Genomic DNA, 72,089 nt, shown 5'->3' on the forward strand with positions numbered 1-72,089 from the left:
CCTGCTGTAATACCCCGAATAACGCCATTAACAATAATTAATATAAAGCACCTTTAAAGATCTTAAATCAAAATTAAGCTATTCAATTGTGCAGAATAATTAAAAATATAGTGAATAAGTTGGGTGCACATAAATTCCTTTGTCAAATAATCACTAATATATATAAAAATATTTGATTGAATTTAAGTACCTCAAATTATCAAGGAATAGAAATGTAAATTAGTTAATAGAAACTAATTGGAAAATTTGAGTGTACCACAAATTATGATTTTATCTTGAAGGGTAATTTATGAAAAAAATATAAGATCTATTGAAAATAAATTATAATCTAAATAATTTAATAGAAAATACTAAGAAATTAAGCATTTTTTTGCGTGTAAATAGAATCCCTCAATCCAACTCAAGATATTGGATCATTTTAATTACACTCATTTGATGGATTTAGCTCAGGTGGCCCAAAATGGCTTTGGGCCTCTTTATTAAATTCAAATTCGAAGACAAAAATAGTTTTACTTTATATTAGGTGGTATAGTTTTACTTTACTTAAGCCATAGCCAACCCAAACAACTAAATGCCCAATACATTGGACCCTTTATAAAATGTCCATTACTTTGGATAGGGTGCTTGCGGATCAGGTTGGGTTGGGTTGGGTGACTTCTTATTCGTCATTCATCTGAATTTTGGCAGATTGAAAAAAATTAATCTGCATCCGTCCACTTAGTTAGTGCATGCGAATTGAGCAAACTGTGTTGGTTTGTGGATAGATGTAGATTGATTTGGCGATGGTCTTTACTGTTTTATGCTTTTTTTGAACTACTTTAAAGTAATTCTTTACTATTTTTTGTCTTATTTGAGTTCAAAATTTTTTATTCTTCATTTTTTATAATTAAAATAAAGGCCAAACTTTTATTTTTCATAAGCAGCTAATCTATATATATATATATATATAATAACAAAAATGAGATTTTTAGTGAGAAAGCCTCTTAAGGTCTCCACATGCCTAACCTCAATTTCCTATTTTTCTAATTGAAAAAAATAATAAACTATTCATACGTCTTACAAAATTTTTGAATTTAAAAATAAATAAATAAAAAATCTTCAAGTCCATCTCCTAAGATCATTGCCTAAATATGATCATTTCCTAAAATCAAATATAAAATTATGGTTTGTTGACCTTTCAATTTATTTGCCCATCTTCTAAAACCTCTATCTTAAATCATTCACTCCTTAAAATAAATTAAACAAAAATCAATTCAAATATGTTTAAATTGTTTTTTTTATTGATTTTGTTTCCTTATAATTAATTTGGAAAACTGATTTAGTTGTTTCCCTAAAATTAAATTGTTTCGCTATAAATAAATTAAATAAATTGATTTGTCTGTTTTCATACTAAATTTGTGGATTTTTAAGTTTAAAAATTAATTTAAAAATAAAAAAATTTCATAATTTATGATTTAGAAAAAGAAAAATAAAGAAAATCATTTTTGTGCACTCTTTCTCTAACCCATTTTTTCTCTTATCCCCAAACCCTAGCCGTCATACGTTACACCTTATCCAAGTCATACACATCCTCATCATCATATAAATATTACATTCATACAATGATGCAACTCACTATTTTTTCTCTATCTTTATGAAACAATTGGAGATTAGTTAAAATTTAGTCTTTTGCGTTCTTTAAATAAACTCTTTCATCTTTTACGTACACTTTTTTTTTTTTAAATTTTAGTTCTAACCATTTTTTTTTTTTTTTGGCATTTCATATTTTACATATCATTTGTCCCTCTACTCTCTACTAACCATTATTTATTTTCTTACTTATAACTTTTTTTTTTGGTTGAAAAATATTCTTTTCACTAGAACTTTTATGCAAAATTTTATCCTAAAATGATGTGATAGTGTCATTTGTATAATAAAAAAAATGTCAATGGACTCTTTATTGTAAACTGATAGATCAAAATCCAACCAAATCATTATTAATAATTTATTTTGTATTGATTTTATGTTTTTATATCACTATTCTTTTTTTATTTTTTACTTTTAATATTTTGCGACATCATGATATGCGTTAATTGACAATTGGTGTAGAGCATTACTTCAAAAGTTAATAATTTCTTTCTTAATATTTTTATGACTTCACTTTAATATTTTTATCTGCAGTTGATTTTATTTGAAAATATCAATTCAAACAATATTTACATAAACAAATATCTGTTTAATTTTGTTTGAATTAAAGTGATATTTTGTTTGAATTGATTTTTATTTAATTTTGTTTAAAAATATTATAAAAAAATATCTATAGTTGTCTAGATTAAAGTGAAATTACGGCCATAACTACAACACTATAAAAGAAATATTACATTCAATCTATTTTTTCAAAACTACTAAATATGCATAAATATGTTCATTTTATTATGAAAAAAAATTACTAATGATGTATGTTTACCAATTTAAAAAGAATTTGCATAAACAAATTGGTCAAGTAACTTTTCAATTTGTGTTAATTGATATAAATCTAACATGGCTTACGTACCTTGATCATTTCATAAAATTGTAAATTTTTTTAAAAATACCATTACATTTTATGGTCAGCTTAAATTTATCATACTCTATCAATTGACAAACCAAATTTTGCTAATATGAGAATATTTTTTCCTAATGTACTTACTGAAATAAATATAAAAATTTAAATATTTCATTGCACTTTTTTTACCACATCGCCTTAAAAATAAAGTGAGATAGAAGATGAGTGGGAGAGAGGAAGGGAGAAAAAAAAGATATTATGTCACTTGACAAACTATGGAATGATGAATTATAATTGTGAATTTCGTTGATAATATAATTATACTTGACCGAAAGTATAATTCTTGTAGTTTTAGAAAATTTATTTATTTTAATTTTACCGATTGAGTTATTATGTATCTATTTGCTATAATACTTAGGACAAAACATTAAGGAAAATGATTGGGGGCCCTAAAAAAATTGCCCCTAATACCCCTAATTTCCATTTTGGGAAACTGTTTTTTTTTTTCTTTCTTTTTTCTTTTTCTTTTTTTTTTTTTTTTTACTTGAAATGGAATTTCGGGGCATTCGAGCCCCGAAATCTCGGGCCCTCAAGCAGCGCCGAAACATTAATAGCAATAAAAAATAAAATAAAATAAAAATTGTATAGGACCATTTCCAATGGTTACTCAAACCTTTCTTCAAATTCAAAATGAGTTCAGTTGCTATTCCAATGATTGCATCAAATAAGTATCAAATTGAAATTTTCACTTTTATTTCATTGGACTTGTAATAACTTAGATTTTTAATTATTCTGTAAAATTTATACTAATATTATTTAATCTCAGTTCGGAAAATATATAATTTATTATATATTATTATGCGTAATTTTGCAAAATAATATAATTATTAAAAGTTTAGAGGTCAAAATATAAATAATAATAATATAGATAATATAAATAATAATAATAATGAGTATGGTTCTAAAATAAATAATTAATTTTCTGTTGATATACAATAAAGTATAATTTAATTAGAAATTAAATTATTTATATAATTATATTAAAATATTCGATCAAAAATAATTACCTTAAATATCTATTAAATACACGATTGAATCTTTACAATTATTATCGAATTTGGAAGAAAGGAACTGCCCGGCCACGTGTTGGCCAAGCAATGGTCTCACCTCCTTATAAATAGGAGGTGATTCGGCTGAAGGAAAATAAAGAAGAAAGAAAAAGAAAGAAGAAAGAAAGGAAAGAAAGAAAGTAGAGGAAGAGGGAAAAAATAGTGGACGGTGAAAGGGTCTTTGATAGTAAAAAAAAAAGTAAGATATTAAAGTTAAGGTAAGTTATATTATATTTTGAGTTATTAAAATGTATTTTACATATGTTTTGACTTATCAAAATCTGTTTTATATAAGTTATATTTTTAATAAAAGTTATGTTTTATAAAGATTTTAGTTACGTGGTTTTATTTCTGAACCCTATTTCCTTAAAAAGAAATCTATATGTTTGTTTTACTTTTAAAGAATATTTGGCTATAACCTTATATAAAATTATGTTTTATAAGTACCACCACGAGAGTCCCATACTTTGGGGGACTTAAATAACCACTGGGCTCTGTTTGGTTACTTTGTAGCCCTCCGATCCATTGACCTCTGTTCTGTGCGGACCAAAGTGTTGTGCGGAGCTAAGTGCTACACTATTGTGGGAGCCACCTCTAGAATCCGTACGAGCCACCTCTTGAATCTGTACCTCTGTTCTGTGCGGACCAAAGTGCTGTGCGGAGCTAAGTGCTACACTATTGTGGGAGCCACCTCTAGAATCCGTACGAGCCACCTCTTGAATCCGTACCTCTGTTCTGGCTGTCACTTCTGTGACCTCTGTTCTGTTCTGTTCAGTACCGTGGTTATGGTTATTTATTTACATAATATCTGTATTTCAGTTTCTGCTACTTAAATGATTTCTACTACTCAAATGATTTGTTTATGTAAATATTTTGGCTACATAACTATCCATGGTTATTTCGTGTCCCTTATACTCTTGGTATAATAATATTTCTCACTCTGCCATGTGCTTATAGTTGTTTACCAATTTTCAGGAATCAATGCACTTCAAAAATAGCTTTTTGAAAAGTCGGGTTGCGGAATAGACATACACAGTATTTTTTTTTATGATATTATTTATATGTAAATATCAGCCTTTTTGGTCGATATATTTTGTAATAAAAATAAAAACTCCAATGATTATTTTGGTACCCTTATTTAAATATTACTTCCGCTCGCGTTATTTGATTTGTTTAAGAATTGGCCGTAGGTAACCTCAGTTACTGCCCATCACGATGCTTAACCCTTGGGTACGGGGAGCGGGTCGTAACAAGACTGAGGACAAATGTGCCTTTTATCAAATCACTGTTCATTGTCGTTACCGGATGTCTCCCCAGATGTCCTCCTGGATAGCCACCTCAAGGCAAAAATTTGTGAAAAAATTACACTGGTCGGTCGACCGACCGGACATCCACTCGGTCGTCCGCCCTGTCGACCGGTGTTCTAATAAAGCTCCAAAATCCTCCGTTGGAGTACTTAATATCAAATGAAGCTTTTACACAAATTTGATGAAAAAATGATGCACCTTTGGAGATGCTCTAACTCATGCCATGTTTGGGATGTTATCTTTTTTTATTAAAAAGTCAAAAAATTAAAGAGTGCTAAAAATGTATTTGGCATGTATGAAGAAAAAAAAAAGGGTTAATTACCACACACAAAAAAAAAAAAAAAAACCCCCAAGGTTTCACATGTTTTTCGTTTTAAATCCTAATGTCTCAATTTCGACAAATTAAACCCTGAAATTCCATCTGTGTTTCAATTTGCCTCATCTATCCATCTCCGTTTGTGTAAGGTAATGGAGGGGGTTTAAAGTGAAAAACACTAGGTTTAAAGTGAAAAACACGTGAAACTTTGAAGTTTATTTTGTAATTAACCTTTTTTTATTTTTAGCGATTTTAATTTTAAAAAATGGTTAGTTACACAAAAAAAAAGCCATAAGGAAGGGTAAAAGGAAAATCACAAAAAAATCATAACTTTAAACTTCAGTGTTTTTCACTTTAAACTTTCTCTATTACCTTACACAGACGGAGATTGATGGAGAGGGCAAATTGAAACACGGATGGAACTCCAGGGTTTAATTTATCAAAATTGAAACACTGAGATTTAAAGTGAAAAATACCTGAAACCTTGGGGGTTCTTTTGTAATTAACCAAAAAAAAAAGTTCAAAAATCTTTGTACTGGTTTAAAAAGACCAAACAATTCTTGTGAATGAGTGTATAGGTATTTATACCTTTAGAAGGGTAAAAGGAAAAATTGAAGTAACGAACAAAAATATTTGTATTTTCTCATACAATTAAAAAATTTATTTCTAAATACATTAATTTTTTTTGTCTCTTAAAAATCCAAAAAAGCCACTTAGAAAACTAATTTGAAAAACTCTTTTTGTTAAAAAAGTTAAAACTTACTTAATATTATTTATTATTTATTTTTAAATTAATTTAAAAATAAATTTATCAATTATTGTTTAATCCCATGCATAGCACGGGCGATATGCTAATATCTATCTATCTATATATTGTATAAGCAAAAGGGAGTTTCTAACCCATAAAGCCTCTAAGAGTTCCAAGTTCCCAATCAAAATTTCATAATTTTTTGATTTTTAAAAATTAAAAAAAATCTTCTGTTGGCTAGTTCTTATTCAAGCAACAAAAACAAAAATTAATATCCCTTAATTTTTGACTTTCAAATGGAAAGTATATCATATCTAAAAAAAAATTTTGAAAGTACCTTAATCAATTTCAAAATTCAAATTTGAGAGTCACTAAATATGGAAAGCAATCTATTAATTTAAATTTAATATTAGTACAATATAAATTTAAAATTATAATAATCTATCCATGATTTATAAAATTAAAATTATAATAATTAACTCATAATTTTTATATTAAGGAGCAATAAGAGTGACATTGAGATTATTTATATATTTTACAAAAGAATGTTTTTAAGAAAATACATTATGAGAGTTTCAAAATCTCATACAAAATATATATACTATTATAATTGCAAAATGTTGTCATCTTATTAAAGTTAAAAGTTGAAACTCTTTTTTTTTATTTTTTTTTATTTTTTTTAATATGTGTTACAATATAAATGGTCTATAAATTAATTTTATATTCTTAAAATAAAATTTTAAATTTAGATTGTTCCTTAAATTATGTTACCAGAATAAGATCAATATTCGTTCATTAACTGATGCATCTTTTATTAAATTATAAATTTTAATTTTAAATTTAAATTTTTTTAAAAAAAAATTTATTACTACAATTAGAATGAGATCAATATTCACATATGTCAATGATGTGTCATAATATTATTGGTCGAAACATAATATGTTATTAAATACACGTGTTCAAATTATTAATTGCTATTAAAAGTTTATATTTTTATTTTTTGTCATTTTTTGTTTTAAATTTTATAATTTTTTTTATATCCTTCTAAACTTCAAATACTTAAATAATAATTTTTTTTAACGCAAATATTTTTTTTAACAAAAGACAAAAACATTAAGAAAATTAATGACTTTTTTCACAATTGCCAAACATAATGGATTCTATTAATTTTTTTTTATCTCAATTGTCAATTAAAATATATATATATATATATATATTTTTTTATTAAATAGTTAAGAAGTGACTTTTGCTAAAATCAAATATAAATAAATATATATATATATTTTTTCTATTAAAAGTGATAAATCGTGAAACTTAACTTTTTTTTTATATAATAAAAAAAGAAAATGAGAGTTACACGTAATAATTTATTATTCCAGTAAAGTTACAAGCTCACACTTTCACCCGTAATTATGTGGCAAGAGAGTTGGGTCTCATCTCATTGAGTGTATAGCAAATCAAAAGTTAACACATATGGTACTACATCATTGTGAATACAATTGTAGGCATTTTTTTGCGTGTCTCGAACATTTTTCTTATTGTTCATATGGACTTTTTTAGCACTTGCGTAACATGGTGGATCGTGTGATTTTTTTTTTAATTTCAATTGTCAATTAAACAAACTAAAATAAAAAAAATGAATTTTTTTTAGCTCAAATTGTTAAAAAGTGACTTTTGCTAAAACAAATAAAAATAAATGCTATTTTTCTAATAAAAGTGATGGTTTGTGAAATATCTTTTTTTATTTTAAAAAATGAGAGTTATAGATGATAATTTGTTGATCATCTAGAATTATTTTCAGATTAAATGATAGTACCATTCTAAATTTTCTTCTTACCTTTTTATTTTTATTTTTAATCCAGATACTTTTATTTTGTTAGAAATTTAAATTTATTATATTTAAATATTTATTGTAATTTTTAAATTAAAAATAATTTTTGAAAAATCATATTTAAATTATTTTATGCCATTATAAAATATATATTTTTTAATATCAAATTATTCGATGATCCTTTTCTAAAAGGTGTATTTGCTTTTGTTCATTAATATTAAATTTTTAATTAATCTTATTTACTATTAAAAAAATAAATTAGTAAATAATTTTATATATTTATATATACAATTTTTTTTCGATTACTTAAGTTATTTGGTATCTTTGTCCAAGTCCATTTAGATTTATTCAAAATTTTGAATTTTACATAAATTCTCACCGAATTAAAAATTATGTTGTCCAATCTTTAAAATTTTACAGGCTTGACTTGAATTGTTTGGGTTCAACTTGCCCAAATTTACAACTTTAGTAAGGGATTGAAAGTTACATGATTGAAATTGTGACAAATTCAAAATTGATAGATAAATTGTGAAACTTAAATTGTAGGTTTCAATATTTTTTTGTTTGCATAATTTACATAAAAAATCTAACTATTTATATTATTTTATATAACCATATTTTATTAATTTTTTCACATCCCGTGCATAGCACGGGTTCTCACTAGTGTATATTAAGGAAAATGAGATTTTTAATGAAAAGACCCTTGTAAAACTCAAAACCCTCATACTATTTTTCTAGAATTTTTTTTTAATAATTAAAAAAATTCTATTGAATCATTTTAAAAAATAGTAATTAATTTATTCAAAAAGAAAGTTAATTAATCTATTTAAAAATTTAAATAGCTTTTATGCCTTGATTTACACATTTCAAAAGGAAAGTTAATTAATTCATTTAAAAATTTAAATTTAAAAGGAAAGTTAATTAATCTATTTAAAAATTTAAATAGCTTTTATGCCTTGATTTACACATTTCAAACAGAAAGTTAATTAATTCATTTAAAAATTTAAATTTAAAAAGAAAGTTAATTAATCTATTTAAAAATTTAAATAGATTTTATTCCTTAATTTACACATTTCAAAAGAAAAGTTAATTAATTCATTTAAAAATTTAAATTTAAAAGGAAAGTTAGTTAATTTATTTAAAATTTTAAATAACGTTTATGTTTTGATTTATACACTTTAAAAGGAAAGTTAATTAATTTATTTAAAAATTTAAAATTAGAAATTGAAAAGGAAAGTTAACTAATCAGTTTCAAAATTTAAATTTTTGTACTACTAAAATATAATAATTAGTGATATAGATAGAATCAAACAAAATGTGTAGGTTTTAGAGTTTTAAAGTAAAAAAATTATGTCAGAATTTGTTCAAATATAATTCTCTTAATATTAATAAAAAAAATTATTGATTGATTAAAAGCACCGTAAACATTAAGATTATTATTATTTTTTTATCATATTGAATTATTAATATAGGATGTATTATAGGCTGAAACCAAGAATTGTAGGAAAAAAAATCGACTCGAACTAGATTTTCTAGACTCATTTTTAATATTTAATCCAATATTAAAACCTCCAAATTAGCTCATACCGACCGATAAAAATAATTTTAAATAATCAAGACAATTTTTAATGTGTAGGTGAAGGTCACATTGACATAAATATTAAGCCAACTAGCTTTTAGGTCACTTCTAATGTTTAATTCAACACCACAATTCAATCTGAATTCATTTTTACATAAGAGTTATGACACAAAATAATTTACAATTTTGAGTAAATAAATTTTTAGACTTTACAAAATAAGAAAAAATTAGTATATTAAAAAATATAATTTACTACTATCATATGGTAAATTAAAATTACGAAACTTATAAAACGAAATGTATTTATATTTTATTGTAAATAAAATTTTTTGTACTTTATTATTTTATTTTTACCAATTAAATTATGACATGCAGGTTTTTATTAAGAACTTAGAACACACAATTAATGACTTAGAATAAAAATATTCTCTTATGTGTAACTATGATAAAAATCAATAAAATTTAATTGATTATAAATCATTTTTACTATATATTTTAAATAAATTTTGTACCATTATTTTAATTTACAACTAATTTTTGATTATTTGTTTATACTCGTGCATAGCGTAGGTAATATTCTAGTATTATTACTAAATAGTCATTTTTTTAAAATACAAAGCATAAAAACATAACTTCATTTTTTTAAGGGAGATTGGTGGATCGGGTTGGGTCGGATGACTTCTCATCCACCATCCTTCCGAAGATAGACGGATTTGAAAAATCTTCATCTGCATCTGTTCGCTTGTACTATCGAAACCGCTTTAAAATAGGTGAATTGGGTCAGTTTTGACGGATCAATCGGATCCGTAAGCACCCCTAATTTTGGGTGGTTTTCATGGGCCCATTATTTGAAGGCTAGTCCTCGTGAAATCCTATTAGGCCCAAGCCTAATGATCGGCTGTTTAGTGCAGCTTATTAAAAAAAAATTATGTCAGTGTGTTCCATGCAATTTTTGTTTATAGTTTATCAGATAAAATAACTTAAATAAGCTAGAAAAGTTGGTTATTGAGAAGTTTAGTTTCTACTTCGAATTATCAGTTTTTAACTTGCAAAACGTTACACCAAACATGCCCTAAATAAAATTAAATGTCAACTTGCTTGGTTTAATTTTTGAAAACTGATTTCAGTTTTTATTTCTCATAATTTTTTTGTCTTTAGTGAATATTTTTTATATTTTAATCAACTTTTTAATTTTATTTATAGTGCCAAAATATTTGTGGGAAAAAAAAAAACTAAACTTCAAATTTTCTTTTTAGTAAAAAAAAAAATCAGATTTTTTCACAAGTATTTTATCTTTTAGGTGCATTTAAAAAATTAAAATATGAAAAAAATTCACAAAAAAATATTTAAAATATTCAAAAACATTTTTTGAGTTTGAAATGCGCCTAGGAATAGCCCAAACTTGGGGGGGAAAAAAAAAAAAATAGAGGGAAAATATATACCACAAAGGATACGGAACTCTTCTTTACAGAAGTTGAACCCGCAGCATCCCACACAACCATTAGGTCAGAGATCTTAGTTTCTTAGTATATAATCTATTAGACCACTGTTTTAAGCCAATTTGATTATTAATACAATCTAGTACTAAAAAGTATACATATCTTTTGATTTTTAAAATTAAAAAATGAATTGACATGTGATTCTTTTATTAAGAAAATCGACTAGGTAAAATTCATATTATTAACTAGCATGTAAAATAATTAGGGTTTAGGGTTCATCCCATTATTAGCATTCCCATGATTAATAGTCCTAGGACTACGAATCCGTTGGATTATGTATCCTATCTTAATTAATAGTCAAGTTTAAAATAATTAATTCGTACTTCAATTGTTCAATCAAACATCGGATTAATAATTTTATTAGACTATTAGTCCAATCCCAAGCTCATGTCCACCCAAACAAACATGACCATAAGTCCTTATCAGTCATCTTTAGCCTAGTGAAGCTGTCCTCATCGTAATTACTATTCAGAAGGCTTAGAGAGCTTCAAGTGTTTACAGGAGCTAGAATAGAAATCTCTCCTTAATTTAAAAAAAAGATAATTCAATATATGAGACTTTTTTTAAAGTGAAATTTGAAGAAGACAAAATGCATATTTTGTTTTTCAAAACAAACTGTGCTTATAGCACTTTTGATTAAAAATTTCAAGATATGTGATCACGGTTCATAAAATGTGAAAATTATAACATTGTCCAATATATCCATGTGTTAGATACCTTGAATTTTGATAAATATTAAATACTAATTACTAGATCTCAAATTACCCAAATTTTGGAGTAAATGAATTAATTATGTAATCTTTTGTAACCATTTGGAGCAAACCACGTAAACCTTGTACTCATTTCTTGACTTGGACCCCAATAACCTCTCCTAAATTAGTCATTGAAATTGAAGGAGGTGGAAGTCTCTTTCTGCCTTCAAATCATTTCACAAGAAAACTTCATTCAAATGATATGATAGATCTTCACGGTAACGTAAAGAGGACCATTATTTTGAAATTTAACCTCTCTTAATCAAATAATTGGCTTCTTTGTCAAATACTTATCCAATAAAACATCATAGAAACTACAACTTTCATTTTGAATCATTCATTTTTTTTTTCAATTTCACCGTCATTTTCTTGTCACTTTCTCATCAACATCACTTGCCATCTCTACCTCACTAATTTCTTGCATTTATTTGGAGAAACAGGGCATTACTCTAAATTGGGTGAAAAACTCATCACCCTATTTCCAAAATTTCTTGATTCTAAGTAATTATTATACATGTGCCAAACAGTCTTCTAACCCAACAATATCAACTTCCTACTTCTTGCGTATGAGAGGTTAAGGGTTTGACTTTCGTTAGAGACAAGGTTGTGTGTGTGAAGAATAAAAGACTTCTCAAATTTTATTCAATGAATCACATATACACTGTACAAGATATTATATAGGAAAAATATCTAACTAACTGAGTAACTAACTAACTAACTCAGTAACTAATTTAGTAACTAACTCAGCTAACAAACACTCTAACTGTCTAACAAACATTATAACTGTAGCTATTTTTGTTATAGATATTATCTGAAGAACATTTAGGAAAACAGAGCTGTGATGAACAAGATATCAATGCTGACTTCTTCTTAAGCTGAGACTCAGCGGTGGCCCTACCTCTAGCTATGAATCTGTGGTTGCTACAACTGGGTATGTATGTATCTTAGCACTCCCCTGCAAGCTGATGGAGCAAGGCTGCACAAGAAGCTTGTCTTTCAAATAAAGGAAACGAGAGGTAGAAAGAGGTTTGGTGAAGATGTCAGCCACCTGATCTGTGGTAGGAACATATTTCAAAGCAATCGATTTAGCAGCAACTTTATCCCGAATAAAATGACAGTCAATTTTGATATGTTTAGAGCGAGAATGGAAAACAGGATTAGAAGCCAATGCCATTGCAGAAATGTTGTCACACCAGAGCTCAGGAACAGAAGAGGAGGTAATATGCATATCTTTCAGCAACTGTTGCAGCCAAGTTAATTTAGCAGTGGCATTAGCTAATGCTCTATACTCAGCCTCAGTAGATGATCTAGAAACAATGGGCTGTTTCTTAGCACTACAAGAAATCATATTAGAACCCAGATAGACACAGTAACCTGAAGTGGACTTTCGATCAACACTATCTCCAGCCCAGTTTGAATCAGAAAAAGCATGAAGAGTTAAAGGACCAGAAGTAAAGTGCAGACCATGGTGAAGAGTGCCTTTCACATATCTCAACAAGCGTTTGACAGCTTGAAAATCAGCATTTGTGGGCAGATGCATATGCTGACATGCTTGGTTAACAGCTAAAGCTAAATCAGGTCTGGTAATAGTGAGGTACTGTAAACCACCAACAATACTCCTATACAAAGATGGATTAGAAAAGGGAAGCTCATCTGAAGAAGAAGAAGAAGAAGAAGAAGAAGAAGCCTTGACAGCTAAAGGAGTGGAGCAGGGTTTACAATCAGTTAAACCAGCTTTGTGAAGCAGCTCAGTGGCATACTTAGTTTGGGATAAGAAGTAACCATGAGCTAAGGCTTGAACTGAGATGCCCAAGAAATAGGACACAGTCCCCAATTCCTTCATGGAAAACACAGTATGCATATGCTGAATACATTGTGCAAAAAGAGCAGGATCACTACCAATGACTAGAATGTCATCAACATAGACAACAAGAATAAGAAGACTGGTGCCAATGTGTTGAACAAAAAGAGAGGAATCTGAATGACTGTTAGCAAAGCCTTGAGAAATGAGGAGCTTAGAGAAAGTAGAATTCCAAGCTCGAGGAGCTTGTTTAAGTCCAGACAAGGCTTTCTTAAGTTTGCATACTTGATTAGACGACTGAATAAAACCTGGAGGTTGTAACATATACACTTCCTTATCTAAGGTGCCATGAAGAAAGGCATTAGATATGTCTAATTGATGAATAGGCCAATTAAAATGGAGAGCCAAGCAAAGAAAAATATGGATTATAGGCTGCTTAGCCACAGGGCTAAAAGTTTCATGGAAATCAACACCTTCTTGTTGAAGATATCCCTTTGCCACCAATCTAGCTTTATATCGTGCCACAGAACCATCAGAATTCCGCTTGATTCTATACGCCTACTTACAACCAATTGTTGTTTTATGAAGAGGAAGAGACACAAGATCCCAAGTGCCTTGTTGTTGCAAAGCTTGAAATTCTTCCTGCATAGCAGTAAGCCACACAGGAGAAGCTATGGCAGCTTGAACAGTAGGAGGTTCAGTTTGAAGATAAGAAGAGGATGAGGCTGTAAGACACAGAGGAGGTTTTGTTTTAGATCGAGTAAGCATGGAATGAACATTAAAGGAAGACAATGGAGGAACCATATTAGAAGGCAAACCAGAAGGTGGAAAAAGATCAATGAAAATAGAATTAATAGGAATAGCAAGAGAATGAGGAGAAAAATTCAGAGGAGATGATGAAGCTGGAGAACTAGAGGAAGAAGAAGAAAATGATGATGTAGAAGAAGCAGAAACAGTGGGAATCTCAGAAGGAAGAGAAGAAGGCCAGAAGAAAGTATGAATCTGAGGCAAAGAGAGAGGAGAAGAAGAAGAAGAGGGGGAAAAAGCAGTGGAAGCAAAAGGAAAACATGATTCATTGAAGATGACATGCCTAGAAACAAATATCTTGCCACTAATAAGATCTAAACACCTATAGCCTTTGACAGTAGGATGATAGCCTAAAACGACACAAGATAAGGACTTAGGTTGAAGCTTGCGAGTGGTATAGGGTTTTAACCAAGGAAAACACTGGCAACCAAAGACCTTGAAAAAGGAAAAATCTGGAAGTGTTTTAAACAAAATCTGAAATGGAGATTGATTAGAAAGAACAGAACTAGGCAATCTATTGATAAGGAAAACTACTGTAGCAACAGCACCAAACCAATATTTCAAAGGTAGAGAAGATTGATGAAGCAGAGTGATAGCAGTTTCAGTGATATGGCCATGCTTCCTCTCAGCAACACCATTTTGTGCTTGTGTATAAGGACAACTGGTTTGATGAATAATACCATGAGAAGAGAAAAGAGAAGCAACCTTTTTGTTGACAAATTCAGTTCCTCCATCAGTTCTTAAGATTTTAAAAGAAGTATGAAATTGATTTTCAGCATAGGCTTTAAACTCAAGCAATTTTTCATAGACTTCACTTTTAAAATGTAAGGGATAGATCCAAGTAAATCTACTACAATCATCAACAAACAAAACATAAAATCGAAAATGAGCATTATCAACAGTAAAAGGCCCCCATACATCAGCATGTACAAGAGAAAAAGGACGATCACTAGAAGAACAAGACAATTTGAAAGGAAGTCTATGACTTTTAGACACATAACAGTCAAGTACAATCTATGACTTTATTAAAACTCTTTTTATTTGAAAGATGGGATGCCAGGTGTTGAAGCTTGGAAACAGAAGGATGACCCAATCTTTGATGCCACAGCAAATCAGAGATTTGAGAGACTGAACCAGTAGATGACTGAAAAACCTGTGGTTGCTTAGGACAGATAGAAGAGGATGGAGACAACTGGTAAAGGCCATTGATGTTTGATCCTTTATGTAGAATCTAGTTGGTGTGTTTGTCCTGAATGACAAAAGAATCAGAATAAAAAATAACAAGACAGTTATGATCCTTGGTTAATTGATGAACATATAAGAGATTGGATGATATAGAAGGAACATGCAAAAGATTGGACAGATGAAAAGAAAATTGAGGTGTTGGAAGAGTACCACTTCCAACATGTTGAATAGGTAAAACTGAGCCATTGCCTACTGTAACCTGATCTGAGCCTTGATAGGCTTGATACTGCTGAAGATTAGTCAAGTCGTGTGTAAGATGAGTTGTTGCTCTTGAATCAATATACCAAGGAGGGACAGGAGAATCTGAAGAGGAAGAAGCTACAACAGCAGCATAGGCGTTGGGAGAAGCAGTTGCTGAAGGTTAATAATGTGGATCAAGTCGATACCAACAGTCTAATGCAAGATGACCTGATTTGCCACAAATCTGACAGATAGAGGAAGCAGAACCAGAGTAGGCTGATGATCTTGATCGATTGTTAGGAAATCGATTATGAGATTTATTGCCACGAAAATATCTACCATTTCTACCTTCTCTGTACTGAGATCTACCACTGAAAGTAGGACGATGATATGATCCAAGAATGGAGTGTTGTGCTTCAAAACCAGAACCAGAAGCAGAACCAGAATCAAAACTAAAACTAGAAGTGGAACCTTTGGGTGCTGAATAAGCAACATGCAAATCAGATTTGGAAGAATGCTTAATCTTGCTCTCGATGTGAATTTCTTCTGAGCCAAGTAAGGAACACAACTCTTCCATAGAGATAGCATTAGATCTAGTACGAATTGATGTTTTGAATGCATCATATTCGTCTGGTAAGCCATTTAAGGTAAGAAGAATAAGATCTTCATCCTCAACCTTTGCTCCAGACAGAGCTAACTGATCTGAAACTTCTTTGATCTGTGAAAGATAACAGTCAATGGAAAAGGATTGCTTTCGAATTATATGAAGCTTGTTCTTCAATTGATGAATATGAGATCGAGAGACAGAAGTAAATTTCTTCTCTAGTGTTTGCCAAACTTGTGAACTACTGTGGAGATGAAGAACAAATGAATATACTGATGAAGATAATGTTGCAGTTAAGCATGTGAGCAGATTTGCATCAATTGCTTCCCATTGAAGATATGCAGGATTGGAAACAGATTTTCCAGATGCATCCGTAATTTCAGATGGAGGACAAGGTATTACACCTGTCACATATCCAAGAAGACCTGTAGCTCGAAGAATATTATGGAGTTGATTTCTCCAAATCAAAAAATTTGTGGAATCAAGTTTAACAGTAATGAGAGAACCAAAATTGGACGGAAGAGACTGAAGACTTGAAGGTAAAGAAACAGGATCTGCCATGAATGAAGCTTGAAGGATACTCATAAGAGCTTAGAGAAGCTCTGATACCATATGAAGAATAAAAGACTTCTCAGATTTTATTCAATGAATCACATATACACTGTACAAGATATTATATAGGAAAAATATCTAACTAACTGAGTAACTAACTAACTAACTCAGTAACTAATTCAGTAACTAACTCAGCTAACAAACACTCTAACTATCTAACAAACATTACAACTGTAGCTATTTTTGTTACAGATATTATTTGAAGAACATTTAGGAAAACAGAGTTGTGATGAACAAGATATCAATGCTGACTTCTTCTTAAGTTGAGACTGCAGCGGTGGCTCTGCCTCTAGCTGTGAATCTGTGGTTGCTGCAACTGGGTATGTATGTGTCTTAGCAGTGTGGCACCATTTTTTGAACTTATATTTTTTCAATTTGCCACTAGTTGCAATCGCTACTTCCCATTTATGCATCTTCTAATATTGTGTTTGGTTGGAAGATTTGGAGAGAGATTTGGAAAGAAAAGGAAAAGGAAAAGGGAAAGGGAAAAGATATGTGAAACTACGTGAAATGTAGGTATATTTTTTTTACATTTCACTTACCTTTTCTATTTCTCTTTGCAAATCTCTTCTCAAATCCCCCGATTAAACACTACAGGAAATAAGTCAATCAATTGTGAATATTTTTGCATATAATATTCCTAATCGGTCCAAAGTTATACTCACCAGGTGCACATGAGCCATGGCCCATGTAATAGTATTAGCAATTGCATTTTCTCTGTTGTTAAACTTGTGTCATCAAGGATACCTGTGGAAAGTGTGGTAGTGACAGAAAAAATAAAAAAATAATAATAAAAATAAATAAATAAATCTACATGATTGTCTGGGAACTACAGTGAATTGTAAATTTGTATGTCTAATATCATATTCCTGAAAGCAGTAGCAGCTCAAGATTTTTTAAAACCTCGTCAAAATGAAGTCTTCATGCTAACCTTGAAAAATTGAGACTTTCTGCAATAAAAGTTTTTTAATATTACTTTAGTGAGTCTTAAACAATAGAACTAAGTGACAAAGTGGTTGAACAACCTCGGCCCAAAAGAGGGCTAAAGTTAGACATGGGGATGTGACCCAATGGTCTAGTAACTACACCTTAGGGTGTAATGAGTGGAGGTCAAGGGTTCAGGTTAATAGAGCAACGGCAACCCGTTAGTTGTAATATAACTATACTAACATACTAACGCTATTTCAGGAAAAAAAAAAGGGCTAAAGTTGTGGGATCTTGTCCAACAAAGAGAAGCTTTCATGACCGGCAATAAAAAGAACAGGAAACTTAAAACCCCCCTTTCAGTGGTTGCAATGGCTTATTCCTATATGTTGTGTTATACGCTATCCATGATGGCACTATTTTACCCATCTTACCAAATGTTTTGTCAAGTAATGGCAAAGGTATATTTGTCTATTGAGTCTACCCCTTCCAACAACCTACATATTCAAAATCAACTCAAGGTTACTGCCTTGCTTGCCTGTAGTACTTCTCTATTTATACCCCTATGAACTCTATGGGAAAACTCAACTCTCTCTCTCTCTCTCTCATTAAGAAGGCAATTTATCAATTTCTAATAACTGGGGAACATGAAACTTCAACTGTTGTTTCATGTTTTCTTCGTGTTTGAGATATGCTTCTCAAGTCTCATGGTGTCATGTAATCTCATCACCATGAAAGAAGGAGCATATCCATCTTCATTCTCAGACAACTTCCTAGTTGGAACTGCATCCTCTTCTTATCAGGTTTCTTTAACCTTCTTTATTTCTTTCTATTCATATTGTGAAAATCCTAACTTTTTTTAATGGTTTATATGTCTTTTTTGTGGTTCGTTGGTATTTTTATAGTTTGAAGGAGCTTTCTTGAGTGATGGAAAAGGCCTCAATAATTGGGATGTTTTCTCTCATAAACCCGGTAAGATTACCCAACTTGTTATATGTTTTTTTCTTGTCTTCTCTTTTCTTTTCTTCGTTCTCTCATATTTTCCATGGAGGTCTGTTACAGGTAATATCATGGATGGAACTAATGGAGATATTGCTGTCGATCATTACAATCGCTATCTTGTAAGTTCTTTGCGATGCACACCAAAATGATTGGGGAATTTGAAGAGGGATTTAGAAAAGGAAATGGAAAAGGTATGTGAAATGTGAATAAAACATACTTATGTTTCACATAGTTTTGCATACCTTTTCTCTTTTCCTTTCTAAATTCCTCCTCAAATTTCCCAATCAAACACAGCATTAAAATAACAGAGACAAGGGAGAGAAATAACAAAGAAAGTACATATCAATTATCACATAACTAATTCCACTCATTCACTAACTCTCACTCTATCAACTCCACCAACTAGTCAACTAACTCTTCTAACTCTTACTCATCAACAAACTAATTCTCCTCTTGTATCACTTTGTACGAGCTTAGTAACAGTTTTGTGTTTGGAAAAAGGCTTGTCGACCCAACTGAGATATCAATCTCTAGATATGATTCGATGGATTAAAGGATGACATAATCGTGATGAAATTTTACATACAAGTAAAGATTATTGTACAAAATAAAATGAACAAATTATTGAACAACTGTTGTGGTAAAAATAAAAGCACGCGAAAGGCCATACATCACAATCACTAGGGAATTTTCAATTTTTTTATTAAATATATGGCTATATAAACAAGTATATAAGATTTTGTTAACAAACAAGAATCAAACTCAAAATCCTCTGTCCCCATGTTAGGATTTTGATAGGTAGAATGTCAATTTCTTTAAAAGCTCAGGAGGACACAACTGAGAGAGGTGTTGTATTCATCTGTTTAAATTTGATTTAATTATGTTCTCTCCCCTTTTGAATGATGGTGTCCTGTTCTCTCATAGTTTCTATATTTACACAAAGGGCTTAGCTTGTCTCTGGACCGTGAGGCCCACCACAAGTTCCATCTCGATAATTCAAATCATTTATTTTTTAAACCACAACGTGTAGATTATTTATGAAAAAAATTAAGTCGATCTAATAACTATATCCACATTAGTTTATAACATTTGTCTCCTAAAAAATAAATGGTTTAGCCCTCATTTGGCAGGTTAGTTTTAGGGGCTAAAAGGCTAAAATAGTTATAAAAGGACAAAACAGGCTAAAAAACCAATAAGGTAAACTGTCACATCCAAATTATAATCATTTTATTTTTGATCTTACAAAAGTCAAAAAAATCAAAAAGTCCAACCTAAAGAAAAATGTTTGGGACTGCCTTTTTGGAGGTTCCGTAACCCCCAATTTGAGCTTGATCCTTAATGGTATGTGGTCCACTCATGTATGTGTGAGCCCCACATTATGAGTGATTGGGATGAGAGTGGGGTTGTGGGGGTCATGTATGTATGGGGGTCTTAAGTGAGGCTTTTTAACCCGAGGCTAAAATAGCTAAAAAGTTAAAAAAACAACCTTCATCCCAAACAAAACCTTCAAAAAATATTTGTTAATCATTTTGGTACAAATAAATGTCAAAAAATAACATAACTATAATTATCAAATCGACCTGATTTTTTTCATTAATAATTTACACATTGAGATTTGAAAAATAAACGATTCAAATTATCAAATCAAGACTATGGTGGACCCTTGGCCCTGAACATCACAGCCCAGTCCACACATGTTGCCTTAAAGAAAACAAAAATCTCCATATACCTTTTATTTTTATTACAATTATATTTCAATTTTAAACTACCAAAACACTCTAAAACCCACGCCCACCCCTTCACAACAACAAGCAAGGATTCTCTCCTTGAATCCCCTACTTAACTTTCTACTTGATAGGTCATTAAGTCGATTTTTGGGTTCAATTTTGATAATCCGAACCGTTCACATTTTAAAATTTGTCATGTATATTATACTTGTAAAAAATCAAGCCGATCGGATATCAAAAACGACATGAACTAAAAGTTTTATTAAACAATAAAACTGTTTATTAAATTATTTTTTAATAAACTGCTTTCAATTCTTCCGATATTCGATCAATTTGATTTTTTATAGATATGATGTATATGACAAATTCTAAAATGTAACGGTTCGAATCATCGAAATTGAATCCAAAAGTCGACCCAATGACCCATCAAATAAGAAGTCAAGGAGAGAATTCAAGGAGGGAATTCTTGCTCCTTCACAACCACCTCACCTACCAGTCCCTTCCCACCCTCCTCCATATTTGAAAATCCTAGCTTTTTCTCACTCTCTCTAAACCAAACCAAATCAAGTCCAACCTTAAGTCCCATCCTAGCTCTCTTTCTCTCTCTCATGGGAAAAATGAGGTTGGCAAAAAGGATCCATGGAAAGGCCAGTCGTAGTGGTGGGAGAGTCACTGATGCGGGAGGGGAAAGGGGTTTGCAGTGGCGAAGGTATGCAATGGGGGGGGGGGGGAAGCTTTTGTTTTTTGGGTGAATAGAGAGGGGGAAGCTATTTTCATCTTCTTATGGTCTACTAGGGCTATGCATGCTATCATAGGTCCCAGGTTGGGGAAGGGGGCTAGCAGTGGCGGAGGTATAGAGGGCCCGGGAGTCGCATTGGATTTTTTTATTTTTTATTTTTTACAAATATGAAGAAAATATATTAAATAAAAAATTTATAAAATTATTATTTAGAGTGAAATGTCAATGACATTTTTAAAATTATGAAAATAATAATAATTGTTTTGATTGAAAATAAAGAAATGACGACAAGTCATATTATTATCTATGAAAATTTTCATATAATGATAATGTCTATCATTATTAACATACAAACATAATAATCTCAATAAAGACATAAAAATTATTAGATTATTAGTTACATTTGACATGTATAAATCATCTTTTATGTATTTCTTTATTATTAATTGGTGACATCACATGTCAATAATAACATAATATTACTGATATATTGAATTTTTACTCAAAGTTTATATAAAAAATTCCTTTATCATTATATAATTTATTTTAAAATTTATATCAAAACTTTTGTTATATTGTCCATGATACACTTTGAACAATCTAAACTAGATTTTGAGCACGGGAAAGGGGCACACTGAAAGATTGCCGCACTTGATAACACACTATAAAAGTACGCTCACTTCAATCCCCATTATATAGAGGTCTGAGAGGGGCACATTAGATAGACTTAACCTTTGATAATACATTGCAAAATGGTGGAGAGAATGTGCACACCAAGTGATTGAGCAACGAATAAACTACTCAAATGCATGCCAAAACAGTGACATGAAAGAATGGCTTTTGATATAGACTTTCTGGGTCCATATTGGGTGGAGGCCTCGTGCAATGATTTCACAGTGGGACCACTGAAATTTGTCTCGATTGAGAAGAGAGATGGCCGGCCATTTCTATAAAAACTTGCTAGATTCTTCAAAGAGACTTTGCTTGCTGGCTTTAGACTGCAGGGCCAAGTACTGAGGGGGTTACTTTCATGAATGGCTCCACCTTTCATTTTCCATCAGTACCTAGTGGGAAATGATCTCAGCAATATCACCACATTTATCAGTGTTGGCGTAGAAATCATAAGAGTTTCAATCACAAAAAAACACAGGATATGATCTCAGCACCATCAACCCATTTATTAGTGCAGAAATCAAAGAGTTTCAATATATATATATATATATAAAAGTAAAAAAATAAAAACAGTAAATAGAAACAATCAAATTGTAATGCATTACTACTTGTTAGTCCAAGTAACTTGTGGGTCTGCTAACATGACTAAAAAATTTAAGTCCAAGTTATTGGTGCTTTATATATCCAAGATTACCCAAGCAAACTTTCAATGTGGAATGGAGTGTTACAAACTTAGTGGTGCTTTATATAAGTAAGATCACCCATGCAAACTTCCAATGTGGGATGGAGAGTTACAAACTCAGTGGTGCTTTATATGAGTATGATCACCCATGCAAACTTATGCCTAAGATCACTCATGCAAACTTTCGATGTGGGACGGGGTATTACAAACTCCCCTTCTTATAAATTCTCAAGTCCTCGTAAGGGTACATAATCAATTAGAATACCATGACAAGCTCGTGGCCAGCTCAGAATAAGTGGCCCACACGATAGTGTCCATGGGTCAGTTTTGATACCATTTGTAACACTCCACTATTTGCTGGCTTAACCTGTGGGTCTACCAACATGACCTAAAAACTTAAGTCCAAGTTACTTAATAGTAAACTAGTGGTGCTTTACATGCCGAAAACCACCCATGCAAACTTTCAATATGGGACGGGGTGTTACACAAACACACAAAACACAATATATAGGTGGTTTAGCAATATGCCTAGGAATGAGAGAACAAATCCACTAAAGTCAATAAGGATTACAGAAAACTCTCAACTCTTTATTTTGTAACACTACGAAATGCTACTTGAAAATTACAATACAGACCACCTAATCTTTGGGCTAGGGGTGTTGCCCCTAGACCCCTACAAAAAACCTGGTGAATCTCTATTGGGTCTCAGAACTGAAGTAAAAAGCCTATGGTAAATACAAGACACATTACAAAAATGTTGCTTTCTTTGTTATCTCAAGGTTCATTTTCATTTAATTTCAAGGGTTAATTACAGTGAAACCCCTTCAACTATTAGCGAATATAATTTTATCCTCCTCATGTATGAACTCATTCATATTGACCTCCTCAAATATAAAAATCATACAAATACGCCCCTTCTAAAGGTGATCTAGAGAGGGGTGAAAGTGATAACATTTTCATAGTTGAATTGGTCAAAACATATGAATTCATAGATGAGGAAAGTAAATTGATTTCACAAATAGTTGAGAGACCTTGGTGTAATTAACTCTTAACTTCAATAGTAAAGAAATTTCAGGGTGGTCCTATGCCACGAGTAGTTTTCCTATAAAGCTGTGACCTTTTGTCCGTGCTTCTATCTTGGATTTGTCTTTTCTTATTTTTTCCTTTCATTAATTTTTTTACAAATTTAAGATCTAAAAACAACCTTTAAGCGAACAGAAAGTGCATAAGCTAAAGGAAAATAATACTAGTTACCAAACAAAAGCAACATCAAAGAATGAATCCATGAGAAGATATCTCTCCCATCCTGAAACATAATTTCAAAGTGTCTAAAATATGTAATTACTCAATTATCTTAAAAATAAAATAAAATCAAAACCCTAAAATTGGTGGTTTGAGCTTGTGATCATATAAACAGGAGGATTTGGATCTCATGGAAAATATTGGAGTCAATAGCTATCGATTCTCCATATCATGGGCAAGAATTCTACCTAGTAAGGTTTACATTTGTCCAAGAAAAAGCTTTCATTTATAACTATCTTTTTTTTTTCCCTATCTAAAGTTCATTTGCATTCTTAACTTTGAAACAGAGGGGAGATTTGGAAAAGTGAATATGGCCGGCATCAATCATTATAACGATGTCATAAACGCGCTGCTGCATAAAGGTAACTTTCAATCTTTGTATGTTAATCCTTTATATGCACAAACGAATCTTATATACACTTACAAAAATAAAAATAAAAATAAAAAATAAAAAGAAGTTATGAATAGAGAAGAAATCTTTTTTTTTTTTTTTGGCCGTCAACAATAATTTCCATCTTTTGGTTTAGGGATCCAGCCTTTTGTGACACTGACTCATTATGACATCCCTCAAGAACTTGAAGATAGATATGGGGGTTGGCTAAGTCCAAAAGTGCAGTAAGCAGTGTCTTCCTATACCTTCTAATCTTTATTTCTACAACATTTACTGTGACACATTATAAATCAACCCTTGGTTATGAAAATAATTCTAGGGCAACAAAAAAAGAAAAAGAAAAAGAAAAAAAGACAAGCGTAGATCATATATTAAAGGGTTATCTATCAAATTTTTTTCTTTTTTAAAGAAAAATTCAGCTGTTAGAGGATTCCATTAGTAAAGAACTTGCAACTATAGTTTCAGACTAATGTAGATCATATGTTTTCCAGAGAAGATTTCAGATACTACGCAGAACTATGTTTTAAATACTTTGGGGACCGAGTTAAGAATTGGGCTACCTTCAACGAGCCAAACCTTGTAGTAATTCACGGTTATAGAACAGGACTTTTCCCGCCATCACGTTGCTCTGGTTCATTTGGGAATTGCAGCAATGGTGATTCAGAGAGAGAGCCTTTCATTGCAGCACATAACATTATTCTGTCCCATGTGGCCGCTAATGATATCTACAGAACTAAATACCAGGTATTTCAATATGTACTTGCATAATGCACCTAAGACAATTGATGGAAACAATCATCTATAGCATCTGTTTCTCTAAATTTTCGTACTCTTTATTGCTAAACAATCAGAAAAATCAAGGAGGTAGTATTGGGATTGTTATGAATGCCTTATGGTTTGAACCCATCAGCGACTCCTTAGAAGATAAGTTAGCAGCTGAGAGAGCTCAATCTTTCTATATGAACTGGCAAGCAATTTTTATAATCCACATTTCTATATGAGCTCAATCTCTCTCTAAATGTTCTGACCCAATACAAGTTCACTGCAGGTTCTTAGATCCAATTATATTAGGAAAATACCCGGAAGAAATGCACGAGATTCTAGGACCTATTCTGCCTATGTTTTCAAAAAGTGACTTGAAGAAAATGAAACGAGGATTAGACTTTATCGGCATTAACCATTATACTAGTCTTTACGTCAAAGATTGCATATTCTCTGCATGTGAACGTGGACAAGGAGTTTCGAGGACAGAAGGCTATGCTCTAAAGACTGCAATGAAAGATGGGAACCTAATTGGAGAGCCTGTATGCTTCCTCTGCCTATCTCTATCACCACAACTTCCACTTTTAATCTGTGAAAAATTACTCAAAAAATATTTCTGATGTTGTAGACTGAGGTGGACTGGCTATATGTTTACCCTCAAGGAATGGAAAAAATTGTGACATACATAAAGGATAGATACAACAACACACCAATGTTCATTACAGAGAATGGTGAGTGAAGAAAACCTCTTGAAGCACTTTCAGAAAAGTTTCAGCTATGTATGTCAAAAATGTTTCTCGTGATTGTGTAGGATTTGGTGAGATGGATAATCCCAACTCTACAGTCGAAGTTTCCCTTAATGATGTCAAAAGAGTGCAGTACATGAGCTGCTACTTGGATTTTCTAGCAACAGCAATAAGGTACAACCACCACATTTGAATACAGAATGACAACGGTGTTTTCAAACTTTTCCTTGTTTTTGTTTCCAATGACACAAAAAACGAAAACAAAGAAAACAAAAAAACACAACCAAACGAAAACCCTCTTGTGAAAGCAGATCTTTAACTGATATTTTGTCATGCTATGTAGCCATATTGAGTGCAAAACACTCAAGTTTAATGCCGCTAGTGCAATTTAATCATTTTGCAATTGGTTTGAAAGTACTGAGTTTAGATTGCAAACCTTGGGCGTATGGCTTCTTTTTTTTTTGTGTGCCTGTAACCCTCTAGCTTGGGGCAGCTTTTGTTTTTTTCTTCTACAAAACAGATATTGAAGCTCTTAGTAATCTGTAGCATATTTGATTATATGTGCAGGAAAGGAGCAGATGTGAGAGGGTACTTTACCTGGTCCTTGCTTGACAACTTCGAGTGGACATATGGGTACATGAGAAGGTTCGGGCTTCACCATGTTGATTATGCCACCCTCAAGAGAACTCCAAAACTATCTGCAACTTGGTACAAACAGTTCATTTGTAACCATAAAGATCACAGTACCTTAGAAGTAGAGTAAATGGAAATTTTCATTTCTGATGATACTTCAACAGAAAAGAAGGTAAAATGTGAAATGTTCACTTTCTTCTTTCTATCTTTTCTTCATCTCTGTGGTTATTATGGTTACTAGTACAGTTTCTGGCATTTCAGTCAAATGCTCAAGTGGGAGAATTTTGGTTTAAGGGTAAATTATGATAATCTCCCTTGAGGTTTGGAGAGAATAAAACAAGTCTCATAGTCTTGACATAATTACATCGACTTCCATTTTAGTAAAGCTAAAGGGACCGGAACAAATGCAGATGGTGTGAAAACACAAGGATAAACAAGATAAAATATACAATTCAGTGTAAAAAATATGACAACATTTTTTCATCCTTATGACTAACAAATTACTAATGAAAAAGGGGCCAAGTGTTATGTAAATTAAAACTTTAAGGGAGCCGAAAGTAATCATGTCAAATCTATGGGACTAGCTATATTATCTCCAAACCTCGGGAGGTCAATGTAATTTACCTAGATTTTAATGGTTTGATCACAAATAAGGCATAGGCAGGATGACATTGATGAGAAAATATCAATTTGCACTAGTGTTTTTTAGAAAACCAGTCAGAGGGGAAGGGAAATGGGAAGCAGAATTGCACAGCAGTCAAAGCCAGAAACCATACCAGTTGAAGGCCATCATGCCAATGCCTAGTCTCGAATTGATACAAATTAAAAGGTGCCAAAATTGATGCAGCAAAGCCAACTCGTATATGATGTTTTTATGAGTGCCTGTTAGGGGCCACGCATCTTCACCTAACTTCTAACCAACACTTGTACACAATGTTTATAGACATGACAAATCAAGCAGAAAAAAAAATAATTGAAAAAACACCAAACCAATGAAAGACCACATTTTCTACTCGAGTAATGCTACAATGATCATGTTTATATACCATATTTAGTTTACCATGTGATATGTCATTACTGTGTTGGTAACAGACATGAGTGATGGAACCTATTCAACCAATGCAATTATGACAAATGAGATGGTAAACCCAATGTGGTATATAAACATGGTCATTGTAGCATTACTCTCACATTCCTGCAGGAAAGACAAGTACACGTTAGGACAAATCAACTGACAGACTTCAACGACAACAATGAATCTCTACCTTTCTACTCAATGCTGAAAGTGACAACACTTAAAACCAATAAATAAAGAGGCATTTCCCTTGCACAATATTAGTTCAAGGATGTATGTATAACTTTTAACAACTAATGTACAAACACAAGATACGGAATAGAGAACAAGGAAACAAGAATTCTTGCATGTGCTACTTTTTATGAAATGAAAGGTCTTACTAATTTATAAGGCATCAACACAAACTTTTTAGCCTACATTTCCTATGGAAGAAGAATATAAATCACCAAAAGACGATAACTAGGAGTAAATAAGAGTAAGTCAAGGTAAACCAGTTTCCACCTGCAGAACAATCCAACAGGAGAGAGAAACAGAAACAGCAATGTTCTATGCCCTTTGGTAATCACACAATTTTATGGCAACATCACTTCCTTTATTGATCAATATTCAGTACTCCTTTCCTCTAAACAACCTTATAACCATTACATGCACTGTCATACAACTAAATTCTTGAAGACTAGAAGAACATAAAATGTGCAACAAGCACATCCTTTGCGAACCACAGACAATCCCAACCCCCTTCCTCCCAATTAACCGTGCTGTCCCTGAACCATTTTGAGTTGAGATTAGTTTCTGTGGGTACATGCAATCATCTGGTAAATTTAGGAGCCATGTGGTTCCCGAGACTCCCTCTGCCAAATCATAGAAGTTCAAATTTCCTTCATAAACTACTCTTCTGAGCTTTGACAATGTAACTCCTGATTCTTTAAAAAGAGTGACTAGGTAGACAGGAGTCAACGTGTCATGCTTCATGTGAAGGAAAATAATGTTTTTAGGTGGCCTTTCATATCCAGCGAGAAGTATTAGCACACCTACGGTGTTTCCTATCTCCACCAGGGAGACCTAGCCTCATAGAAGTGCTCTCCATCATCCCATGATATCTGACATGCTTGAAGACCAATAGCAACACTAGGTTCCTTCCCGTGATGTGAAATCCACTCCTGCATAGCCATTGCTTTATCATACTCACTTGTGCATTGTTTCTTGTACTTTCCAAATGGATTAAGCCCAGGACTGATCATCTCTGCAATTGCAGCAGGCATGTACATTGAGTCACCCACTATCGGTGCACCACAGGCAGCCAATTGTGCACGAATCTGCATCGCATTTCAAAATGAGGCTTTGCAAAGCAAAAAAATTAAAATCTTGTAATTTGCTGTTTGTCTGGCAGTAAAGCCATCTTCTGCATGATGCATTTAGAACTGCAAGCTACTAACTTTTTCTTTTTCTAGATTTGAAGTGAAGTTCTTCATTTTCTTAATTTGATTCATTAATAAAACTGATAAAAAAAAGTCGAGCAAATTGTAACCACTTATAATTCTTCACTGCCACAAACCAGATGTGATAAAAATAATGGTCACAAACACACGCTGCAATTCTAAATATCATAGCTTGTGATTGCTAAAGATGAGGGAAACAACATCAAACAAACCAAAAAAGACACAAATAAAGTACCTGATGCGTTCGACCTGTCAAAAGGTTTATTTTGCACTCATATGCAAACTTTTTTAAAGGCCACCCACAGTCCTCAACACAATACTTCTCTTCAGTTACAGAGTTCAGCCATGCAACCTTCATGCAATCCAAGACCTCAAGTTGGCACAAATGCCATCCTTTAGAGAAATCTGCATGCCATAACAATTTTGTGATTGATCCAGTAAGAAAAGAGGTAGATAAAGATGTTTTTCGCAAAATAAAGTCTTAGAAAGATGCTCTTCAGCAATTTATTCATCAGCATTGTATCCTCTGCAAAGTCCCATCACTTCTCACTGATAGATGAGAAAAAGAAGAAGTTCAAAATCATCCACTTCCTCTGTCTAATTCATGCAAGAGATAAGGAGGAAGCAAAAAATGAAGTACTTTACAAAAGAAATTAGTTTCTTTCTCAATCTAATATCAAGTGACAAATAATTAGAAGATAAGTCAAAATGAAGCTCCAACATGAATCTGATGGGTAACGACTTGCTGTGAGCAAGATTGATTCATATAATAGAATTTTGTAGAATGCTTCCTGTCTTTTCACCTTAGTAGTCCTATGCATAGTCAATACTACAGCCCCAATCATGGCTACTAATAAAATAAGACTAGGAACCAAAAACCAGATGGAATAGCAGGTATAAAGTAAATTGCCCAATGTTTCCATATTAGTCCAACTTCATACCTTTCTGGCATAAACCATATATCTCAGAGAGGTATCTTCTCACAAAAAACAAAAGTAATGAAGACATGTTATTCTCATGTTAACATGTGAAATAGCTGAAATTGTTCAGAGAAAGCTTTTGTCTTCAGTCCAACTGCAACACCCATAGCAGAGTCTCCAATTAGAAAGAAACGGTTCTTTATCACGTGGATTTTCATGGACTATCAGTAAATTGATTACATCTTTCACACACACACACACACGATCCTATGTCTCACAACTTAGCCAAATCTGCGATTAAGAACTTTAGCTCACATTCAAGTCTAACTAAAACTACAAAGAAAAGGCAAAAAAAAAAAAAACGAGTGCCTGTCTACTTGAAGATATCGGGAGGTTACTTTTTAAAGGTTGAAAACGAATTTATGGAATACCCACCGTGCTAAATAGAGCTGGTTACCTTCAGAAATAAGTCTTGGAGCCATATTGATTGGCCGCATGTAGTGGGTAATTATGCCAACTGGCACAGGAGCAGCAGCAAGAGCAAGATAAAGCTTATTTACCTTTTTCTCCTGATGATAGAAAGATATAAAGCTTCAGAGTGAATAGTATAAAGGAGACAAGCCAAAAAAAAAGTCATCGAATCTTGTAAATAGAATTAAATAAATAAAACTCAGTTTGCATGTACATTCATCAAGGATATGCCCTTATAAAGTGGGATGTACAAGAAAATGAAGCCTGCAATTTTTCATTTAACATGTCATGATGTACTGTCTAAATCAGAAATGGAATTCACGAACTTACTCTGATTTTTCCATGAAAAACAGAACAATACTCCTTAGTTCTAGCTAACACAACACTGCATATATACGAAGCGTTTATTATATTTTAATCAATAGCCAAAATATATTAGAAAATCCAGTTCAGAAACTATACCAGCCTTCTGTACAATTATCAATCTGATGGGTAGTCTTCAATGGCTCTGCAAATCCCAAGGCACGAGTAGCAAATGTTGCACAACTTTCTTCAATATTGTCTGTAGTTCCTCCAACCTAATCAAAATTGACATGGTGCAGTGAGCTATCAATGAGGTACAAATTATTAAATGGTGAGCAAATACTGTAGCAAAATGGCTGCAAATGAAAGCTAAGTCCTTGTAAATGATATCAGTTAGCCAGCTGAGAAATCCCTGAGTTTAACACTGTAAAAATTTATGTATTATTGATTGATGTTTATTGATTGATATATATTACAATGATTCATGATTCCTATATATAGAAGAGGGTGAGTGTGTAGTAGGTAAGGAGTAGGTGAAGTGGAGGTGGTAGTGGTGTAGTGGGTTAGGTTTAGTGGAGTAGGTGAGGTGGTAGTGGTGTAGTGGGTTAGGTTTAGTGGAGTAGGTGGTTTATTGATTGATATATATTACAATGATTCATGATTCCTATATATAGAAGAGGGTGAGTGTGTAGTAGGTAAGGAGTAGGTGAAGTGGAGGTGGTAGTGGTGTAGTGGGTTAGGTTTAGTGGAGTAGGTGAGGTGGTAGTGGTGTAGTGGGTTAGGTTTAGTGGAGTAGGTTTAAGTGGGTGAAGTAGGTGGAGAGTAGGTGGATTTTAACAGCCCCCCGCAAACTCAAGGGGGATAGGAACTAACCAACTTGAGTTTGGAGAGAGTAACAAAACAAGAAAATACATAAAAATAAAAGAGGATAAGAGACACTGTATGGTCGTGTCAGACCATTGGTGAAGACACTGGATGGTGGTGTCATAACGTTGTAGAGGACACTGTATGGGGGTGTCATAACCATGTAGAGGACACTGTATGGTGTTGTCATAACGGTGTAGAGGACACTGGATGGCGGTGTCAGACCGATGTAGAAGACAGTTTATGGGGTCATGTCGGACTGTTGTAGCAGACAATGTTGTGACAGTTGTTGTGACAGTTTACAGAGTCTTGCTGGACCCTTGTAGAAACTAACCGGAATCAATGTCGGGACAGTTTACAGAGTCTTGTCGGACCCTTGTAGAAACTAACCGGAATCAATGTCGGGACAGTTTACAGAGTCTTGTCGGACCCATAAAGGAGCTAACCGGAATCAATGTCGGGACAGTTTACAGAGTCTTGTCGGACCCATGAAGGAGCTAACCGGAATCAATGTCGGGACAGTTTACAGAGTCTTGTCGGACCCATAAAGGAGCTAACCGGAATCAATGTCGGGACAGTTTACAGAGTCTTGTCGGACCCTTAAAAAGTCGCACCCTCAAAAGGTGTGCCCAATCCATAAAAAGGCGTGCCATCAAAAGGCGTGCCCAATCCATAAAAAGGCGTGCCATCAAAAGACGTGCCCAATCCATAAAAAGGTGTGCCAGATATGATGGCGAGGCACGTGAGTGCCTTGGCTGGCGCGCCCGTTTGTCGTCTGGCGTCAAGTGGCGCGCGATGCGCGTGTCTACCTCTTCTTCATGGTCTTTATAAACCGAAGCGGAGGCTGAGGCTGAGGCAGAAAACCTGCTAAAAAACTCTGAAAAAATTCTTCGTTGTCTGAGACAAAAAAACCTGCGAAAATCCTTTGAAAAACCCTTTGTGTTCTGAGAGAGATACTCTGTAACACTCTGTTGCCAATCCTTCTCTGAAAGTACCAGTCGGAAATCGCTGCTTCGCTGAAACACACAGCAACCTAAAAACATGGCCTCTTCTTCCCGTTCAGCTACCCAGAACATGGCCTCATCTTCCCGTGGTCTGCTCACTCTCTTTCCCGACCTCAACGAGTCAACAGGAGAGATAACTGGTGCGGTGGCCCGTGAACCTCAACCAAACACCTCTGGTTTTGCTCCGTTGAACTTTCCGATGCGGTCGGTGGAGCAAAAAATGGCAGTGCAAACGGATATTGAAGCCAATCAGTATACTTTGAAGTCATGTGTGGAAACCATGACTGCGGTCACAAACTTGTCGCACCGGCTGCAGAGTAGGACAAATGAGGTGCAGCATTTAAACGCCCAACTGGCTCTGCTCCAGCGCATGTATAAGGATGCGCGAGCAGAGATAAGTGTGCTAAAGGTGAAAAATAAGGAGCTGAAGCGTAAGGCCACCGTGATATTCCGATTTGGAGGTCCACCGTATGCTGTAGTGGAGGAGCAGGGAGGAGGCAACTTGCTTGGTGGTCTAGGAAGCACGGAGGCAACACCGGCAAGGACCACCCAGGACGGAGGCAAGAAGAAAAGACCGGCGGCTGAGTAGAGAAGAAAAATCCCACTGTGGGTGTGGTAGTTTTGTTTTTGTTTGTGTGGGTTTGTTTTTTTTTTTTTTTTTTTTTTTTTTTTTTTTTTTTGATGTAAAAGTGTGATCGGGGTTGATCCCCTGATATGAATAAAATGACAAGGTTGTGGAATGTTGTTGGTGTTATTTTGTAGTGTTGTTTTGTTTAATAAGAAAAATAAAATAAAAGAAAATAATGGATAAAGAAAATAGAGAAAAATATTTGTGGATGGGTGATAAGAAAAACAGCAGTGTGATTTTTTTTTTTTTTTGGTGGAATATAAAATAAATAATAATAAGAGAATGGAAAACGGGTGATGCTTACTAACAAGGGGTAGGGAAAATATATTATAATAAAATATATATATATATATTAAAATAAAATAAAAGGGGGAAAGAACGTGGATGAAATAAATTAAGAGAAAGGAGAGATATGATTAAAGTGGGTTTGAAAGTGGGAAAAGATGAGAGAGAGGGATGTCCAAGAAGCTTGTGCTTTTGATAGTTACACATTACCCAAGCTGTATGTGAAGATGCATGTTACTGTCTTACACTTCTGCAGGCTTGGTATTCTTTGTGGGGCACTTGCAACACGTGACATTGAAAATTGTATTCGAAAATGATGACATCTCCAACATGAAACGTCTTGGAAGCAGCCCAGGCCTTGTAATCAATATTCCCAATGATGGTTCAACCAGCGGAGTCCCCAACCTTGTACACTGCTGCCATTGAAACCTTCAAGCCAGCAAACATGGCTACCAACAACAGAGCCATAGCTCTACACCCCACACCCAAATCCATGGCTAAGAGAGAGAGAGCAAATCGGGAAAAAAAAACAGCAGTGACAAGGAGAAAAGCAGCGCCAGAAACGCCAACGACGACGACGAGTAAGAGTACAACCACGGATATGTGAGAGGTGAGGTGAACGGCGATAGAGGCTAGACGATGATGCGGGTGCCGCCGCCGACATAGCGGAGGAGGGGTGTAAGAAAATGTTGAAGAAGTCAAGGTATGTGTAGAAAATAAGCGGAATAGGTTGAGGTCCGGCGGGCGGCCAAGGCGAGGTTGCCGCCCGCCGGTGAAGCGAGAAATACTAAGGTCTTAACCTTGCTCTGATACCATGTAAAAATTTATGTATTATTGATTGATGTTTATTGATTGATATATATTACAATGATTCATGATTCCTATATATAGAAGAGGGTGAGTGTGTAGTAGGTAAGGAGTAGGTGAAGTGGAGGTGGTAGTGGTGTAGTGGGTTAGGTTTAGTGGAGTAGGTGAGGTGGTAGTGGTGTAGTGGGTTAGGTTTAGTGGAGTAGGTGGTTTATTGATTGATATATATTACAATGATTCATGATTCCTATATATAGAAGAGGGTGAGTGTGTAGTAGGTAAGGAGTAGGTGAAGTGGAGGTGGTAGTGGTGTAGTGGGTTAGGTTTAGTGGAGTAGGTGAGGTGGTAGTGGTGTAGTGGGTTAGGTTTAGTGGAGTAGGTTTAAGTGGGTGAAGTAGGTGGAGAGTAGGTGGATTTTAACAAACACTTTATTTGCGCTCTTCATAATCACTGAACAAACAACTTATTGTGCTGCTGAAGTCCACAAATAGATCACATCATCAACTACTAATATTTCATTAACAAATTTTGGTTGATTGGTTGACACACACACACACACACACACACACACATATATATATATAGAGAGAGAGAGAGAGAGAAAGTCAGTTAAACAGGTAGTCGAGGATAAAAGTTTCTTTCTAAATTTCTGAGGATAATTTTAGTAATTTTTTTACACAAATTGTTGAGTCAACATATCAGTCCCTTTTTTTAATAACAAATAAACTACCAGTCCTTCAAATGAAGCAATTAAAAACCTACATTAAATATATTGACATTTTAACAAACTTAAAATTTTATACTCATTTGATATCCTCTATTTCCAAAAAATACATAATAAGGGAAAAATGAAAGAGAGGAAGAGATAAAATGATGAACATTCTGATAAATACGGTCATTTGATCAAAATAAATAGGAAATTGCCTCAAGACAATTTTCAAATATTTCTTTGATGCGCAATTAAGACAAATATGGCTGAAAAACTGAAAGAGGATTTTTTTTTTTTTTTTTTTTAAAAAAAAAAAAAGTCAGCTAGGGACAGGAATATATCATGTCAGGACTAAGGGAAATCAAAAAAAGATGAAAAAGAACAAAGTAATATTTACCATGAGTCATTAGAACAGAAAAGCTATGCAGCACCTACAATTCTCAAGTAGGAATGCTTCCTTATAAGACCACCAATAATGAACTATCAACTTTGCTAACACCACATTAAAAAGATGAAAAATAAATGGAACATTTACATACAGATGTACCCGCTGGTTTGTCTAGAACAACGTAGGATTCAGATACAGCTACAATTCTGGATCTCCAGTCAATTTCATAGCACCTGAACAATACGCACATGTCAAGAGATACCACACTTAACAACAGAATAAAGTAAAAATTGTTGTCAAGAATTTTTTAATCTATTACCTTGGAAAGCGTTTTGGGTGTACATGCACCCTTAAGTAAGTTCCAGCTTCAACAAACTCATTAACATGAGTTATCCGATAAGTTTTTTGAGCTTCTCGTATAGTTTTTCCTTTAATGGAAGATCTCTTTCTCAGAACTGCTGGAGCTGTAGCTTCCTTATATATCCTAAATTCCTCTGCCGTTGCGGTTGGAGGCGGATCTGGACATACAAGGGCATAATACACAGCTCCGAAATGGATGAGATCTGCAACATACCTTGAATACAAAGATTTCCCTTCAGTATTTTACCCTTGTTAATTGCTAGTAGTAAGTAGGGTAATTGAAGATACTTGTGCTAGAATCAATTGAACATAATAATAATAAATAAATAAGAATGAAAACACTCACATAGGTGGAAGATCCAAAGTTTTACTAATATATTCAAGAACAGGCCCTCCTACCAAAACAACTAAGTGCTCAACTCTGGGTGGACCGTTTTCTGATGGACATGGAAGCAAGCGATGATACTTAGGGTAACTGGAAGAAAATGAAATCTAAATGTCAGAAAATTAAAACTAAGATAAAGCTACGAAACAATGTATTAACTTCGTATCAAACTAAGATATAGAGGACAAAGTTAAACGAGCATCCACGGTTATACATCCATGTCAGTTGCAAAATTTAACAACCTTGGTATCAGTGAAATGGAGGACAATGACCCACAATTCAGTATATGGAATTGTACATCGAGTAATGCTAGAGACTCCAAATATTTTACCAAATGTTCTACCAAATGTCTCACATGGATGTGGAACCCACATGGGACCCACATGGTGTGGGTCCCACACCCATGTGAGACATTTGGTAAAACATTTGGCGTCCCTAGCATTTTTCTTTGTACATCATAATTCAAAAGACAATGAGAATCTAAATAAATTTCACATAACTGTGCTTTCCATTGGAAAAACTTTGTTCAAAGGATGCTTGTAAAATATCTCAAATTATCTCAATGGAAAATCGACACAATCAATTTGGTTCCTAAGAAAATAAATATTGTTAAAGATGTATCCATTTTAGGACCACATTTTTCAACTACATTAGAAATCAATTTAATCATATGTTCTATGGTTTCACATTTTAGTACGAAAGTTTGAGATAGCCAATAGAGAACAAATATATAGAACTTAGGGCCAAAACAATGACATGAGGTGGGCAAGTGGCAACACAGGAACAGATTGAATTAGAATCTTCAGTGAAAGGCCTTTATACATACATAGACCTAAATCATTTATCAAAAAAAGAAAAAAACATACATAGACCTAAACCATTTTGAAGATAATTTTCAATAATGCATTGCAAGGAATTATAGATGGGTTCTACTTCTAACTTCAGTAATTGAAGATCCATTATTATTGCATTAATTGTTAAAAGAAACTAATCCTCAATAGAATACTAAACACAATTCAAATTCTCAACAGAAGTAGTAGTTGTTGATGTACTGATTTCACAACTATTCTTACATGTGGACTTTAAACCAAATAAAACCCATTAAAGTTTTTAGCAAAACAAAGTGAATTATTGCAACAACCTAGCCCTGAACTAAGAAACAACATAACCCAACAGAATACAGAACACAAATGCAAATTCTCATCAGAAGTAGTAGTTGTTGTTGTACTGATTTCACAACTATTCTTGCCTATAGACTTCAAACCAAATAAAACCCATTAAAGTTCTTGGCAAAAACAAAGTGAAAATTGCAACACACTAGCCCTGAACTAAAAATCAACATAACCCAATAGGCACCAAGCAAAAATGAGTTCAAATAGTAGAAGAAAAGTGGAGTACCAAGTTGGGGAAGAAGTGGGAATCGAGGGGACAACATCTGATACAGCAGACAGGGGTTCAAAAGCGAAAGTTCTTCTCTTTCTCTGCAGAGATTTCCGATTCCGAAGCTGCCAAAAAGTGTGGGACTTGGGTTGATTCTTGAGAGAGTGAGAAGAGGCAAGCGTGCGCACGAGTGAAACAGGGGTGGTCGCTAAGGTCCGGCAATTGGAGGCCCTGGTATTGAGCATGATTGAAGCGAAACTGGCGACACAAATCGCCATTGTTTTGGATTATGGGTTGGTCTCAGAGGAGAGAGAAGGGAGTGAGAGAACTGAGCTGGAGCTGTTGGACCCCATTTTCATCCGACTTGACTTGGATCCGATCCATTTTATGCCCATTTGTATTAGGGTTTTTTTTTTTTTTACTTCAAAGGTGCTAAAGGAATTAATATAGTTCGAACTTAACTCGTGTTCATTTTGTTAATAGTTCATTCATAGTCAACTAGTTAAGAAAATAAACATATTTTGAAATTTGTTAAAATTTGAATAGTCAATTGCTCGTTTAGTTATGTTCGAAAAGTTTAAAATTATATAAAAATATTAGATTACTCGAACTCAGTTTGACAAAAATTCGTTTGAGATTGATTTAAAAGCTTAACCAATCAAGATTGAGCAAATTTTAAAACTCATTCAAGTTTTTAAACTAAATTTGAATAATTAACTGTTCGGCTCGTTTATCACCCATATGTAAGAGGGATTGGGGTGACTGTTGTGCGGGGTGCACAACAGCCACTGTTGTGCAGCCAATTGGGCCATTTTCAGAGCTCATTTTGATAATCTCACATTTTAGAACACATCAAGTAGAACATACTTGTAAAAAATCAAGTTAATCGGATATCGTTTACCGATTCATCCACACACATTTGTATGTACAAAAATAAATAATAATTGTAATTTAAAGTATTAAAATGAATACAAATGTGAGTGGATGAATGGGTAAACGATATTCGATTAATTTGATTTTTTACAAGTATGTTCTACTTGATGCGTTCTAAAATGTGAACGTTCGGATTATCAAAATGGGTTCGGAAAAGGGCCCAATTGACTGCACAGCAATGGCTGCTGTGCACCTCCGCACAACAGCCACCCCAATTCCGATGTAAGAGTGTGCTATATTATTTGATGCTAACTTATTAATTGTAAATAACTTAAATAAATTGAACGAAACGATTATTTAGAAGCATATGGAGAAATACTTCCTAATTATCAACTTTTACTTAGGGAAAAAAAAAACACACACACACACGCATCAAACAAGCCCATTACCAATGACTTATGTTAGAAATTTCTAAAATATAAACATTGAAATAAATCATCTCCATTAAATTATTTAATAATTATGAAAAAAAATTAAGTCAATAATTGTAATTATTTTTTAATTTGAAATAATAATAAGAGGATGTTTGGAATGTGCTAAAATAGCATATGTTATTTTAGCACATTATTCTATTTGGGTCAATTATTTTATTTGAGTCATATTATCTTTCTACCACATTATTTCAAATCTAACTCATATTTTACCTTTTTTTTGTAAAAAGTTTAAAAAATATAATTATTTAGGTCATTTCAAACGACCCCTAAATTTGCATGACCATAACAATCTAACAATGTAATGGAGAGAACATGCAAATTTTTAAAATATTATTTTAAAATTTTCCCAAATTAATCAAGTCTCTCGTTTGGGGTGAGGTTTTTTTTATTTATTAAAATAGTCAAAAATTCAAAATATCCAATCACATCACTCTTTCTATTTTTTATGTCTTTTTATAAAAAATTAAAAAAATCAACTAAAATAATTAATTTCAAAACAAGCCATTAAATTTTAGTTGGTTAATTTCTTAAAGAAATCAATAATTGATATTCAAGAGTGCACATCATGAGGGATGATATTTCAAGGGGAGTAATTCTCATGACTACTTATATATCATATTTAAGTTTATCATAATAAAAAAAAAAAGGGGGTCCCACTACAAGACTCATAATATATTTTAAATATGTTGTAGTAGATTATTTCTTGACTCTTTACATTTTCAAATTTTTCCACGAAGACCCAACTTTGAAAGAATCACTCCAAGGGTCAACATCAATAATTGGCGCTCCAGCAAAAGAAGACAAAATCCATAGAAGATAAGGATTCTCCTCAGATATCAGAAAAATGCACGCCAAAGAAAAGACAAAAAGGATTTTGCAAATATTTTGTGTCTGTAATTATTTGAGTCTGTAAGTGATAAGGATTTTCCTTCACTCACTACTTTAATAAAGTGGATATTTCTTATCCTGCTTTATTAAAGAAAAGCTGTGAAAATCTTTATACGTGTCTTGTAATAAATTATGGTGTCAAAATTTTGTCAAAAAGGAGGATTGAATGATATGCGATGGGGCCCAAAGCAGTACCCGATATCATTATCCTAATCCTTTATTGATAAGATTTTATCCATAATAATAACTTACGTCCAAATCTATGCATTTATGGCATAGATATTATTGTATGAATCTAGGAAGTCTATGTAGAAGTCTATAGTCTAGGTAAAATAGCCTTTAGACTATTTTGTTTTAGCCTTTAGACTTTTTTGTTTTCTTTACCAGAACTTTTGACAAAAGTTTTTGGATTGTTTCAACTTATATGTATCAACTTTGTGTATAAATTGGTTTGCATGCCAACGAAGAAAGCAGAATGAAAAACACCACTTCACTCTGCGTTGTAAATTTTCCAACCCCTCTAAAAAACCTCTAAGTGTATTAAGAGTTTCAGAGTCTGTAATATAATCTTTGTAAGTATATTTCTTATTAATATGAAGTGTGAGTAGTTTCTCTTTTCCTTAAATATTTCGAAAGCGTAACTCTTTTATTCTAAAAATTTATTTTCTTTTTGGAAAAACTAAGTTTATGAAATGCTTGTTTGCTCATTAATATTACATGCTTTGAACCTTCGTAGTATCTTCAGTTTTCTATTTTGTTACTGAGTGACCTTAGCTGAAGAGCCCGTGTGAGCCGTGGTTAGGCGTTGGAGGGCGAATTGTAGGCAGAAAGGGAAAAGTAAAAAATGGAAAATAAAAATATACTATGTTGAACGAGGCCTAGTCTCAAGGTGGGAGTACATGTAATGAAAACAAGCATTTCCATAAAAATAGTTTTTGCCATAGAAAAGAATTTTAGAATAAAAGGAGAGCAACCCGAGTAGAAATATTAAGGAAATATTGTTCATATAAGAATTTCAAAAAATCAAAAATTTGTATGCCCTTAGACGTAGACCTTAGAAATAAAAAATTAAATTTCAAAAAATCAAAAAGTATATGCCCTTAGACGAAGACCTTAGGAATAAAATTAAAATTAGTACTGAACTAATACAAGAATTAGAAGATCAAAAATTTAGATATCAGTTTATTTTATCATTAGCTTCTAACAAATCTCTAGAAAATTACAGTTTAAAATTTTCTCAGATAAATAGACGGCTAACTATAAAACAACAAGCCTTAAAGTTAGCCATACAACAGCTTGAAGATCTTTTAGCATAACTGTAGAATTAATTAGATAATTCTCAGCCCAATTCCAAATAGTGGTAGACCACTAACTCAACCCCCAAAAAAAATTGGTATCAGAGCAGTGTTCGGTTTTAGGACAGTTTAAATTAGTTTATGCATTTTGCTTATGGTAATAGAGTAGTTTTTATTTTTGGAGATTTTAGTTATAAATTTCATATTATAGTAGCATGTAATAATTTTAAAGTAGGAGTTAATTTTGTGTATGAAAAAAGTAGAGTATCTAGATTTAGAACTCAGCAGCCATAACCGTCGCCTTAGCATAAATAAAAATAATTTCCGTTGTAATTTTGAAGAAACTTTTACACATCAGCTTCATAGTGAACATAATCCTCAACTAAATAGTATCATAGATTATCAGATAAATTTTGCAAAAAATATTAAAAAGAACATAGATAAAATTAGTAATCTTTTTATTTCATCTATAGATCATCTCCGTAATAATCGTAGTATAATTAAAGATCAAGATAAAAAATTAGATTATATCCAAGATCAGTGTAGTTCTATCCTACAAAAAAGAATAGATTTAAATCTAGAAAAATTTCCTACTAAGCTAGAAATAGAAACATTAATTTCAGCTACAAATCAAATAGCTAAACAACTAGAACAAATTAATCAAATTCAAGATAATTTAAAACAAAAATTAGAAATTTTAGAACAACTTGTAAGGTCTTAGTTTATGAGTAGTGATAAGAAAGCTAATAGAGATTACCAGACTATTTTAAAACAAGCAGAAGATTTTCATAATAACCCGGAAGGAATTAGTAGTTATCAAGGAATAAATCAATCAGATAAAATATCAGTAAGACAAAATAATATAGAAATTTTATTTTTAATTCGATTGTGTGAAAAATTTGAATACCTATCAGAACAACTACATAGCTTAGAAAATCGTCTAGCGTCTTTAGAAAAAATAGTACTCCAGAAAGGAAAATGAATAGAAGGACAATCCAACAAACCTCAATCTCACGTAAACGAAGAAGATATAGCCAGATATTTTGAAAAGCTTAAATTACCTAGGAAACCAGCGTGTAGAATTTACAGAAAATAAAAATGTTTAAACAGCTAATTAAAGGTAGTAGTAGTAAAAAGCGTAATGATGATGAAGATGTTAAAGTAGAAGAATTTATAGATGTAGAACAACAAATAGAAAAATTTAAAAAGGAAAAGTTAGAGTTAATTCTAGCTAAATATGTGTATAAGCTAGGTAAGATTCACAAAAAACAATATTTATTTAAATACTATGGTGAACAGATGATTAGTGTGACTCAAGAAGATGAAAAAATAGAGCTAAATTTAAAGAAAGAGAAAGCTATAAATATGCAGTAAATGAACACCTTAAAATGACTCATTTAGGATTAGTAGTGGTAGGAGTTAAGGCTTTGACCAGAGAAAATTTAGGAACTAAAGTATTTGTATGTCTCTATGATGATAGATTTAATGATGTCGGACAGAGTATTTTAGGTAGCTATGAACTAGATATGAATTCAAAAGGAGGAATAGTTTATTTTACACCAGATTTTCTACTACCAACCTCGACCTCTCATAAAAAGATAAAAATAGGAATAAAGAGTAGAGGATATAAAATGAAAAAGAGAGAAAAGAATTTATTAGTTTGCACAGGATTTTTAGGTTTAGCAGTCTCAGAAAGTAATACCCACTATAGACTCACAAATGATCAGATAGTTAAATTATTAGGCGCAAAAGGAATAAAAGCATTACCAGCTAAAAAATTTAATTCTGAAGATAATGCAGCACTAGATTGGAAACTAGGAGACTTTCTAGGACAAAAGAGATTAGCCCCTCAAGATAATTTATTATACCAAACAGCAGATGGAAATTATGCAGTAAGATTTACTCAGTACACTTATGTAGCACCAGAAAAATCTGAAGATGATGAATTTAGTAGTATAGATAGGGAAGAAAATCAAGATAATCGTAGTGAAATAAATCAGCTTTACGTAATGACAGAAGAAAAAACTATATCACAAAATAAGATATATAATATTGATGAGATAGATTTAGAAAAATTTACCCTAGAATACATGAATAAAATACTAGATGCTAGATATTATGAATACTTAGCCAGAGGAGATACCCATGACGAAGCAGTGTCATTTTTGGATCAGGAATTTCATACAGAATATGTAGATGATATCATAGAAGATAATATACATCCTAGCAAAATATTTAGAATACCAGAACAATCTAACCTAGAAGATACTTTTTATATGAATACAGAAAGCTCAGGAACCAATAACCCATAACCAACTGTAGAAGATCCAATAGAACCAATGCAGTATGCAGTAGGAGGAAGAAGACCATTAGCCAGTTCAGGACGTAGTCACGCAGAACCAAATAAAAGCTATAAGTTTCATGGAAAGCGTAGACAACTAGATATGAGTATACAATTACAGCCAGTCCATAATCAAGGAACCCTTTTAGATTTAGCTAAATTCGACCCTCGGGTATGGCAGGAAGTAATAGAAAGATGGGAAAAAGATGTAGTAAAAGCATGGATGACTAGTCCCTATGAATCAACAGATATGTGGGAATATATGGAGACACTTCTAGGAGATTCAGCTTATAATATTTATTTAACTTTCAAAGGGAAATATGAAGAAACAATTAAACAGCTCAAAGAATTAGGAAATAACCCGTGGAATTTTACAAATTTTATTAAAGAAATACTTATAGGATATGATCCTTCTAGAGGAAATGATTCCGCTCAAAGCGTAGCATTAACTGAGCTAGACCAAATGACATTGGGAAGTTGGAAATATATTGTACCTTTTAGTAGAGAATACTTATCCATAGCAGCAAGAACTGGAAAAAGTTTTGATGAAGAAATAGGAAATAAATATTTTAGAAAATTATAAGCTCAGAGAAAAATGTATAGAAGTTAAAATACAGAAAGACTTGAAAAAACAAAGTTATGGCTTTTGTAGCAGTGTAATATATACTCCTCAGCAATATGAAGATGAATATAATAGGAAAAAATACAAAAAATATGGAAAATATAGAAAAGAAAAATATTGGAAGAAAAAAAATAGAAAACCATGGAAAAAACAAAAATTCATTAGAAAAAGTAGAACTTTTAATAGGACAAATTATAAGAAATTACCCAGAGAAGAAAAAGATAAAAGAAAACAAAGATATGTTAGAAAACCCAACAGTAAAAAATGTAATTTTTTTATATGTGGAGAACCCAATCATTTTGCAAAAAATTGCCCAAAAAGACAAAGACCAAATACTAATAAACAGATAGAAAGACTACATATTATAGAAGACTTAGAAGAAGATATAGTTAGCATAACTAGTGATGATTCAGAAGTATATAGTATAATCAGCGATTATGAATATCAAATAGAAGCCATAAGTTCAGATAGTGATTCATAAAGTGATACTAATATAGATAATCTTTTAGGACAACTCAACCAAGAAATAGGACTAACACCTTCCCAAGATACTTTCTTTATGATGGAATGTAATGCAGATACTAAATGTCAGCATAACTTTCAAATAGGATTATGATTTGATACCACTAGATGCAGCTATTGTAATTGGTTTCCAGCTAAAGATAAACGAGCTCAATGTTTATTATGCAGTATAACCTATTGTATAGTCTGTCTAGAAAAATTAAATATGACACATAAGATAGCATTAGGAAATACCAAAGAAGATCATAGTCTAGAAAGCAGAGAATTACATTTAACAATTAGAGAATTAGAACTACAAGTAAGAGAACTTAAGATACAAATACACGAGATAGAAGCTAAGAATAGTTTTGACATAGAATGCTTAGAATTAGAAAATAGACAGCTTAAACAGTAGCTAGAACAATTTCACAACAAGTACCCTTTAAAGGACAAACTAATTGAAGAACATATGAATTCATTAGAATTAGTCAACCTAGTTGATTCTCAACCCTTTAGTCAATACTCTAAAGCCCAACCAGATACTACATCTTTACCATTCAATTATCCGGTTATACCTAAGCCAAATTTGGTTGAGATCTCTTGTGTAATCAAGTTTGCAGCAAAAACCCTTAGTATAGATGCCATGATAGATACAAGAGCTAATAAATCATATATTGAACAACAAGTACTTCCCCCCGGATGGAGCACAACTTTAACAACCCCAGCTTTAGTTAGTATAGCCGATGGCACTAAACAGATATACACACATTGCATCAATGGAGCACAGATTAGTTTTCATCATCTAGGTTCTCAAGATCAGCATATAGAATGGTTTCCTTTACCTCAGGTTTGGATTGGAAATACCCGACAGAATCATCCTTTCATCTTAGGACTTAATTTCATACTTAGTTTACAAGGTGGCATGTTACTCAGTCAAAACAACATTTGTTTCTTCAAGAGAACTATACATACCCCCACGGCTTATGCCCTTAGCACCATCGCCCATTCCTCAGAGTTGCGTGCGAAGCGTGGTGGTACCATAGGAGTAGATTCAGTTCCAGCTAGTTTTTTATTTCCAAGTAGAAATATTTTTCCCGACCTAGCCCAAAAATATATACCTAATGAGATAGCAAATACATCTTTAGAAAATTTAGATACAGAAAATTATGATTTTGATTTTGAAAATAAGGAAGACTATTGGAACCTAGAAGATTTTAAACAACCAGCTAATTTAGAATTAATTTTTGCAAAAATAGGAAAAATAAAGAAAAAACCAATATACAGAAGAACCGAAAATGATTTAGATGAGATAATAAGATTAGCTGAAACAACAGAAATTTTAGGAGAACAGCCCATGAAATATTGGGAAAGAAATAAAATCTTAGCTAGTCTAGATATAAAAAATAAAGATTATAGGATTACTTCAGCACAAATAGATCATACACCAGCAGACATAGAAGAATTTAGAACACAGATTAAGGAATTACTAGATCTAGGAGTAATCAGACCCAGCAATAGCCCGCACAGGAGCGCAGCATTTATGGTTAGAAATCATGCAGAGATAAAAAGAGGAAAAGCTAGAATGGTGATAAATTATAAAAGATTAAATGATAATACAGAAGATGATAAATATAATATACCAGATAAAGACCAACTTATAAATAGAATACAGACAACAAAGATATTTAGCAAATTTGATTGTAAGTCGGGATTTTGGCAGATAAAAATGGAAAAGGAAAGCATACCATGGACAGCCTTCTGTTGCCCTCAAGGACATTATGAGTGGCTAGTTATGCCCTTTGGATTAAAAAATGCACCTTCCATATTTCAGCGTAAAATGGATAGTATATTTAATAAATATAGTTTTATACTGGTATATATAGATGACATATTAGTGTTCAGTCCAGATAAAAATAGCCACATAGATCATTTGTATATAACATTAGAAGAATTTATAAATAATGGAATAATAATCAGCAAGAAAAAGATGGTATTAAATAAACCCTACATAGAATTTTTAGGAATGGAGCTAGGAGATGGAAAAATTAGGTTACAACCTCATATAGTCAAGAAAATTTTAGACTATCCAGATAAATTAGAAGATACAAAACAACTTCAATCTTTTTTAGGAATTTTAAATTATGCACGAATGTATATTCCTAACCTTAGTAAAATAATAGGACCCCTTTATAGTAAGACTACACCCACAGGACAGAAATATTTCAATCAGCAAGATATAGCTCTAGTTAGAAAAATAAAAGACATTTGTAAAAACCTACCAGACCTACAACTTCCTTTAGAATCTGAATACATAGTTGTAGAAACAGACGCAAGTCAATTAGGATGGGGAACAATATTATTAGCTAAACCCAGTAAATATGACAGTAAAAATAAAGAACGCATTTGTAGATACAGTTCTGGAAAATTTAAAGAAAAAGATACAACTATGACCAGCCTAGATTTTGAAATACTAGGAGTAGTATACGCAATAAATAAATTTAGATTATTTTTGCACAAACCCTTTACAATAAGGACAGATTGTGAAGCCATAGTTAGATTTCATAACAAACTAAACGAGCGTAAATTAAGTACTAGAAGATGGGCAAAATTTTTAGATTGTATAGTAGGACAAGGATATAAAGTAGAATTTGAGCATATTAAAGGAAGCGATAATAAATTAACAGACTGGTTAAGTAGAAAAATTTATTTAGAAAAAGAAGATAACCAGTTTAATTTTTGTGCAGATAATGGAAAACAGCAAGACCATGAACTTTGGGGGATTTTCTCTTCCCATTCATGAAGGCAGAACCAAGTTCAGACCCTTAACAGGGATTGAGTTAAACCCAGTTCAACAGTGTCTTTTAGATAACCTTTGGACCAGCCAAAACCACCCAGCTAAACGCCTTTCAGCCCTAAACTCTCTCAGTATATATTTTTCAAAAATCCAAAACAAGCCATTGTCTAAAAGTTTTTCTTTCTATGTAGTAGCCAAGGGAACCAAGCCTGGTATTTACTATGATTGGATAGAAGTAGAACCTTTAGTCAAAAATTTTCCCACACCTCAGTTTAAAAGATTTTATGATTTTGAGTCAGCCAGTACCTATGCCCGAAGACAAATAGGAACCAGTTACTTTATTAGCCAGATAGCTAAAGATTACCTGGACACATTGAGCAAGATGAGAACTACCATCCTTGCTAACAGTGGCGTTCCAGTTGGCCAGACAAGTGGAAGCAGTAGTACAAGCAGCAGTAGTTCTAATCCTCAAATAGATTCCCAGAATCCTCTCCAAATGTGCAGACATTGTGAAGGCCTTTCCAGAAATTTTAAGAAAATTATGGATAAAGGCAAGAAGGTCAGTGAAGAGCTAGACCAGCTCCGAGATGAAGAAAAACAATTGAGAGCAACCATTAGAACCTTAACCAACCAGCTTAAAAAATTAGCTCCAGAAAGAACACCTACCTCCTTACCTAGCCCAGAAATCAAACAACTCACCTGTGAGGAATTTGACCAATTGAGTGCTAGAATGTATTTCTTCAGGCATTCTATCATTCGATCCCTTTGTGAAAAAAGCCAAGTAATGGAAGACCTAAAACCCTATATTTATACATTAGCCGGAGATAGCAGAAACAACGAGTTAGTCATTATTCAGCAGTTTCTTCAAGATCTCTCCATAGCAAGGGTTGCCTGCCCCGGCCTAGCTTACCAATGGACCTATACCTATGAAGATGAAGAGCAACCCTGCTTAGACGAAGAAAAATGCAATAAGAGGTCAGAACATTTTGGTAGATGTCAGTGTAACCTAGACTTCAGCATTTGCCTTTGCCAGATAAATCTAGCCACTTTCGAGCCATTGAAGATAGAAATCAGAGGCGAAATTCGTTATCTAACAGCCCCAAAATTGTTAGATTACGGCTTTGTCTCCAGACTAATTTTTACAGATCAAGATCAGACAGATCACTTTGGACATAAGCTTGCTCATGCAGTACTGTGCGTCATGGAAGAACATCATCCGTATGTGGAAGCTTTGATAGATAGCAAATTACCAGAGTGGAAGGGAATATGGTGCAATCAAGCTAAACACAAAATGTACCTCAGAGGAACCTCTACATTCCCAGGATACCCAGGACTTCTCAATAGGAGACCCTTGCCATGCAGAAGATTTCCACTCAAAGACCAGCTCAATAAATGGAGAAAATTTGCCAGCAACTCACTATTAGCGTATAATGGAAATTATGGACATCTAGTTTGTGAAGATAGACATCAGAAGATACATTGTAATTTAGCCATCCCAGGATATCCATTCAGCAAAGAGACATTTGTCGATGAAAGTCAGTACCCTAACTATCAGCATGGCGTCTCTCATGAATCACCGGTGATGGGGAAAATGATCAAGAATGGTACGATGAACCACCTACGGGAGATGAGAATGACTTTTACGACCAACTCTCAGCAGCAGACTTGGACGACCTAGCAGATAGAATGTATGGATAACGAAAAAAAAAAAAAAACAAGGGGTCCCACTACAAGTTTATCATGCGATGTATCATTAGATTGTATTTTAAAAAGAAAAATAGCCATAAATCAATTTTTATAGACTTGTGTCTCAATTAGTTTTATGTATTTTCTAATATCCTAATAAGTTCTATTATTTGAGAGATTTGATCCAGTAAATCTTAAGTCCCATAAGTTCTATTATTTGAGAGAATTGATCCAGTAAATCTTAAGTCCCATATTTTATGCTTTTGGTTGACATTATTGCCCTTATGGATATGTGATGCATTAGGATTCTATTATAAAATATATATAATTTCTTTCTTTATCCTTTAGCTATCATTTTTCATTCTTCTATTTTCCATTTGATTCGCATTGGATCAATGTTTACAAACCTAGACTGACCAGGCCGGTCGAACGGGTAACCAGACCTTGTTCTAGTCTGGAAAAACCTCTAAATCCGAATTAGGATAAAAACCGATGTAAAATGCAAGAACTGGATGGACCGCCGGTTGAACCGGCAAAACTGGTGACCCAGACTGGATTATTATGAATCAGCCGGGTTTGTTGAACATATATATAGCACTGAAAAAATCCCAAATCTTAAGGCTACAACAAAAGGGTTTTCTTCGACTGGATGCTCATTAGTGTGATTTAAGATTTGGAATTATAGACCTTATCTCTATGCTTGCTTGGTTTATGTTTTTGTTTGAGATTTGACTCTTAATGGATGTAGTAAACTATAGTATTTTATTTGACTATGTTTGTGTTTTTATTTGACAAATAGGTAATATTAATTGATTTTAGTATAATGTTTTTATTACTTTCATTATTATGATTGTATTTATAATATGTTCTATTTTCTAACTTTGATATATGTGTAGATTGTGTGGTGATTTTTGCTTGTCAAAAGTGTTGCGCAGCCCATTTAAAGAAAGGTCTTCAACAAATAAAAACAAGGTATGTCACATTATTATTGCAAATTATAATTTCATTGTGAGTGATATTTGAAAATTCTATTATTTTGTTGAATTTAATTTTTTTTTTCATTATTACACTTATATTTTTAACATATATATACATTTTTAATATATCTATGATGTAATTATGATGTCACAGTTCTATCACTTCGACCCGTCAGTTGAACCAATGACCCGTCCACTCGGTCTCTTTTTTGGTTCGCTCACCGGTCCGGTTTTCAAAACATTGCGTTGGATCTGTGCTAACAAGGATAGACGACAGGGTGGACCAACGACGGAGATTGTTGAGGACGAATAGGGATAGGTGCGGTTGATACGACGTTGTGAGGTTTCTCTAGCGCACTCCATTGATGATTGTTTCAACTCGTTAATATAAATATCCACATTGTTAAAATATATCATATAATTATTCCAACTCTTCAATATGAATAACTACACTGTTACAATATCTAATAATTGCTCCAGCTCGTCATCGTGAATATCCACACTATTAGAATATTAAATGATTGTTTCAACTCACCATCATAAATATCCATGTTGGTAGAATAACAGAAGATTTTAAACATTAACACTATGATATGAATCTTCTCATTCCTGCAACATTTTTCACATTAAGGAGCTTTTGTTGTTTGTGATTGTGGGAATATATTTTTGGGTAGTCCACATGGCGGAGGTTGTTAGCCGAGGTGCCATGTGGGCGGACCATGATGCCGAGATATGGTGTGATAATACCGGAATATGAGATATTTGGATAGAGGACTAGAGTCCTAGATGACATCAAACTATCTATTTGGATAGAGGACTAGAATCCTAGATTGAGAGAGGACTTCAATTTGGATAAAGATAAGACTCTTAGAGAGTTTATCCCAATCCTACTGGGAGTCTAAGATTAGTAGTAATCAAGAGTCCATTGAAGCAAGACTTCTATTGGGATTAGGTTTGTGTTGGCTATAAAAGGGAGGTACCCTCATGGGTATAAGGTATGTTTTTTATGCTCTGTCTAGTGAGTTAAACACTATTGGTTATCTTTGAGAGATATTTTACTGACTTGATCGTCGGAGTGCCCCCGGGTGGATGAACCACCGCAGGATTCTTATATTTTTGTGACAAGTTGTTCGGGCTTAATCTATTCTGCCAGTTCTCTCTAGCTGAGTTCCCCATTTTGGTTGTGTGGTCGGAAATCAACACCCACAATTTGGCGTCGTCTGTGGGAACTTAAGGAGAATAGATAGCCAACAACGAGCAGGGAGAAAAGATTGGGGACGACATCCCTAGTGGGGGCGATAAACTTGCCAATCTAAACGTGGAAGAAGAAAACCATAATGAAGGAGCACGGGATTAGAATCCTGGGAAGAATAACATCGGCCAAAAAGGAGACGCACCGAAGAAAGCAGGCCGAGATAAGTACTATCGTAAAAGCAACCTTCAGGTATGGAGGGACAAATGCCGGAGAAAAGACAAGAAAACTGAAAGACATGGCAAATAAGTTGACAGATCTACAAACAATGGTCAACCTCATGATGCAGAACAACGTGATGCAGCCGACATCTCTATTACAAGACATGCCACACCAGTAACCAAAACTAGTGCCCAGAAAACAAGATCTTGGCCTAGATGAGTAGGTCCGAGAAGAAAAGAGCTCAGCCTAAGTGAGCAGATCCCGGATCCCAGATCTTAGAAGACAAGATCTCGGCCTAGATGAGTAGATCCGAGGAGACAAGAGCTCAGCCTAAGTGAGTAGATCTCGGATCCCAGATCCTAGAAGACAAGATCTCAGCCTAGAAGATTAAGTCAGAGAAGACAAGAGCTCAGCCTAAGTGAGAAGATCCCGGATTTCATATCTCAAATCCCGGATTTCAGATCTCAAATCCCGGATTCCAGTACTTGACGATGTTTCTAAGCGAAACATGACGAATAACTTAGACTTATTACATGACAGAGTTGAATTATACTTACATATAATAGAGTTGAACTAAGTTGGCGATGTTTCTAAGCGAAACATGACGAATAACTTAGACTTATTATATGGCAGAATTGAATTATACTTGCATATAATAGAGTTGAATTAAGTTGGCGATGTTTTCTAAGCAAAACATGACAAATAACTTAGACTTATTATATGGCAGAGTTGAATTATACTTGCATATAATAGAGTTGAACTAAGTTGGCGATGTTTCTAAGCGAAACATGACGAATAACTTAGACTTATTATATTGCAGAGTTGAATTATACTTGCATATAATAGAGTTGAACTAAGTTTGTGATGTTTCTGAACGAAACATGACGAATAACTTAGACTTATTATATGGCAGAGTTGAATTATACTTGCATATAATAGAGTTGAACTAAGTTGGCAATGTTTCTAAGCGAAACATGACGAATAACTTAGACTGATTATATGGCAGAGTTGAATTATACTTGCATATAATAGAGTTGAACTAAGTTGGCGATGTTTCTAAGTGAACATGATGAATAACTTAGACTCATTATATGGCAGAGTTGAATTACACTTGCATATAATAGAGTTGAACTAAGTTGGCGATGTTTCTAAGCGAAACATGATGAATAACTTAGACTTATTATATTGCAGAGTTGAATTATACTTGCATATAATAGAGCTGAACTAAGTTGGATTAACATAGACCTGTCATATCGGCAGAATCAAACACAGATTGGAACTAAGTGTATATTAGTCAGATTAACAAAGAGACCAAGGTTGGTAACCTTGGTCAGTCTTTGTTTGAATCTGACCACGGCGACAAGGTCAAAGCCACATGCTTAATGCGAACCCAAGTGGAACTTAAGGTCACATTAGGGAGCAGAGGGCTGGAGAATGATGCTTGGGAGTTAGAATTTACAAGCTAAGATGGGTTTAACACTTGTTGAAATTTTAAGAAAAATTTACAAGTTAAAGTTAAGCCGAGATTATGTCAAAGGAAGATTGGTTTAACACTTGTTGAAATTTTAAGAAAAATTTACAAGTTGAAGTTTAAGCCGAGTTTATGTTAAAGGAAGTTGATTTAACACTTGTTGAAATTTTAAGAAAAGTTTACAAATTGAAGTTAACCCAAGGTTATGTTGAAATAATAGAAGACAGAGGTCCTGATAAGTAAAGAGTGAAGTGGAAAATTGTAAATAACACTTGTGAAAATATTATGATAAATATTTTCAAGTGTTAGGTCAAAGCCGAGATAAAACCGCTAGTGGGTATAGCCGAAGTATTCCGCACCAAGAAGATTACACAGTTAAGGTGTACGTTGAAGACATGCAAAATATTCTAAGTATGAAAACATGCAAAACACAGAAGAAAAGCGGTAAGCATACATGATGAAAGCAATATTCAACACTTAGAAGAAAATAGAAGTCTTGCATTAAAAAGGGACAGCTTGTTCAAGTACATAAACAGGCACATCGGTCTGACAAAACAGATACTGTTCAAAACAGAGAAGAAAATTACAAAGAAAAAGGTACAATGGAAAGAAAAATTCCTAAGTACTAGGATCTTGTGCATTGATCTCAGACTATTCAACCTCGGTTGTTGGCATTGTTTCAGTCTCGGCAGACAGTTGGGCAGACTTCTCGGCCGTGATTTCAGCATTGATTTCTAGAAGAGTCTGGTCCAGGCTTTTTGCAGCGGCAGTGATCTCGGTTTCAGAAGTGTCAGCCTTCTTTGGTGAGGTGCTCTTGGAGACCTCATCCTCGTCCTCTTCAATCAAGTCCAGGACTTGATCATTTAGAGTAGAGGACTTGGCCCCAACAACAGAGTAGGGGACTTGACCCCAGCAACAGCTTCAGATTATTTCTCGGCAAGCTCAGCCTCGGCCTCTTCCTTGTCTCCGGCCTCCTCGTCGTCGGCCTCTTCTACTTCTTTGGCCTCATCCTCAAATTGATTAGGAGAGGAAGGGAAAGGGACATTGAGCTAATCCATATCACGGAGGGGAGAGTCCTCGGGGACAAACATCTTTTTGAGGGCTGTCATCCAGTCAAAATAGTAGCCTTTGTTGTAGGCCATGTTGACTTGTTTTTTTAGCCTCAGCAATGGCCTCGGCTTTGGCAGCAGTAACTTGGTCCACTTGCTTCATGTGCTTCTCTTTTGAGATATTGAGTTGCTGGAGGCATGAGCATGTCGGATTAACTACAAGGAGATAGAGTGAATTGCACAGTTATGACATCAGGGATGTCAACAAGAAGGTCTTCTACGACAAGAGTTTAGCGAGACATGTTGTCGTTGGTTACGACGATGGTTACTCACAGATAAGGCGATTGAAAAATTATCAAAGTCTAAAGCTGGAGGAGTACATGTATAGGTTCCATCACCTCAGTTTGCCGAGGTAATAGAAGCTAGGAGCAGTTGTGGGGACATATTTTTGGGTAGTCTACGTGGCCGAGTGTCACGACCCAAACCCGACCCTATGGGTTTAGCACCGTAACCGGCCAGTAATCCGAGATTACCGAAGGCCTGCAGGACAGTAGTACAGTAAAACAGAGTACAGGGCCTGGCGGAAGCCAATACAGTAAATAAACAATGCCCAATGAGCTGTGACAGTCTGTATGTAAAAAGACTTTCATACATTTATACGTAAACAGTACAGAACAGTATGCACAATATATACAATCATTCAGACTAGGGACTCAATCCCCGCATAACAGTACAGTAACATTCAGTCTATACAGAACAGTAAGACAGTACAGAAGGGGGAAATCTAAAACACTCCTAAGCCTTAACAGATAGGCTCGGAACCTCGCAGTGAGGCACATAGGCTAGCTTGACAAAACTGGAGTAACCCTGACGCCTCTAGCCGCGGTCTGGTGCCTGAACACCTACATATATATATGAGCAGTGAGCTAAAGCCCAGTGAATAACATAATGCGTAAAGAGGTTAAGAATGAATGCCCTTACAGTATGAAAACAGTTCATTTAAACAGTATTTCAGTTGTTCAGTCAGTACAGTCATATGTGGTACATCCATTAGCATAACAATATAGTAAACAGTAGGTCTTAAAAGACCGAGCAGTAATGATGGCCATCAGTCAGTAACAGTAGTGGTTCCAACAAGGAAACCGACAGAGATCTCTTTAACAGTAACAGTAACAGTAACAGTAGATGCCAAGGATGCCACAATACAGTTCAGAATATAGGATATACATTCATTCAGTTAACAGTAATCAGTTCAGAAAACAATACAGTTCAGTTGTTCAGAAGATAATCATTTCGAACATATCTTTACACAGTCGTTACTCACAGAGTTTGGGCTACAGTATGCTAGAGCGTGTCTCCCCAGTCGCCAACCCTACACAGTTAACAGATTGAACACACTAAGCTACACAGCTGGGAAAGATAATAACTTAATCCCTAATTTGCACGGTGTGTTCTACATCTATATCCTCAATAAGATGTCTTAAACTAGGCCTAAGAATGCCTAGAATGGGATGAGGATGCAAAGATGTGCTCAGAAAACAGTTTCAGAATTTTCAGAAAAACAGAGTCTCGCTCGAGCGCAAGTTAACCCGCTCGAGCGTACATGCAACAAAGGTACCCGCTCGAGCGTCAACTTTCCCGCTCGAGCGTACTGTAAAAGTACTGGATGGGTGAAATCTCCGCTCGACGGACGCTCGACGCCTGCTCGAGCTTGAGACACATGACTCCGCTCGAGCGCCCAATCCTCCGCTCGAGCGGACTGTAAAACAGTGCAGAGATACTGGATGCTCGGATTCCACGCTCGAGCGCTCATTTCCCCGCTCGAGCGGAAGTGCAAAATCTGGGAATTCCAGATTGCACCTCCAAGCCAAAAACCAAGTTTTAACAACTCAAAACTCGACCTCTTGGGCTGAATTTTCTGGAAAAATCGTATAAACACATGGAATAACATGATTCAAAACTCAATTTGAGAAATCAAAGCCCAAGGGTGTTTTATTCAAACCCAATCTCAAACCATTTTTCATGAACAATATGAACATGCAAACATGCATGAATTCAAATCATTTCAAAGCTTTAATTTGGTGCTCTAAGGAGCCAATTGATCCAAAAACAAGTTGAAAACATGGACCATTACAAAATTATGAACATGCATGTACGATTCTACCATGAATTCAACTCAAAACTCATCAATTCAAACATGCATGCATGAAATGAGCTTCAATTCACCATTAATGAACCAATTCATGACTTAGCTCTACAATTAGACATGAACCATGCAAGAATCAATTCTATGACAACAACAAGAAGATGAATGTCCTACCTTAGTCTTGTAGTTCAAGAAGGGAGCTCAAATATGCAATCTCTACAACAATTTCTTCAATTACCAAGCAATTTACAAGCAAAATTGAGATGAACTCCACTCCTCTAGTTTCTCTCTCTCTATGGACGGCAATGAGAAGGAAAATGGATTAACAAAATGTGTGCTTAAGTGAAATCAAGTCTCAAGTAGGTCCAAGTAGTGGCCCACTAGAGTGGCATTTGTGTAATTAAGTCAACTCTGCATTTTAACTCATTTTAATCTAATTTAATCGTACCTAATCAGTTTTCAGATAAATATACCATAAAATCACATTAATTATGAGGGTCATAGAACACTAACCAATTCCCAGTTCGGCCGCCGATAAGGCCTTCAATTAGCAGTTTAAACATAAAGCACGAATAGATCAAATAATCAATCAAACAGATAGAATACAAATTAACATACACACTCAGTCATTTCAGTTCCAGTTTTCAGTCAGTCAGTTCAGTACTTTAATCAGTTCAATTCAGTCAGTTCAGTACTTTAATAAGTTCAATTATCAGTCGTAATCAGTTCAGTTTAACGGTAATCAGTGTTTAACGGTAATCAGTGGTGAAGGTTATTACACCGAGGTTGTTAGCCGAGGTGCCATGTGGGCGGACTATGATGCCGAGATATGGTGTGATAATACTTGAATCTGAGATATTTGGATAGAGGACTAGAGTCCTAGATGACATCAAACTATCTATTTGGATAGAGGACTAGAGTCCTAGATTGGGAGAGGACTTCAGTTTGGATAAAGATAAAACTCTTAGAGAGTTTATCCCAATTTTACTGGGAGTCCAAGATTAGCAAGTAATCTAGAGTCCATTGAAGCAAAACTTCTATTGGGATTAGGTTTGTGTTGGCTATAAAAGGAAGGTACCCTCATGGGTCTAAGGTATACTTTTTATGCTCTGTCTAGTGAGTTAAGTACTATTGATTATCTGTGAGAGATATTTTACTGACTTGATCGTCGGAGTGCCCCCGGATAGATGAACTACCGCGGGATTCTTATATTTCTGTGACAGGTTGTTCGGATTTAATCTATTCTATCAGTACTCTCCAGCTGAGTTTCCTCTTTTGGTTGTGTGGTCAGGAATCAACATCCATAGTGATGATTGTTCAAACTTGTTAATATGAGAGTTAGAATATCAAAAGATTTGCAACATTAACATTGCAGTGCAAATTCAACAATGATGACAATGGTGAATAGGCGTTGACAAATTCAAAAGGCAAAACTCTCGCTGTAGTTACTTTACAATCAACCTTTTTAAAAAATATTTTGGTAATCATATTTGTAATTTTTCAAATTAAGGGTACAAAACTCATACCATTTATTTCTAATCCTTATATTATAAAAGAATTCAAGTCATTATATACTGCTGATATAATCTATATGAACAAAATTTTGTGTATTTGTATGTTCAAAATATAAGTGTATGCATTGTTATAATTGATTCTATCAGGAGTACATAAAATGTGTTTGTCAGCTATGGTTCCACTACGTTGAATATTATTCTAGTATATGCAATCTTGAATATATGAAATAAATTAAGAAACATTTAAATTATGTTTCATACTTAATATTCAGACTTTGCGATTAAATTTAAAATAAATTTCTAGTAATTCTAATTTATGAATTGATTTTTTTTTTCTTTTTCTTTTTTCAAAATGTTTGGGTTGTTGTGGGCCAATTATAAGCTTATTTTAGTGATTTAAATTGTTCAACTTGTTAGATCTACCGAGTATATCATATATACAAAATCAAATTAATTGAATATTTGATTAAAGATGTAAATTAAGAATCAAGCTCAAGTTAAGCTTAGCAAATTAAGAAATATTATTTTATGTATATACTTGTATTCATGAATCTATTCTAATTTTAGTTGGACTCTTCTAAAGCTTAGTTCGATTACTAAACAAACTTTAAAAATTGAGTTTAAGCTTATTAGGTAAATAAGCTAAGCTCAAGTTATTCATAAACAATTCAACTCATTTACGACCTTACTTATTTAGCTCCGCAGCAAACATGGACTCACGCATCGTTCAGAGAATTTCTAAATTTTGTCCATCCTACCCATTTTTGGCTTTGGTTGTTTTGTTTTGCTCTATCTATAAGTCCCAAAAAATAAAATAAAATAATAAGAGTAAGCTACCAATAGATTCTAACAGTTAGACTTAATTACCATTATGTCTTATTGAAAATTAATTCTAATAAAATTGTCGTAAAAAGTAATTTTTTTTGACGATTTTTTGTATGTCACTAAAAATTGAGAATTAGTGACTTTTTTTGTCATGATTTTTATAAATTGTCACCAAAACTTACAATTGGTGACATTTTTTTGTGACGAATTTTTCAAACTGCAGCTGAAAGTTAAAAATTAGTAACTTTTTTTGTGACAATTTTTTTTTTAAACTGTCACTAAAACTTATAATTAGTTTTTTGTGACAAAAGTTTCAAATTGTTGCTGAAATTAACAATTAGTAATGTTTTCTAATAATATTTGATGAAAAACGCCATTAATTCTCACAAGACTTATTGGATAATAAGTCCACCTATCATGACCTACACGTAAGTCTTTCAAATAATAATAAGTGTGTTTGGTTTGAGTTTTTTGAATTAAGTTTTTTGTTTTTCGTTTTTTTTTTTTTTTTTTAGTGAATATTTTTAAAATTTTAAACATTTTTTTTACTTTTTTAGATGCATCTTACTTAGATATGTCTAAAAAGTAAAATATTTGTGAAAAACATTTTAAAACATTAATAAATACACAAAAATATGAAAAAATGTACTGAATTTTTATATATTTTTTTATATTTTTGGTATTTAATGAATTTTTTTAAAAAAAATTCACAAAAATCATACTTCTTAAGTGTATTTATGTTAGGTGTGTCTAAAAATTAAAAAAAAATGCTTAGAATATTAAAAAAATTCAATAAAAACCAAAAAAAATACGAAAAATATAAAAATAGAATTTTCTGAAAGTATTTTTAAAAAATTCAAGCCAAGCAAAGTGAATAATAATAACAAAACCTATAATCACTGGCATAATTAATATAGGGCGGGTGCCATGACACCCTTCAATTTTCAAATAATTTCGTAGATATATGTATGCTTTTGCCACAAAAAAATAAAAAAATAATTATTTGTTTTTTGTGTTGCCACTCCTAAATTCAAAAATAGTTGTGATCAAATATATTAACCATGATGCTTGAAGAAGAAGAGATTAATGGATATTCAATTTTTATGAGATTTATGAAAGGAATTAAGCAAAATACATAAGGGTGTGGTTAGTTTTCACTGTTTGATCTTGGTTAGTGCAACCCTAGACGGTAACTTTGTTGATTATTTTATGATCACTTGTAAATTGTTTGTTATATAAAAATTAAGCTATCTAACACAACACTTGTTCTTCAATCTTAGATTTGTGGTTCCCCCCAAAAGCATAAAAATTCCTTTTGCTTTTCTCTCTGAAATTTCCTACTAGGGGAGAGAAAGATGGCGTTGATTTTCGTACCTCTTTGATCTCTCCCCTATCGCTTCTCTTCCCTCCGATCCTCGTCCAAATCTCACCTTTTATTCAAATTTGATATTTACCTCACCAGTCCGGCCATCACCACATTGCCTTCTCCACCCTCAAGCCCAAAACTTTAAGATCACAGCCCAAAGAGCAACTGTAACCCCCAAATTAATTAAATTAAAACATTACTCATAACATGATTAATTCGAAATATTTTCATATCAAACAATAACATCAATCTCAAAAGCCCTCTTTTCCATTGAACTACATATCAACTATTAAAAATTCTTGATATTCTTATCTTAGTTATAACAACATTAACATAGTTCAAGAAATTAGAGAATAAAAATAATAATGTCTAAATGGTGTACAAACATCAAGACAAGGCCTTATTACAACAAAATGGCACGCGGTCCCAAAACACATATGCTCGAAGCTTTCACATAACACAACCATGAACCTTCGTGCCCCAACAAAACAAAAGAGTTCACCTCCTTCTCATAGGGGTGGTTGCACATTGTCGATTCTTAAAATTGTTAGATAGGAATGAGCTACATGCCCAGTAGAAATACTTTTAACAGATTATCTAATTATTCAAAAACCCATATGGTATTATCACAACCAAAACAATTTCTTGTTCAACTCATGTTAAAGGTTTAAGCAACGAAATTTAGATAATATAAGTTCCATGAAAATCACATTTCAACACTGAGGGGTAAATGCACCATGAAGCCTTCAAGAAGAGTCCCAATACATACATATACATAGGTTTATATCCAAAATATCCCTACATTTGCCGACTGTTAATACGGCAAGGAATGGGCACCTAAAATCATTCGTTTTTCCACTTTTACCGACTACAATACAGCAAGACCAATGAACACCCAAAAATATTTTCCCACATTCATCCGACAATAAGCTCAAGACAGGGCAATTGGGCACGTAAACTTTCCCCTATGTGGGTACCAATAACACACAACTCTTTCCAAAAAACCAACTCCCTACTCGAACTCACATGCTATTTACCACCCCCTTAAACAATATTTCCAAGATTTTCAAGTATTCATACATTCTTTAGGTAAATGATAATATACACCACTCAAGTAATTTAATGGAGTAATGAGGGACAATATTCATAATTCAAGAAAAGTCTCATGAAGTTCCAATTTCACAAGTCTCAATCAATACATATGCAAAATGTCATAATCCATTCATTAATTTAAAAGATTAAAAATCAATGTCATTTTTTCCCCAAATTTGACAACTAGGTTTTCATAAATTTGGGGCTTTTACCCCTAAATCATGTTAAATGCTATTTCAAAACTAAAATCTCATAATCCATAGTCATTAATAGAAATCTTAAGAAAATGTAGAGAAAATTTCATTTTTTGAAACAAAACTCAATTTTGTAAACTCAAACATTAAATTATAGCATGAATGTCATAATAATACCACATAAACATCGTCAAAATAAAGAGATATAATATTAAAAGTAATCTTACCTCAAAGATAAAAGTAGAGAAGTTAGATCAAGAAGATTCCTTGAAAATCCAAAATCCAATTGATCAAAATATTGTTCTTCACTTATTCTTCATCTTTAATGCAAGACCTATGGTGGATTCTTGGTGAAAAATAGATGAAATTAAGGTTTGGAGGTCTAGGGTTTTGGGAATGGAGGAGAAGGAGAGAAGAGAGGAAGAAAGAATGAAAAGTTTAGGCCAAAAAGTGACTTTAAAGTGCCTGATTTCAAACATACCGCTCAAGCGGTCAAAGCTTGGCTCGAGCGGTGAAATTAAGCTCCTAGAATCTTAGAATCCCGCATAGACCACTCGAGCGGTAAAAAGTTTGCTTGAGGGGACTTGCTTCTAACACATGTACTCAAATTTTAAACAGGCATAACTCCTTCATCCGGACTCCGATTTAGGTCGTTCTTATGTCCAAATCAAAGTCCCGGAAACAAAATTTTTAATGGTTCTAGCCTCATATCCAAATTCAAAGTGTGAAGCGAGAAAAAGATAAAAGAGTGAAGACTGCTACAGATATCCCATTTTGACCACCCTTAAGACTTAGGCGCCTTACTTTGAACACTCGATGATGAATTGTTACGCTACACAAATCATTCAATTTCTTCAGCAAAAGGCTTCGATTTTTGAGCTTCAGAACCTAAACCTTGCACCTCGTTTAGACCAAAACCTAATTTTTTCTAGCATGACCACTCAGAGACTTGTTGGCCAACAAGTGGCCGGCAGGCCATTTTCGGTTAGCCGGCCGTCCACCTTCATGGCCGGCTGGCCATATTCAGCAACAAACAAATATTTTTGGCTGCCAACTGTCCCCATGTGTATGTCTTGCACCAGCTAGCTGATTGCAGATATTTCTGATGTGAGATAATGTTTTTCTATAAGTACATGACCACTCCTCATGGTTTAGGGTTAGAAAATTTCTCCAAGTGCCAAAACTTGTCCAACACACTACCTCTCTCTCTTGCAATATACATACACTTCCTAAGCCTAAACTTAATGTCTCTTGCTGGGATTCTTGAACACAAATTTCAGCTCTTGAGAGTGTTCAACTTGTGATTTGTGGACTAGAAGAGCATCCTCTCTTTGAAAGAGGTATACTTTAAGCTTTTATACCATCTTTTCAGAGTTTATTTTAGCTCAAAAATGTGATCTTAAATCACAAAAAAGAGGAGAAGTTAGCCACCATTCCTTAGGCTTGTTAGTTGTCTGAAACCCTTTGGCTTTAGCTTACTTTCCTCACTTTTTCCATCTCAAAAACTCAATTTTTAGCACTGTTTTTGTGTTGTTTCAGTGCCATTTTGTGTGTTAAATTATGCTTTGAATATTGTAGATATGTTGTTATAAGTCCTCATAGATATAGCTTTTAATCCATTTGAGTTGATAGTCTTTTCTTGCATTTTTTTTATAGCTTTCATACATGTTTATACCATTATAATTATCCGGTTTCCATTAGCACTCTGCAATTTTCCTCATTTCTTTGTTTATTTTGATTAAGAGTCGTAGCAAACAAAAGATTATTATTCAAGGTATAAGAAAGAGACCTTCCATACTTAACGGTTTAATCTGAGGTTCATTACCAATGCATTACATCTCTCTTATTGTAAGCACAATCCCTTGTTTAATACCTTTCTTTATCACCGGTGCATTACTTCTAAGGGACTAACTTTCTAGTTAGACCCTTGAAAATCACAAAGGAAAGTGCAATTATAGCTCATTATCAAGTTTGGATTTAGAGTCATTATCGCTCATTTTGGGTTTGATTAGTCATGATCGCTCTCTTTGAGTTTGACTAGTCATTATCGGTCATTTTAGGTTTGACTTAGAATTCATTATCGCTTGTAAATGAATTTGATTCTTCCTTTGTAATTTCCTCGATAGAAAAGGGCTTGAAAAGCTCATTTCTTGAGTTAAGTCAATGTTTGCTACTCTTTATTGCTTTTGAACTTAGTGGACGTATTCATCACTTTCGAACAAAAATGAAGAAAAGATAAGAAACAGAAAGGTAATGAAAAAGGGCTAACAAAATTGGAGTAAAAAGAAGTAAATAAAAGGTAATAAAATTGAGTTAGGTTCAATCGGACGTCACATTGAACCTATTGCGTCTTGACTCATTGCATACTCTTTAGTGATGTTCAATGATTCAAGAAACAATGTCTACCCCTTCCCTTGAGGTAACTCCATGATAGGGAGGAGGTGTTGTTGGTCTTTCTTTTTATTTTATTAAGTTTTTGTCCTATCGGTTCTAAGATCATCACGCAACAAACATGCAACAATTGATTATTTGTGAATCGAATCTACTTCTTCCTTGATTATCTTCATGATAGGGAAGGGTAGAGAATATACACATCTCCTGGAAACACTCTGTTTTTGGTCTGTGACAGGAAGGCATTTCTCAAAAGTAGTAGCCGGCCGGCCACCATTCAGTACGGTCGACCACTTTTCAAGGCTGGCTGGTCGGCCACCTATTCTTGTACAAGCAGTGGCATTTTTATAACAGAACAGAACAGAACCTGAGGCCAAAACAGAATAATTTTCTAACTACAAACAAAGTAGATTCTGGCAGTAAACAGAGAGGTTTCCGAGAGGATGTTCTCGGCTGTGTGCGTGTGGCTCTTCGCTTCCTGTTCAAGTCCGTTAAATTAGTACTTTAATATTAGTATGTGTAATTAATTAGTTGGCTTCATTCAAATTTGTAATAACTAGTTAATTTAGTTTAGTCAATTATGTTGTAATAATTTGTTTAATTAGGACATTCATTCGGGCCCTCTTGTACAAGGACATATTTGTAACATTTGTTATATTTTATATGTCTTCCAACCCACATTTCTGTCTCCCTTTTTATTTATATGCTTACCACGGCAGCATCATATTTTTTGTTTCATATCATTGCCATGCTTAATATCCATTTTTGCATGCATTAGGTTCAGTTCATTACTCTAACATTATTGTCATTTCCTACTCACTTGAATACGTGAATGCTTTGACTTGATTCATATGACATGTTGAAAACCGAACCTCGTAGTTGCATTTTGTATGTGTTGCATTAATCACTTACATAATAGAATATGCATTTTTCTAATTAGTTTATTTTCTTTGGCTTACCTTGGGGTACTAGCTGAGCATTTTTTGCTTTAGCATATTGTATATGTGTTTTTGTTGCCATATCAAGCATGTTACCATGAGACTAAGTGCTTATTTGATATACCTCTTGAATGTTTGTGAATGAAGGCTATTTCGCTTAAATTGGGATAACGTTGATAAATGTACATATGAGCTTACTTTTTCAAGTAGCACATTTTCAAAATTCTTTTCAAATAAACATGAAATCAAAGCATTCCAAAGTGTGAGAAATAGTCTATACTTGTGTACCTCACATAGTAAGTTAGCATTAATAATCAGAGCAATAGCATATAATGTACATAGAAATCACATCATGATTAGTAGAGGCTGATCTTTGATCGGGTGAGTGGAGTGCTTAATTCATGACCTTCCCCTCTCATACCTATGTTCCCGAGCCAAGATACTTTGGTTATGACAAACAAGTGGCCTTTGGTACAAGTCACAAGTTTTCTAAATTTTTCAAAAATATTTAGGTGGCGACTCTAAAATCTAGCAATACAGTCTATTTTTGGCATCTCCGATGATAAATGGATTTTCTAAGATTTGTCGGATTTGGAATCTCATTTGTTTAAATCTATTTCACATTGCACTTGTGAAATCAGATTCAGAATCACAGGAGTTTGAACTGTAGAGCTATCATATCCTCCGAGACTAAACCCCTCCGAGGAGCACGAAAAACAAGCTACAACTACTCATGGGACAATTATCTGAATCAATGTTTTTGGTTAAATCCTATTTTACCATTATAATATCACTCCAATCAATACTCTAAAATCAATCAAAGAGGTTTCAAGTACAATAATAAGGGAGTCAAAGATATCCTACTAGTCCAAGGAGTACGAAGTGTTACAGCGACACTTGATAAAGTATTTGTTTCACATTAGGTGACCACCTCAACTTTAATGTTCTATCTTGACCAGCAAATGTGAGATCTTTAGATTTCAAGTTGAAGGTTGTAGAACAGTGGAGTTTTGGATGAGTTTAGTAATGACTTGGATCTTGTATTTTTTTCTATTTGATTTTCTTAATTTTTAGTTTATTGATATAATAATCCTTCATGTATGGAAGTTTGTTTTCCTCCCTTGTGGGGGCTTTTTCTCTTCCTCTATGGAGGCTTGAATCTAGCTTGTGATATTGTTATACCAGATTGATCCTTTACCGGTTATGCAATGAAAATTTTATTTTCGAAAAAAAAAAAAAAACTTGTTCTTCAATTAAACACACACATTACGTTATAGACGAAATAAATACCACCACAAAGGATATCAAACTCATTTCCGTATGAGTTGAATTAGATATCTCACACCACAAAGGTATTATACAACCATTTTATTGTCTATACACTGTATTATTCTTCTTCTTCTTTTTAATATTTCTTTTTGAACCTACTATCTTATGGGTGTTTACTTTATTAAAACTATTCATAATATGTTGAAATTGAATTGTAATTATTGATTATTTGCTAAATTTGATTTTTTGGAGATAACATAAGCTATTTTTATTTTTTTTTTTGGTTGGAATTAAAAACTATGTAATAATTTATTATGAAATTGTATTAGTATGCAATACAACTCATATATGATCCATTGATGGGAATGGAATAAAGAAATATGAGATGCAATATGTATGGGTGATAAGGAGTCCAACAGTTAATTTTCAATTTTAGTTTGAAAATTTTAACAAGTTTAAAAATTATTCAAATTTAATTTGTTAATTTTTCGAGTCGAATTCAAGTAATTTGGTATTTTTATATAGTTTTAAACTTTTTGAAATCGAGCCGAATAAGTAATTGACTATTCAAACTTAATTTTAAATTTTTAATGAGTTTCAAAATGTGTTCAAAATTAACTTGTTTGCATAACGAACCGAATTCAAATGAATTTTTAATAAAGTGTGTGTGCTAAAATATAACTTGACCACACATAATCAATAAAATATTCTCCTCCTAGAAATTTGGAAACAAAGATGATCTTTTAGATGAATTTGCCAAATCCTCACCTACAAAACTAAGGTTAACTTTGCCCAATTGGTTGTCAACCGAGAGGCACTCCGATGATAATAAAACCAACGACAATTTCAACGACAAAGCTAAAGCATAATAAACTTATTGCATAAAATCTCACGTACTTTCATCCATAGGGATTGATCTCTTTATATAGAGTGTCTTGCCTTTGTCTAGAAATCTCTTTTATTGAGGACTCGTAAGACTCATCCTCATTTAGAATTATAATCTCCAAGTTTGAATGGAGTAAACCTCTATAAAAAAATTTATCCCTAACCAACCTATGAGCTGTAATTCACTAGGATTCATCTGCCTAGTTTGAACATCTCAACTAAGGTGTGAATCATAGCCACACCTCGGCTAGTCATTCCCTGTGTAAAACCCAAGCTGTGTGTAGGATTATTTTATTGGATAGATTAGTAATTAAATTAATTTATATGGGTCATTTATTAATATCAAAGAATTAGTTATGAGATGTCATTATATTTTCTATTATTTAGATGGGTAATTTTGTAACTTTGAGAAATTAAGCTAATAAGCCCACTTGTTGTGGCTTTAAGTCTTGGGAAACAAAAAAAACAGAGGCTAGGAATTGCTCCATAGGCGGCAAGGGTTTGAGAAGGTAAAAGAAAAAAAAAGAAAAGAAAAAGAGAAGAGAGGTTCCAGTGAGGCTGCAATAGGGATTGGAGGCAGCACGTTGGGTGATTTTGGGACACCCATTGGTTGAGGTAAAATCTACATTTACTATTGATTATTAAGTTTATGTTGAGGAATTAAACAATCAATGCATTAAGGGGATTTGGAAGATCTATGGGTACCTACTTAGGTTTTGAGAAATAGGTGCAATGTGTAAGTGTAACTTTGGGTGGGTAATAGAAACAATGGAGTTTTGTATCATGGGTAAGGGTGTGTTTGGCTATAAAGTTGGGTTGAATGGTTTGATCACTTAGATATTAAATCAATACATTAATCTAATATAGTGGGGCTTTTGTGGGTGTATGTAACACGTAAAAATATTAATTTATTTGAGGTTTTATTTATTAGGTTTGTGTGATTGAAGTGGTGGAGCTGGGTGTTTGGAGTTGGTGTTGGAATATTATTTCTAAGCGTTTAAGGTAAGTAACCATCTATCACTATTGGTACGTTTTTTTATTCCTATTGAATCGTTTAAAATTATAAGTATTTATTCATAACCTTCATGTTCACTTAAAATAAAATACGGGTCAAGTATAAAACAGTATCGAATATTATTATGAAAATTATTTGAATATTTTATGGAACTATTATGAAAATTGTACTAAATGTTTATTCTGAAAATATCGAATATTTTATTTAAAAGTTGTGTATTGTTTAAATTTTGAACATCACTCTAGTCTGACTATGATTTGGACCCTAGCCAATAGGGATTATTTATTGGCACAGAAACTAGTATTCTTTTGGGGCTTTACCACCGGCCTATGTGTGGTTTTGAGCCTTGTCATGGGCTAAGTGACCGTAGTCACCAAGACTTGAGTTTTGTGAATTGTATCATTGAACCATTGAATATCGAACCATCAATTTGAACAACGAAATTTCGTCGAATCACCTCACTGTCTTTTCAATTAAAATTTATTGCTACATTGTTTATTTTCAACTATGAAACCATCTTAAAAAAATAATTGTTCATTTATTGAATGGTAGAAAAAAATATATTTATTGGTTATCGACAATTTTTTTTTTTGTATACTTGATCCAGCTAATAGTGATGGTTGGTTATTTATTGGGCTGTCAAGCTTATCCTTATTTTATTTTTCAGATTCTGAGGAGTAGAGCTGCGCGGGGTTTTTACTTGTGGGAGTGCCGAGAGTAGAACTATGATTTAAGCACTTGGATTATTATTATTATTATTATTTTTATTAGTGGACTTGGTGGATAATTTCATATGATAAGAATTATTTATTTGTATGGTTTTTAGCATCATGATATTTGAGGATTTAATTTGAGTATTTTATATTGTTGGTTATGTGTTGGACTCTTAGTCTTGCATGCTCACTTAAATGAGTGTGCGGCATTGTCATGGAGCTTGGGGCGTGACACCCTGCCACGTGGTTGTACTTGTGACGACCAGCCTTCTTTTTCTTTTTATTCTTTCTTTCTTCGCCTCGTTCTCTTTTTATTCTTGTTGAATTAAAGTGTCCGAAAATGGTTTCCTAATTATTTTCTTTCGGTGTTGAATTTTGTTGTCCTAGAGGGTGCACGGGTGAGTCCGGGGTGCCGGGGACGAAGTTGAAATTGCGAGCTGCTGGGCCAGGGCCGCACGTGCGAAATTGGGCCACTCGAGCGGTGGGAGGAGACGCACGAGCGGACAAGCTTGACACCCAAAAATTTTGATTCTGTCTAAGAGCGCACAAGCGGAGAAAATGGGCCGCACGAGCGGTCAAGATGGGGTGCTCGAGCGGTTGGGAAGTCCGCACGAGCGGCCAATTGGGCAGTCCGTGCCCTGTTTTCTTATAACGTTTTGATCCGAATATACCACCCATTATACACATCTCACTCTCACTCTAAACCCTATATTTCTCCCCCTTCTCTCTAGAAAAACACCTCAAACATCCAAAACTCTTTGATTTTGCTAATCTTGAGTCAAGATCTTCATCTTCTCTCTCAAGATCTTGAAGATCCAAAGCTAGGGTTTCATTTGGTGGAGGCAAATCCAAGGCTCTCTCTCATCTTCTAACTCTAGGGTTTCATCTTGTTCCTTCTCAAGCCTTTGAGGTAGGGTTTTCTTGAGTCATATATACAAGTTTTGCTAGATTAATGTTGATTTAAAAAGGGTTTTTGAAGTTTTGTGTTGATTTCTTTGATTTTGATTTCAAAATGAAGAGGGCCTTGAATGTGAGTTTGTATTTCAACCTTTTACTATTATTTTGTGGGTTTTCCTTTATTAAACTCATGGAAAATGGTGTGATGGAGTTTCTATTAGAAAATGATGAAAGTTTATTATTGATGAAAACCCTAAAAATTGGGGATTTTTGGTAAAATGGAAAATGTCTTGAAATTTCTTATTTTCTTGTGTTAAAATGATGAATGAGAGTGTTTTTATCAATGTTTACCATGATGGCAAATTTACTTGATGTATGAGAAGGAGTTGTCATTTAAATGTTATTGCTAATACTTGAATAAGCAAGCTTATGTGTGATAAATTGTTGGATATCATAAATGGTGTGAAAATTATAAACATTGGGGATTTGTATTTGAAATATGTCACTTCTAGCCATGGAGAGACTAATTTGTTATGACATATGAAATGAGAATTGTGGCAAAATGTTGATGATACATGTTAATTTTGTGGATGAATATTGAAAGGAGAATATGAGAATGTAAAAGTTGACATTGTTGTAGAGACATTTAAAATGGAGAAATGTTATGAGGTATGGAAAAGATCTTTGCATTGCATGTTGCTTCATTGATCATTGTGCATTGTGAACTTAAATCAAAGAGACTTACATCAATGAAATTGTGTAAGGGGTAAATACAATGGTAAGTCCGGTCAGGGGGTGTAGATGAATTTTGTTAAGTTGGCCTGAGTGTTCATGGTGAAAGACTAGAAAACCGCGCGGATAGGTGTCGAGCCTTCCGGTTAATACCGGTAAAAATGACAGTTTGGTAGTACTCGTAGAGTCTACTTGCAGACACCAGCCTAGGGATTACCAGTGTCGTATTTACTGCCCCTATTGAATTAATATTGGAAGTTTGAAATTGTTGAGATTACAAGATAATATTGAGAACATGGTGATGTTGAAATAGTGCATTGAAATGAATATTATTCCTCATTCATTAGCTTGAGAATGGCATTGCATTCACTTTTTTTTTTTTTTTTTTTATGTTGAGGAGAATGCATAACTATATATACTTTGTGAGAATTCTCTACTGGGCTTTATGCTCACCCCTATGGGTTTTGGTGCAGGTAAAGATGTGGTGCTCCCGCCAAATTGAGGGTGTGGAAATATTTTGAGAAGAGTAGTATATTCTTTATTTTTGTTGTGATTATCTATAAAGCCAAGGGCTATTTTTGGTATGGGTCCGAGAGACCACTTTTGTATAACCAGGCTTAAGCCTCGGAAGTTGTAGCCCGTAAGGGCATTTTATTTATTTTTGGAACTAGATATTTCACATGCTATAGATTCAAGTGTTCTTTTATTTCGTTGAATGTATAACGCATGTGGGACTTTTGTATTAAACTCTTTTGATCAAGTATGGAAAGATGGAAGGACTTTTGTTATTATCTAGTGAATGCTCATTAATGTAGGTAGTTCATGTTGAAATATTTTTGGGGCATTACATTACTAACCCGAGGTCATGCTATATGATCTAATTCAAAAAATACATCCCCGCATAAACCAAATATAAATTGAGCTTAAACTATTTAATGAGAAAATTGGTGATAAATCCAATTTAGAAAGTGTTTAAGACATTAGATTCCATGAATATTTTTTTATTAGTAGGAGGTCCACATTTCGTTAAATAGCTTGGTGAGAAGGCCTGTAGGACATTTTGTTTTCAATTTTACCCCTTGACTTTTTTTTTATTTGTTTGACTTTTCGTTGACTATCTGTTCAAATATTTTACCTTCTATTCCAATGTTTTACCCTATCTATTCAAATTTTTTAACATTTTCAATTCAAATTTCCTTATCTATTTAAATATTTGTCTAAGTAAAATTCTATCTGTCCAATTTTTTTGTCTATCTATCCAATTTTCCACTATATTTGAACAAATCTATTATCCTATCTGTTGAAAATCAACTATAATAGAAATGTTTAAAACAAATCTGTTCTATCTGTTCAAAATGTTATTATTTTCCTGTATGTTCAAATCTTTCATCTCTCTCTCTCTCTCTCTCTCTCTCTCTCTTATTTGTTGCAATCTGCTTCTTTTGTTCATCATCACCATTAACAACAACAACAATATCAAAAAAATTAAAAATAAAAAATAAATAGACGACAGTGGCAAATTAATGAAATATCTTCATCATTTTGAACAAATCTGAACAAATTCCCTTTCATCACTCTTCTCTTTGAAGCCATTAACACCACATCCATTAGCACCTAACAGTGAAAAGGAATATAGTGTAACATTCAATAACAAAGCTAGCGATTTAAAGGAAAATGGTAAACATCCTAAATCAGTGCAACAATATAGAAATTGCATGGTATATATATATATATATATAAATAAAATACATGTACATACTTGAGTAGATTAAGAAAAAGGTTTTGAGTGGATTTCGACTAGATTTCGACTTTCCGACTAGATCTTAACATAAGTTTGATGGGCAACAGATGAGAGAGAGAAAGATAGAGACAGAGGATCATAAGCGAGACAGAGGATCATAAGCGAGACAGAGAATGTGAGGAAAGAGGAGGCAGAGTAGTAGGTGAGAGCAAGACGGTGGTGGTGGTCCCGTTAGACAAATGAGAATTGAGCCGATGGTAGAGTAGAGGAACAACGGCTAAGGAAATCAGCAACATAAATGGTGGCAAAAGAGATCAGCAATAGATAGAGGTAGTCTGTGAAAAGAAGAGGGAAGACCATGACGACTGCAACGGCGAGGAGAGAGAAAAGATATGAGGAGACAGCGAGGGTAAATGGGAAGAGAGAGAGGGTTTCATTTGTTAGAGATAGAGAG

General features: G+C 33.4%; 2 protein-coding genes across 2 annotated transcripts; one reads left to right on the forward strand and one right to left on the reverse strand.

The window, feature by feature from the left end:
* The first annotated feature begins 18,124 nt into the window (after nucleotides 1–18,124).
* LOC114321364 (beta-glucosidase 47) lies at nucleotides 18,125–26,697 on the forward strand. The gene is made up of 12 exons (XM_028268538.2): nucleotides 18,125–18,641; nucleotides 18,744–18,810; nucleotides 18,901–18,959; nucleotides 24,078–24,153; nucleotides 24,250–24,324; nucleotides 24,490–24,577; nucleotides 24,845–25,097; nucleotides 25,205–25,320; nucleotides 25,402–25,657; nucleotides 25,744–25,846; nucleotides 25,927–26,035; nucleotides 26,429–26,697. Exons 1-12 carry the CDS (start codon nucleotides 18,486–18,488, stop codon nucleotides 26,622–26,624), a joined length of 1,554 nt encoding a protein of 517 aa, XP_028124339.1. The 5' UTR covers nucleotides 18,125–18,485; the 3' UTR covers nucleotides 26,625–26,697.
* LOC114321366 (Pseudouridine synthase family protein) lies at nucleotides 21,917–37,958 on the reverse strand. Its single transcript, XM_082886886.1, has 12 exons — nucleotides 37,531–37,958; nucleotides 36,094–36,222; nucleotides 35,707–35,961; nucleotides 35,539–35,620; nucleotides 30,862–30,977; nucleotides 30,730–30,784; nucleotides 30,386–30,497; nucleotides 29,244–29,413; nucleotides 28,071–28,885; nucleotides 26,459–26,559; nucleotides 26,298–26,370; nucleotides 21,917–22,370 (listed from the first exon to the last, which is right to left on the reverse strand). The coding sequence occupies exons 1-9, from the start codon at nucleotides 37,788–37,790 to the stop codon at nucleotides 28,613–28,615; spliced, it is 1,452 nt and encodes a 483-aa protein (XP_082743012.1). The 5' UTR covers nucleotides 37,791–37,958; the 3' UTR covers nucleotides 21,917–22,370; nucleotides 26,298–26,370; nucleotides 26,459–26,559; nucleotides 28,071–28,612.
* Nucleotides 37,959–72,089: the final 34,131 nt, after the last annotated feature.

Source organism: Camellia sinensis, chromosome 9 (genome assembly GCF_055761805.1).
Source record: "Camellia sinensis isolate YWXY chromosome 9, ASM5576180v1, whole genome shotgun sequence".
In the NCBI taxonomy this organism is placed as follows: domain Eukaryota; kingdom Viridiplantae; phylum Streptophyta; class Magnoliopsida; order Ericales; family Theaceae; genus Camellia; species Camellia sinensis.

Coding starts and splice junctions, on each gene's coding strand:
- LOC114321364 (XM_028268538.2), top strand. CDS start 18,486: ATGAAACTTCAACTGTTGTTTCATGTTTTCTTCGTGTTTGAGATATGC. Junction 18,960..24,077: donor ATCATTACAATCGCTATCTT/GTAAGTTCTTTG, acceptor TCATATAAACAG/GAGGATTTGGATCTCATGGA. Junction 25,098..25,204: donor TCTACAGAACTAAATACCAG/GTATTTCAATAT, acceptor CTAAACAATCAG/AAAAATCAAGGAGGTAGTAT.
- LOC114321366 (XM_082886886.1), bottom strand. CDS start 37,790: ATGGCGATTTGTGTCGCCAGTTTCGCTTCAATCATGCTCAATACCAGG. Junction 30,978..35,538: donor ACAAACCAGCGGGTACATCT/GTATGTAAATGT, acceptor AATTTTGATTAG/GTTGGAGGAACTACAGACAA. Junction 30,498..30,729: donor TTTTTCATGGAAAAATCAGA/GTAAGTTCGTGA, acceptor TTCTATCATCAG/GAGAAAAAGGTAAATAAGCT.